The sequence below is a fragment of the Peromyscus leucopus genome, chromosome 22, assembly GCF_004664715.2.
Source record: "Peromyscus leucopus breed LL Stock chromosome 22, UCI_PerLeu_2.1, whole genome shotgun sequence".
In the NCBI taxonomy this organism is placed as follows: Eukaryota; Metazoa; Chordata; class Mammalia; order Rodentia; family Cricetidae; genus Peromyscus; species Peromyscus leucopus.
This window is the reverse complement of record NC_051081.1, coordinates 6,171,757-6,243,845: the sequence shown is the minus strand read 5'-3', so window position 1 is coordinate 6,243,845 and position 72,089 is coordinate 6,171,757. Positions and strand designations below refer to the sequence as shown.

General features: G+C 40.6%; 1 protein-coding gene across 2 annotated transcripts; it reads right to left on the bottom strand.

The window, feature by feature from the left end:
* Positions 1-28,636: 28,636 nt before the first annotated feature.
* On the bottom strand, positions 28,637-58,395 carry LOC114688380 (zinc finger protein 431-like). Of its 2 annotated transcripts, XM_028862973.2 has the most exons (4): positions 58,225-58,380; positions 31,023-31,149; positions 30,758-30,818; positions 28,637-30,208 (listed from the first exon to the last, which is right to left on the bottom strand). In XM_028862973.2, exons 1-4 carry the CDS (start codon positions 58,225-58,227, stop codon positions 28,732-28,734), a joined length of 1,668 nt encoding a protein of 555 aa, XP_028718806.1. In that variant the 5' UTR covers positions 58,228-58,380; the 3' UTR covers positions 28,637-28,731. The 2 variants fall into 2 exon arrangements, with proteins under 2 accessions (XP_028718806.1, XP_037053785.1); XM_037197890.1 differs by lacking the exon at positions 28,637-30,208 and having other exon boundaries at positions 30,754-30,818; positions 58,225-58,395.
* Between the last annotated feature and the right edge of the window lie 13,694 nt (positions 58,396-72,089).

Sequence of the window (72,089 nt, the reverse complement as noted above, 5' to 3'; positions counted from 1 at the left end):
GAGAAGGAGTGGATTTGTGAGAGAGATTTTGTGGGGGATCTGGGAGGAGTGGAGAGAGGGGAAACTGCTGTGGTGATGAATTCTATGAGAAAAGAATGAAGGGGCTGAAGACACAGCTCAGTTGGTGGCATATTTGCCTAGCATGCATGAAGTCCTGTTCCATCAAGGGGACAAGGATCAGGATGCCTGTAATCTCAGCATTTGAGAGGTGGAGGTAGAAAGATCAAAAGTTCAAGGTCATTTTTGGTATATTTTTGAGATCAGCTTGGGGATCTATAAGACACTGCCTCAAGAAACAAGAATACAAAAAGAATCACACAAGACTATTCCAGAAGAAAGAAGAGTAAAGGATTTGACATACTTGCAATAAGAGGTTTATGAAAGGCCACAAATCTGAATTAGGTATCAATTTTATTCATAGTCAAAAGAAAGGGCAACCTGGATGTGGAAAATGAACTATATCTTCTCCTAGTTCAATATGCACACTTACCACTGAACAATCTTTCAAGCCCCTGGAAACTCTCTCGGCACAACATGCCTTCAATTTATTAATGTTATTACTTTGGAGATGCAACCATATTACCAGCATAAGACATGTACATGCTTATCTTGGAAGAAAAAGGCTTTTAGAATGCCTCAACAATGGCTGTATCTAAAGGAAACAGGAAATTACTGTCCATAAGCAAGAGATGATAGGATTTAATGAAAAGTCCTTACATGTCAAGTTATGTCCATCACATCCCTATAAAATTACGTATGGCTCAAAAAAGAAAATATTGAGTATTAGACTAAATACTGCAGCCTGCAGAACAGAGATCACCCTAAAATTAAGCCTTTTGTGTAAAGCCTTTCTCAGCTAGGCATGGAGACCTGACACCTCTGATCTCACCAAATGAGAGGTGGAAGCAAGAAAATCAGGAATTCATGACCTGGCTTAATGACATGAGATCCTATCTCAAAAAAATGAATCAGTCTTTTTTAAGGTTATATGTAAAGGTGCCAACTGATTTAAACAAGCTCTAGGAGAAATGAGAAATATTGTCACATTAAAATCACTTAATTTTCATTGCAAGAATTATGTTTAATAATACATATACATAAATTGACTTAACATTTCAATCCCATCATATTTTAATTAAAATCCAAGACCAAAAATATTTTTTTTCTATATAGAAAAATTAAGTTGTTATTGTGTGTATCTCTGTGATGTTTGTGTGCGATATACGTGTCAGCAAAGGCACGAGTGCTATGTTGAAAGTTTGAAGATCAGAGGACAACTTCCAGAATTCAGTTTTGCTTTCCACCAAGAATTCCTGGGATCAAACTCGGTCATCAGGCTTGCATAGGAAGCACTTTTCCTACTGAGCCTTCTAACTAGCACTATTTGGTTGAATTCTATCCCACACATGGTCTCATTTGCAAACTTAAACTCATCATTTTTTTTGTTGGTTTTGCAAAGACAGGATATCTCTGTAGCCCTGGATGACATAGAACTCACTATTTGGACCAGTTTAGCTTTGAAATTCACGTTTCTGCCTCCAAAGTACTAGGATGATAGGTGTGAGTCCCCATGCTCAGCTAATGGAATGTATTGATTACATTAAAAGCATAAAATGGTGCTGTATGGCAACTTGTTGAAGAAGAACAAAAATAGTGAAAGTGACAGATTAGATTCTCACCAGGTGAGAATAAGAACATTACCACAATTTTTTAGCCAAATTTGAAGCAAGCTTTATTAAATACTAGTCAGAATGATGGACACTTGCCAGGTCCATACCCAGGATTTCTAGAGAATAGCTGCAAATTATGTTAGTCTGGAGCTTATAAAGTAAAAACCCACAAGGCTATGTACTTCTTACCTTCATTCAATATGTGGCAAGCAAACATCCTAACACATTCCCTGCCTACCTAACTCCCACCTACGTGTGATGAACCACATTCTGTGCAGTTGGGGCAACCAACCTTCTTCATAGAAGTGAAAACAAGAGGTGTGTTATCTTACATGAACACACAGCCCTCAGTATTCCAGGAAGTTATCTGTCCTTAGGCAAGTAGGGTTTACAGGTTAGAGACATTTTATTTATTTATTTATTTATTTATTTATTTATTTATTTATTTATTTATTTATTGGTTTTTTGAGACAGGGTTTCTCTGTGTAGCTTTGTGCCTTTCCTGGAACTCACTTACTTGGTAGCCCAGGCTGGCCTCGAACTCACAGAGATCCACCTGCCTCTGCCTCCTGAGTTCTGGGATTAAAGGCGTGCGCCAACATCGCCCAGCAGAGACATTTTTATTTTATAGTTCCCTTAAGCACAGTAATTTAAACTTAAAATGCCACATTATCCCTCACATTCCCCATCCTGAGTCAAATCCTTGACCCTGTGTTTTATACCTGGTTATATTGAAATCTAATAACCATCAGCCTAATGGGACCCAGATGAAGATTTATGTATCTAGTTAAGGCAATAATGATACATGTGTCAAAAGCAATTAGCAGAAACAGAAGGGTCAAAGGCCCTGTGATGTCTGACATCAGAGTTACCATGAGAGTGGGAACTAGTCATTTATTTCATCTAGGGTCTTCCTTTTTTCTGCAATATTTTTTAGTATAGCCAAAATATCTCTAATGATTCCCAAGTGGTTTTGTATAGAAACATCAATTTTCTCTTAAAGCCACCTAATTACCTCCTTGTTTTATATAAAGCAGATTGCTTTCCCTACCATATTTTAGAACCTTTTCAGCCAATGAATCAACTTGTTTATACATATAGGTCTATTTGGTTTTAATAGGTACCTTTTCTGGTATGCCAATAGGTACTATAGATAGCCATTTTGTTCCCTATTCCAGGGATTTTCCTTTTGACCTAATTCCAGCCTGTTCAGGATAAAGGGTGATGTGTTCATTTCTATTACTAGTTCCTGATAATATTTGGAAGTCAGGGCCTAGGAAGGCTGGAATGCTGGTCAAAGGACAGGAGAAGATTCAGGCAATGGGGGATTCATCAGAAGCATCTGGTTTGATGTCCCAGCCAAAGAGACAGGGAGCAATCACATCGACTGAACTAGTGCACGGCAGCTTTCAATAATTCCTTGACTTACTTCATGTGAAGCAGTTTATAGTCCACAACAGAGACCTAGATCTGTTGGCCAGGCAGGAGTCTGATGACAGAGATATAGACTAGAGGCAGAAGTTAAAGTTTAGAAACTTAAAGGAAAAATCTTACATTTGGTACTTTCAGGCCCATAGTCCCAGGTTTAGGGCAGGTGAAAGAATCCCAAAACCAAGAGAGAGAGAGAGACCACAACCTTAGGAATAGGCAGGTGGATAAACCTAGGCTGTACCTATCTAGAGTTCATTTGATCTGTGAGATGTGGATCTAACTCTTATGATTGCCTTGACTCCCTGAACTTACTCAATTTTTTTTTAATTTTTTTTCTTTTTTTTCCTTTTATTTTATTTTACAATACCATTCAGTTCTACATATCAGCCACGGGTTCCCCTGTTCTCCCCCCTCTCACTCCTTCCCCTTCCCCCCCAGCCCACCCCCCATTCCCACCTCCTCCAGGGCAAAGCCTCACCCAAGGACTGCAATCAACCTGGTAGACTCAGCCCAGTCAGGTCCAGTCCGCTCCTCCCAGACTGAGCCAAGCTTCCCTGCATAAGCTCCAGGTTTCAAACAGCCAACTCATGCAATGAGCACAGACCTCGGTCCCACTGCCTAGTTGCCTCACAAACAGATCAAGCCAATCAACTGTCTCACCTATTCAGAGGACCTGATCCAGCTGGGGGCCCCTCAGCCTTTGGTTCATAGTTCATATGTTTCCATTCATTTGGTGCTGTGGGATGGTCTGTATGCCAAATTGCTCGGATTGGTCAATAAATAAAATACTGATTGGCCAGAAGCCAGGCAGGAAGTAGGTGGGACAAGGAGAGAGGAGAATTCTGGGAAGCAGAAGGCTGAGGCAAAGAGACACTGCCAGCCACTGCCATGACCAGCAGCATGTGAAGATGCCGGTAAGCCACCAGCCACGTGGCAAAGTATAGATTTATGGAAATGGATTAATTTAAGCTATAAGAACAGTTAGCGAGAAGCCTGCCACGGCCATACAGTTTGTATGCAATATAAGTCTCTGTGTTTACTTGGTTGGGTCTGAGCGGCTGTGGGACTGGCGGGTGACAAAGATTTGCCCTGACTGTGGGCAAGGCAGGAAAACTCTAGCTACAGTTTGGCTATTATTTTTTCAATAATTGAGTAAAACTAAAATTTATTATAAGCCACAGTCGGCCTAGGGACCTCCATTCTATATATATAGCCTCCATGGTTCTATGGGTTGTGGTCTGATTGTTCTTTATTTTATATCTAGAATCCACTTATGAGTGAGTACATACCATGACTGCCTTTCTGGGTTTGGGTTACCTCACTCAGGATGATTTTTTTCTAGTTCCATCCATTTGCCTGCAAATTTCATGCTTTCATTGTTTTTCTCTGCTGAGTATATGTACCACATTTTTTCCACCCATTCTTCCATTGACGGGCATCTAGTTTTTTTCCAGTTTCTGGCTCTTACAAATAGTGCTGATATGAACATAGCTGAGCATGTATCTTTATGGTATGAATCAGCATTCCTTGGGTATATGCCCAAGAGTGGGATGGCTGGGTCTTGAGGTAGTTCGATTCCTAATTTTCTGAGAAACCACCATACTGATTTCCACAGTGGTTGTACAAGTTTACATTCCCACCAACAGTGGAGGAGTGTTCCCTTTGCTCCACATCCTCTCCAACATTGACTGCCATTGGTGTTTTTGATCATAGCCATTCTGACAGGTGTAAGGTGGTATCTCAGAGTCATTTTGATTTGCATTTCTCTGATGATTAAGGATGTTGAGCATTTCTTTAAATGTCTTCCAGCCATTTGTGATTCTTGTTTTGTGAATTCTCTGTTTAGCTCTTTAGCCCATTTTTTAATTGGACTGTTCAGTACTTTGATGTCTAGTTTCTTGAGTTCTTTATATACTGTGGAGATCAATCCTCTGTCAGATGTGGGGTTGGTGAAGATCTTTTCCCATTCTGTTAGCTGTCTTTTTGTCTTATTGACTGTGTCTTTTGCCCTGCAAAAGTTTCTCAATTTCGAGAGGTCCCATTTATTAATTGTGCTCAGGATCTGTGCTGTTGGTGTTTTATTTAGGAAATGGTCTCCGGTGCCAATGCATTCAAGAGTGCTTCCTACTTTCTTTTCTATTAAGTTTAGTGTAACTGGATTTATGTTTAGGTCTTTGATCCACTTTGACTTGAGTTTTGTGCATGGTGACAGATAAGGATCTATCTGTAATCTTTTACATATTGAGATCCAGTTATGCCAGCACCATTTGTTGAAGATACTTTCTTTTTTCCATTGAATAGTTTTGGCTTCTTTGTCAAAAACCAGGTGTTCATATGTGCATGGATTAATGTCAGGGTCTTCAATTTGATTCCATTGGTCCATATGTCGGTTTTTATACCAGTACCAAGCTGTTTTTATTACTATAGCTCTATAGTAGAGTTTGAGGTCAGGGATGGAGATGCCTCCAAAGGTTGCTTTATCGTCTAGGATTCTTTTAGCTATCCTGGGTCTTTTGTTTTTCCATATGAAGTTGAGTATTATTCTTTCCAAATCTGTGAAGAATTGTGTTGGGATTTTGATGGGGATTGCATTGAATCTGTAGATTGCTTTTGGTAAGATTGCCATTTTTACTATGTTAATCCTACCTATCCATGAGCATGGGAGATCCTTCCATTTTCTGATATCTTCTTCAATTTCTTTCTTTAGAGATTTAAAGTTCTTATCAAAAAGGTCCTTCACTTGTTTAGTTAGTGTTATCCCAAGGTATTTTATATTATTTGTGGCTATTGTAAAGGGTGATGTTTCTCTGACTTCTTTCTCAGCCCTTTTATCATTTGTGTATAGGAGGGCTACTGATTTTTTTGAGTTGATCTTGTATCCTGCCACTTTATTGAAGGAGTTTATCAGCTGTAGGAGTTCCCTGGTAGAGTTTTTGGGGTCACTTATGTATACTATCATATCATCTGCAAATAGTGAAAGTTTGACTTCTTCCTTTCCAATTTGTATCCCTTTGATCTCCTTTTGTTGTCTTATTGCTCTAGCTAGAACTTCTAGTACTATATTGAATAAATATGGGGAGAATGGACAGCCTTGTCTTGTTCCTGAATTTAGTGGTATCGCTTTGAGTTTCTCTCCATTTAATTTGATGTTTGCTGTTGGCTTGCTATAAATTGCTTTTATTATGTTTAGAAATGTTCCTTGTATTCCTGATATTTCTAAGACCTTTATCATGAAGGGGTGTTGGATTTTGTCAAAGGCTTTTTCAGCATCTAAGGAGATGATCATGTGTTTTTTTTTCTTTCTGTTTGTTTATATGGTGTATTACATTGACTGATTTTCGTATGTTGAACCATCCTTGCATCCCTGGGATGAATCCTACTTGGTCGTGATGGATAATTGTTTTGATGTATTCTTGGATTCGGTTTGCCAATATTTTGTTGAGTATTTTTGCATCAATGTTCATGAGGGAGATTGGTCTGTAGTTCTCTTTCTTCGTTGCATCTTTGTGTTGTTTGGGTATCAGGTTAATTGTAGCCTCATAAAAAGAGTTTGGTAGTGTTCCTTCTGTTTCTATTGTGTGGAACACTTTGAAGAGTATTGGTATTAGTTCTTCTTTGAAAGTCTGGTAGAATTCTGCACTGAAACCATCTGGTCCTGGGTTTTTTTTTTTTTTTGGTTGGGAGACTTTTGATGACTGTTTCTATTTCTTTAGGGGTTATAGGTCTATTTAAATGGTTTATCTGGTCTTGATTTAATTTTGGTATGTGGTATTTATCCAGAAAATTGTCCATTTCTTCCTGGTTTTCCATTTTTGTGGAGTAGAGGTTTTTGAAGTATGATCTGATGATTCTCTGGATTTCCTCGTTGTGTGTTGTTATGTCTCCCTTTTCATTTCTGATTTTATTAATTTGGGTGTTCTCTCTTTGCCTTTTGGTTAATTTTGCTAGGGGTTTGTCTATCTTGTTGATTTTTCAAAGAACCAACTCTTTGTTTTATTGATTTTTTGTATTGTTCTCTTGTTTTCTATTTCGTTGATTTCAGCCCTCAATTTGATTATTTCCTGGCGTCTATTTCTCCTGAGTGAGTTTGTTTCTTTTTGTTCTAGAGCTTTCAGTTGTCCTGTTAATTCACTGTTATGGGATTGCTCCATCTTCTTTATGTGTGTATTTAGAGCTATAAATTTTCCTCTTAGCACTGCTTTCATAGTGTCCCATAAGTTTGGGTATGTTGTACTTTCATTTTCATTGAATTCTAGGAAATCTTTAATTTCTTTCTTTATTTCTTCCTTGACTCATTGATGTTTCAGGTGGGCATTATTCAGTTTCCATGAGTTTGTGGGTTTTCTATAATTTTTGTTGTTGTTGAGGTCTGATTTTAAGGCATGGTGGTCTGATAAGATACAGGAGGTTCCAATTTTTTTTGTATCTGTTGAGATTTGTTTTGTGGCCAAGCATGTGGTTCCATTTTGAGAAGGTTCCATGGGGTGCTGAGAAGAAGGTATATTCTTTTGTGTTAGGATGGAATGTTCCATAGATATCTATTAAGTCCATTTGAGTCATAACATCTGTTAGGTCCTTTATTTCTTTGTTAAGTTTCAATATGGTAGATCTGTCTTTTGGTGAGAGTGGTGTGTTAAAATCTCTCACTACTAATGTGTGGGGTTTGATGTGCATTTTAAACTTTAGTAGTGTTTCTTTTATGAATGTGGGTGCTTTTGTATTTGGAGCATAAATGTTTAGAATTAAGACTTCATCCTGGTGGATTTTTCCTGTGATAAATATGTAATGTCCCTCCTGATCTCTTTTGATTGATTTTAGTTTGAAGTCTATTTTATTATATATTAGGATAGCTACACCAGCTTGTTTCTTAGGTCCATTTGCTTGGAAAGCCTTTTCCCAGCCCTTTACTCGGAGGTAGTGTCTGTCTTTGAAGTTAAGGTGTGTTTCATTTGTGCAGCAGATGGATGGGTCCTGTTTTCTTATCTATTCTGTTAGCCTGTGTCTTTTTATAGGTGAGTTGAGACCATTGATATTGATGGATATTAATGACCAGTGATTGTTAATTCCTGTTATTTTTTGTGGTTGTGTTGTGTTGTCCTTCTTTGGTGTATGTTGCTGTGGGATTATCTATTGCTTGATTTTTCATGGATGTGTTTAGCTTCTTTGGGTTGGATTTTCCCTTCTAGTGCTTTCTGTAGGGCTGGGTTTGTGGACAGGTATTGATTAAATCTGGTTTTATCCTGGAATATTTTGTTTACTCTGCCTATGCTGATTGAGAGTTTTGCTGGGTATAATAGTCTGGGTTGGCATCCGTGGTCTCTTAGTGTCTGCATGAGATTTGTCCATGATCTTCTAGCTTTCATAGTCTCTAATTGAGAAGTCTGGTGTTATTCTGATGGATTTGCCTTTATATGTTACTTGGTCTTTTTCCTTTGCGGCTCTTAATATTTTTTCTTTGTTCTGTGTGTTTAGTGTTTTGATTATTATGTCGCGAGGGGACTTTCTTTTTGGATTCAGCCTATTCGGTGTTCTGTAAGCTTCTTGTATCTTCATAGGTATTTCTTTCTTTAGGTTAGGAAAGTTTTCTTCTATGATTTTGTTGAATATATTTTCTGTGCCTTTGAGTTGGTATTCTTCTCCTTCTTCTATCCCTATTATTCTTAGGTTTGATCTTTTCATGGTGTCCCAAATTTCTTGGACATTTTGTGTTACAACTTTTTTATCTTTAGTGTTTTCTTTGACTGACAAATCTATTTTCTTTATTGTGTCTTCAGTGTCAGAGATTCTCTGTTCCATCTCTTGCAATTGCTTGGTTATGCTTGTTTCTGTAGTCCTGTTCATTTAGTCAGGATTTCTATTTCCAGCATTCCCTCAGCATGTGTTTTCTTTATTGTCTCAAATTCATTTTTCAGATCTTGGAATGTTTCTTTCATCTATTTAATTGCTTTTTCTTGGATTTCTTTGATTTCTTCCCATTTTTTTTTGTTTGTTTTTTCTTCCATTTCTTTAAGGAAGTTTTTTATTTCCTCTTTAATGGAGTTTTTCATTTCCTCTTTAAGGGAATTTTTTATTTCCTCTTTAAGGGAATGTTTTATATCTTCTTTAAGGGCCTCTATCATCTTCTTAAAGTCATTTTTAGGGTTGATTTCTTCTGTTTCTTCTGTCTTGGTATGTTGAGGTCTTGCAGGTGTAGAATCACTAGGTTCTGATGTTGCCATATAGGTCTTTATTTTGTTGCCTGTATTTTTGCACTGGCGTCTACTCATCTCTTCCTCTGTGTGGTGCAGCTAGTGTCTGTGTCTGAGAGTGCCTCTCTTGTTCTAATTTTTAGTCTTGGTTTAGTAGGAGTTCTTGGTTAAATTGGTGCTATTGGGCTATTTCTTCAGGAGCAGCTGATCTCAGTTGGTGAAGTATATACTTATGATTCTGGTGATCTGGTTTGGTGGCCGGGCAGCACCTTCTTCTGTGTTCCCAGGTCACATTTTGTTCATTCGTCAACTCCTCAGCTGATCTTGTTTCTTCAGACTTCAAACTGTAGGGATCTGAAATCTCTCATGTATGGATTTCAGCTGAGTGAGGTAGTCTCACCAAAACCTCCAAGTTGTTGGGTTTTGCAGGATCAGCAGCTGGGCCCTGGGTTGTCCTCAGACAGAGTGTTCAGATTCGTTCTGGTTCTGTCCAACGGAGATAGCTTCTTTCCCGGGTGTTGAGGTTAGAGGAGGCCCCCTGTTCCAAGCTTTTGATTAAGAGTTTGTTTTTACTAGCTCTTTAGCAGATAATAGCTCTGTTTCTGGTCTTTATTGCAACTGTGTTTCAGCCGCCGCATGCTGGGCCTGCCTGCCTCCACTCTGGGCCTGCCTGCCTCTGCCAGGCCAGTCTACCTCTGCCAGCCACCACTGTGGGCCTATCTGTCTCTGCTTGTCACTGATATCATGCCTTTCTACCTCTGCAAGCTGCCCCTGCTGGGCCTGTCTGTCTCTGAGGGCCACCGCCGGGCATGTATGTCTCTGCTGGCTGCTGCCCGGGCCTACCTGCCTCTGCTTGTTGCCGCCACCATGCCTCTCTACTTCTGCAGGCCGTCGTCAGGCCTGTATGTCTCTGCCAGCCGCTGCCGGGTCTGTATGGCTATGCTGACCACTGCTGGGCCTGTATGTTTCTGCTGGCTGCCGCCTGGCCTGTATTCAAATTTTTAGTTCATGAAAAAAGTTAAAAGTTTAGATATATTAGCATTATCAGGGTTTGTAATCTGAACTAAAATCCACATTGTAGAAAAAGCAATTAATTCATGCACCAGGGATAGATCCTGATCCTATTACTGCTAGGGGCCCCTTAAGCAGACCAAGCTACAAAACTGTCTTGCTTATGCAGAGGGCCTAGTCTAGTCCCATGCAGGTTCCACAGCTGTTGGTCTAAAGTTCATGAGTTCCCACTAGCTTGGTTCAGTTGTCTCTGTAGGTCTCACCATCATGATGTGCCTTGCTCATAGAATCCCTCTTTCCTCTCTTTGACTGGGCTCCTGGAGCTCAATCTGGTGCTTGATTGTGGATCTCTGCATTTGCTTCCATCAGTTACTGGATGAAGACTCTATGATGACAATTTTTGGAGCCCATTACCTATGGTGGAACACCTTGCATAGCCTTGATGTGGTGGGAGGGCTTGGACCTGCCTATACTGGATGTACTGGGCTTTGCTGACTCCCCATGGGGAGGTCTTACCTTTTTGGAGGAGGGAATGGGAGGCGGGCTGGTGTTGGAAGGCTGGGGAAGAGTGAGAGGAGGGATGAGAGGAAGATTTGTGGTTGGTATGTAAAATGAATTTTAAAAATCTTAATAAAGAAAAAAATTATAAAAGAAACCTTTAAAAAAGAAAAAGCAGCTAAGAAGTATATGCAAAACAGCTGGAGTGGCCTCATACTTTTGAGTCATAGCAAATGCTATGGCTTTGGATAAAAAGTATTAACATTCTTTTCTCTGTCATTAGGACTGGATATAGATTGGAGAGAGCTGTCTTTAGCCTGATTAGAAGCACCTGTAAGTCTATACTTAGAAGACAACCAAATGAAGTTTAAAGTCTTGAGTTTGTGACTGTTACTAGCAATCAGTGCTTTATCAGCTTATCAGAACTTTATCAACCAAACTTTTAAAAAGTAACACTATTAGGAAGTACAGTCCTGTTAGAGGAAGTGTGTCACTGTGGAAGCAGGTTTTGAAGTCACATATATACTCAATATACCACACACTGCTTTAGTCTACTTCCTGTTGCCTGCATATCAATATGCAGCAGCTCCTTCTCCAGTATCATGTCTGCCTGGATACCACCATGTCCCCTGTCATGACAATTATGAACTAAGTCTCTGAAACTGTAAGTTTCCACTAAATGTTTTCCTTCATACAAGTTGCCATGTCATGGTGTCTCTTCACAGCAATAGAAACCCTAACCAAGAAAAGGAAAATCCGGGGCCTAACCTTACTTTGATGAGGCAGAACAGAGGAGTCAACCCCACAGTGTTCACTGTTAGAGCAGCAGGTGAGGCATGTGGAAGTTTTGCCCAGTGGTTAATGTTACCATACTCTAGGTAGTATCTTCTTAGGAGAACTTATGGTTTCTCCTAGGAGTTAGTTGGCATTTCTCTCTACTATGGGAAGTTTTAGTCATTACACATGTTAAATGCCACATTCAGCACATCTCTGAAGAGTTTGATGACAAGTAAGTATCCCTGATTTAAACAGTGTTTGTAGTTAGTAGCTTTAAGCTTAACCTTGAAAATATATTCAGGAGGCTAGATGAAGCTTGCCTTTGGAAATTAAATACATTGCACTCAGCATGGCTACAAGCAGAGTTCTAAGAACATTAAAGAATTTTATCATTAATAAGGTGACTGGCCATTAAATTGCATGTCTTCATCATCTTTAACAGTTTACAGTAGGTTAGTAGCATTTTAAAAAATAAGAATTTTTGAAATTGAATTCTTTTAGTATCAAAATAGAACTTTAAATTATAAATACAGTCCAAAGGGAGACGGACATCTTTAATTTCCTCATTGTTACATAGTGCAACATCACAAAATATCAGAGTTTCTGGTATGACTGAGATAACTAAATAGCTAATGCTTAACAAGAGTAGCAAAGATAAGGAGGTTAGACATGCATCATCAAACCAGAATCAGCCTGAATAGAATTACACAAGGAGAAATGTTCTATGTGCTCTTTGCAAGACTGTTTAAGCCATTCTCTTGTTGCATAATGAGGTGGAAATATCCTAGTTTCTGGTGTTAGGTGTTTGGTGCTCACAGCCATGGCCCTAACTCTTTGGCCTATTATTTATTTACTTATATTTATTATTAAGATAGCAAATTGATAAAGAGATCATAATAGAAAACATTTTATAAACACAAATGTGCCATAGCCTTATAAATTTAAATATTTTAAAAGCTGTTCTTTAAAAATATAGTCTTTCAAAATTTTTATTTATTGTTTAACATAATTTTGATTGATTCCTTGTGAATTTCCCCATGGGAAATTTCCCCATGGGAGCACATCATGCTCCCCATTCCCAGTCATCTCCCAACCCCCAAATTCTGCCCTCTACCCTTGCAACCTCCCACCCAAAAGAAAATAAAAGAATACAAATTAAGAAAAAAATTTTGTTTTGCTCAGAAATTTTGCTTGTTTGTTTTGTTGTTGAAAATTCTTGTCTGTATATTTTACGTATGTGGATTGGTCTGTGTTTTCGTGTGTGTGTGTGTGTGTGTGTGTGTCTGTGTCTGTGTGTCTGTGTGTGTGTGTGTGTGTGTGTGTGTGTGTGTGTGTGTGTGTAAATGTTGCTTAAACAGGGCACAGAGACAGAAATGGTTCACATAATTTTGCTGTCTCTGATGCTGACAGTCACCAGTCACCACCACTGCTGTGGCTTCTTTTGACAGGAGGTCAGAATTTATCTCTGAGTTCTCTGGTCACTGGATTTGGGTTAGCAGGAGTTCAGATGTCTTTTTGGTATGGATAACATTAAAGTTGTTTTATGCAATTCTATTTCATTAGAAAGCTGGCTCTAGAGTTGGATTATGGCTCTCCCTTCTCTACACCCAGGCATACTTAAAAGTTTCCACTGTGACCCATGTCAAGTTGATGCATCTGATACTGATGAAAATAATCTGATACTGATGAGGAAAATAATGCAAAGAAGAACAGTCAAAAATAATGACTTGGTTTATGTGAACATTCTGTACTCCAGGATTCATGAGTTAATTGGGTATGGTTAAAAATCCATAAAACCTATGAAAATGGGTTAACTTAAAACTAGTAACGCAGTGTTGATAGTCAAAATCTATGCATAGGTTTTATATATATATATATTTGGTTTTCGAGACAGGGTTTCTCTGTGTAGCTTTGCGCCTTTCCTGGAGCTCACTTGGTAGCCCAGGCTGAGGAAATATTAAAGAAGCCATGTGATCTAATTCCATTTTCAGATATAAACAACGTGGCTGGTTGCTATCTTTGTTATGCTTGGAGAGGACAGATGTCATGTGACTTTACCACCATCTTGATTAAAGGTGACCAACTAAGAAGGCAACTACAGGTCTCCAGGACATTTGACTAGGATAGATTTTTGTATGACAATTTCTGTCCTGTGCTGAAAACAAAGTTTATGAAAGATAGAATTTAAAAACAATGTTTGTTTAATAAGATATTAAATCTGTATATTCATGTACTCATATGCAGAAGTGTACAAAGCTAAACTTTATCAAATGGAGCAGGCTAGGACCTAGAAAACAGTAGTATAGTACTGCCAAGGCTGAGGCAAGAGAGGAGGTCCAAGCCTCTTGGGAAAGCCCAAAGGATTATAAATAAGTGCCAGATATTAATATTAAATTGTTTGCGCTGTTGGGGCCTGGTTTTGTTTTGCCTTGTGTGGATTATGGTCATACCCTATTTTTCCCTCTTGAAGTAAAAAGGGGTACTTTATTTTTGAGAGAGTTTAAGCTTTTTTGAGAGGAAATTTTGGAGTTTTACAGAAATTTAAATTTAAATAACAGGAAATATTTTAAGGAACAGCTTAAAATATTTAACTTTAAACAGCTATAGAACATTTTAAACATATAAGATATTTTATTATAATGTCTTTATTAATATGTAATTCTCTTTTTAAAAGATTTATTTATTTATTATGTAGACAGGAGAGGGTGCCAGATCTCATTACAGATGGTTGTGAGCCACCATGTGGGTACTGGGAATTGAACTCAGGACCTCTAGAAGAGCAGTCAGTGCTCTTAACCTCTGAGCCATCTCTCCAGCCCCAGTATGCAATTCTTAATAGATTGCTTTAACATCACCAAGCACTCAGCTCCTTTCCCAAGGCTTCAGTTGCCTTCTGAGTTCTCTTCATCTGTAAAAGTCAGGCCACAGGCCTCACTTTCCAAGAGGTACTACTGGGTCTAGACCCAGTTTACCTTGCTACCAGGCTCCATAAAAAAAGAGAAACTCATAAAACACATTTCAGTGTATCTTGTTACTTTTCTTTTATTTAAAAGAACTCACTTTACAGGGGAGGGGGCTGGAGGGGGGAGAACGAGGGAATCCATGGCTGATATGTAGAACTGAATGGTATTGTAAAATAAAATAAAAGGAAAAAAAAGAAAGTCAAGAAAAACAAACAGTTGAAGGGAATAAATAAAACTGTTCAAGGCCTGAATATGGAAATAAAAGCAATGAAGAAAACACACACACACACACACACACACACACACAAACAAAACAAAACAAAACAAAACAAAAAACTCACTTTACAATAACTTAACAACTCTCAGTAATCAACCACCTGTGTCTTGTAGTGAACGATTGGATAGAAAAAAAGATGTACAGTTTATGTAAGGTCTGAGGATATGAAAGCTTAAGTTCTAAGGATTTAAGAAAGTGTATCAAGATCTAACAAGTTTTCTAAAGATGTGTATAAAAGTCTAAGGATATAAAGAAAGTTACTTAGAATGTGTAAAGGCAAGTTATAGAGGTCTGAGGATATGAAAGCTTGTATTGTGAGAGTCTGGGAAAATATTTTGAGGTGTGTGGATGCAATTTGTGAAAGTACAAAAATATGGCTTAAGGTATATGAAAAATGGTTCAGATTTCTTTCTCTTGCTATGCTATTATTATATTAAGACTTCAAAAGTTCAGAGTTTTAACATTAACCAATGAAATTATAATAATTAATCTATTAATCTAGCTCTGATAAAGCACTGATGACTGTTGCCATAGTCACAAGCTCAAGATTTTGAAATCTCTTTGGTCATTTTCTAGGTATAGACTTAAATTGCTTCTCATTGTGCTAAAATCAACTGCTTAATCTATATACACAGTTTCTGAAAGGTTCTTGTAAGCTTCAGGGAATCAACTTGAATCCACCTCTCAAATGGACTTCAGATAAGTACTGTAAATCAATAGTCTGTTTCCCCATCTGACTTTTCCTGAGGGGGTGGGATCTCTTCTCCTTTCCCTAGCCTTGGGACTCCCCCTGCCCCCCCACAGCTACAAAAACTGTGGAACTCTAAGTTTCAAATGTACACCTAAGGAAAAAATTCACTAAAATTCCTTAACTTTATTTTCTTCCCACAATATATCTGTTCCAGCATATTTCCAACCAATTAAAGACTGCATAGTGCTCCAACTGCTGCCTTCACATCCCTAGACTCAAAACTTCCCACAGAACCTGAATAGCAAGTAAAACAGCTGTTCTTCCTGGACTTGGTCAAAATTTCAGCCTTGTGAGTTCCCAATAATGCCCCAATGTCAGCAGGAAGTAGTGATAGATGATTTTGTTATTGCTTATCATTCATTTATTATCAACCAAAAGGTGGGGCTGTTAAGTTTCAAGCCCAAGATAAATGGCTGAGGTGCCTATTTAATATATCAAAGCAGACTTGACCACCAGGTTCTCATAGCACCTTGCAGTCCCTACCTGTTACAGGGTATGTTTCCTATACCCTGCCTTCTATCCTGAACTCTCCGACCCAGGAGCAGCGCTGGCTGCCTTTAAAAATGTATTTTTACTAACTATATATATCCTTCTCATGATCCTGATACTTATAATCAGAGAGCCTCCATATGTACTTTTACAGTTAATCTTAGACAACCCTGGTATGATGAAATTACTAATGCTCTTAGTAGTATTAAATGATTTATTACTACTTTAATTTTGGGTAATACTGCACTCAGTCTTTAAGAGCTCTGGCTGCACCTACAATTGCCTTAGTACAACTGCTGACTATGTTAATCTGTTGTATGTCACCCTATATAGACACCCTTTGAGGGAGGGAGTGAAAAAGCACAGCATCAATGACACAGACACTGGGAGTCAGGTGAGAAGCAAGCAGTGGACTCGTTTATTGTGGATATGGGGTGAACCTATATAACCCCTCCCGATTTTCCATTAGCAGCCAGAGACTCTCTTAGCTATGTTTTCTCTTTCATGTTGGCCCCCAGCATTCTAATGGTCATGTGTCACCAATCACCAGGTGCAGTGGCAGACTCCAAGTTGGCTCAGCAGGAATTAGCTAGCATGCATGTCTATGCACACTACCCAGAAAGAACAGCTGTGTTTTTTATCAGGCTAGTTGGCTGTGGTCCTCCTATATATCCACCTTTTTACTTGTTTTTTTTTGGTAGCTCATGGAAGCTGAGTTTCTATGCCTTGGCCTTTTTGTCCCCACCTCAGAGAGCATTCAGCATAATGGATTGTGCCTGTATTAGGTTGGTCTGCCAGAAGAGGTCCGTACTTGTCATTGACTACCAGCCCTTGAGGAATTGCTACTCTGGGAGACATGCCTGGGTTGAGGGAGCAATAGTTAATGTATTTCCATAAGCCAAGCCTGTATAACCTCATGGGGAAGCTCATGCTCAGGAGACTCTATTGCCATGAGCACCTGGAGGGTGGTCTTGTTGATGGACCATTGTCATAACACATGTTGTAACAGACACTTGGAAATAGTAATATTAAACAGGAAGGCCAAATGGTCACAGAGAATGTGTTAGACCCAGGTGTCTGGTGCTTAGTGGGGGACTTCCATAGTTTGTTAGGCCATGGCCATATGCCCATACAGTGTCTCTGGATGGGGAGCAGCAGTTGGGAGCCATTGTTGTCTCTTTCTCATTGGCCCCCAGCATTCTGATGGTCATGTGTCACCAATCACCAATTATAGCAGCAGACTCCAAGTTGGCTCAGTGAGAAGTAGCTAGCACACATGCCTATGCACATAACAGGGGAGCTGTGGTTTCATCAGGCTGTCCTCCTCCTATATTAATCAACTATCTAAAATAGTTCTTTGGCCTCAGTTAGAACAGGAACAGATAGAAAGCTTGTGGATAGGTTTAATGCTCTGGAGGAAGCAGTCTTATTCATAGGAAATCAAATTCAAAACATCAGTGTTAGACTTACCACTTCAGCCATTCAAACATGTCTAGTTCAAAGCTAGCTTCTTCAACTTTTGATGTCAAGCCATATCCCAGCTCACAGGCTTCCTTTATCACATTTATTTTTATGTGCAACTATAAAGTTTAAAAGATGTATTCATTTTTCAATAAATGCATAGACAGCCACTCTGATTCACCCTCAGATTATGTCCATCTTCGCCTTATCCCTGCCAGCTCCACACATCCTCTTTGGGAGTTGAACCACCCACCAAAGCAGGTTTCAAGCACTTGGATGTCCTGAAACTGGATCTGTTTTCTAGGCTTGCCTCAAACTCAGAAATCTGCCTGCATGTGCCTCTGAAGTGCTTGGATTAAAGGTATACAACACCATAACCAGCTCTAAACTTTTCTTTAATTCCTTTTCACAAGTTGGAAATTTGCCTGGGTAAGATCTAGCCCCAAGTTCTCCACTCCCTTTATTCCATTTCTTAATTTATTTATCTCCATGAACACAGGACTTAGCTCCATTGTACTTTTTGGTACTCCCTTTCTCCTCAAATTGTACATTTTGTATTTTTCTTTCTCCTTTTTATTATAAATCTTCATTAGAGTTAAAAATAGTAACCATACAACAGGGTCTATACTAGGCTCTTTTGAGATTTTCTCTGCCTACAGAATTAACCCAAATCTCTTCAGTTAAGCCTCAGGCAGACTTTTTAGACAAGGGCAAAAAGCAGCTATTTTCTTCACGAAAATATCACAAGAATGTTAGGCAACATACTAAAATATTCTCCTCTGAAACCACTTGAGCAGGCCCCCACAGTTCAAACCACACCCAGCATAACTACCTTTCATGTGTCAACTAGTCTAGCCCATTAAGCAGCACTTAAGATATTCAACTGCTTTTCTAATCCACAACTCAAGGTCCATATTCCTTCAAACAAAAGCATGGTCAGGCCTATCACAACAATGCCCCAGTCCCTAGTACCAACTTCTGTCTTAGTTTGGGTTTCTATTGTTGTGAAGACACCATAACCATGGCAAATCTTAAAAAGGAAAACATTTAACTGGATGGCTTTAGTTCCAGAGGTTTAGTCAATTATCATCATGGTGAGACATAGCAGCATTTAGGCAGACATGGTGCTGGAGCAGGAGCTTAAAGTTAATACATCTTGACCCACAGGCATCAGGAAGTAGTCTGAACATGGGCATGGCTTGAGCATATATGAGACCTCAAAGCTCACTCCCACAGTGACATACTTCCTCCAACAAAGCCACAACTGCTACAACAAAGCCACACATCCTAATAGTGCTACCCCCGTGAGCTTATGGGGGCTAATTACATTCAAAACACCACATTTACAGAAGGTCTTGAATATAACACTGATCCCCTAATCAATTTATATGTTTGTGATTCCTGAATGATATGAAACTAAATGGATTAACAGTTTTACAGAGTAGCTCTCATAGGGCTATGCTTAATATAATATTTATCATGGCTTTGTTTCACTGTTTTTTTCTTAGATAAATGCCTTACAAACACTGAGCAGCTACTAGACATTGAGGTGCAACGTGTTTTGAGAATTTAATAATCATCACAGAGCTAAGCTTTTTATTTACACTGTTGTTTTGCCCCAAAACTTCAGGGCATATTAAATTTTCTATCAATTTTCACAAGAAAATTACCTTCCATGTCTTCTAGAAATTTGATAATGTTCTTCAATATTGTGGCCTTCTCATTTGTACCCTAAAATAAAATGCCAGAAAAAGTATGATATATTACTGGAAATTACTATCTTCGGTGAACCTTAGAACAATCTCTGATTTATTCGCTACATTCTTCCTCTTTCACAGTCAAAATTCCAGAACATCATCAGTCTCTAAGAAAGACTTGTAACCTTGTTTAGAACATGGAAGAAAACTGATATTCATCTTTTGACAGGGTTTATCTGTATAGTACTAGCTGTCCTGGAACTCAGTCTATAGACCATGCTGACACCAAACTCAGAGATCTGCCTGCCTTTGCCACCTGAGTGCTGTGATTGCAGGCATGCAAAACTACTGCCCAGTTAAGCTGACATTCTTATCTATAGCAATGAGGTTCTTGTAAGTTTCTAGCATCATATCTTTGTAGAGAATCTTTTGGGATGGATCCAGCAAAGCCCACTCTTCTCAAGCAAACTTCATTTGCACATCCTTATAGGTCATTGCATCCTATAATATCCCATCTACATATGTAATAGAAATGGTGAGACTGAATGCATTCATTGTAAATGTATACTGCATTGAGAACATATTTACATAATTCTGCAGGCTTGACATATTAATTCCATGTCAATGAATTTCAGTGTAGTTATCAACTTATTTTACAAGGAAACAGAAAAGAGGATGATGCCTCTCATTTCTGGCCCACTGACTAGATGGCATTGTGGGGAAAAAACCCTAGTAACATCTACAGAGAAACATGCAAACACAGCAACACTATGGAGTATATATAAGCAAAATCTATCAAAATCATTAACTTCAAAGGGGGATGGACAAGATGGGCATGTTAGTAAATACCATTAATATCAGACCTCAAGGGACAGAGACAAATGAATCTCTATGATTACCAGGCCACCATGCAGGATAGAAATACACAGTGACCTTGTTTGAAACATACCAATATAAAAGGATAGAGAGCGCTCAGGAGCTGACTTGAAATTCTTCCAAAGAGTTAAACATTCACTCAAGCTCTGTACTTGTCTTACAAAAAACTGGAGTGACTAATATGATATTTATATATAGGAATGCATTTTAATAAGTTACTGACAGATCAAAATGTCCTCTTTGAGAGCAGAGCACAGGGAAATTGTAGAGATAAAAGATTTTTAAGAGGGGGAAGTAGAGAAACCTTAGAGTAATAGACTTTTGAAGTGTAGAGTAAGGAAAGTTTAGATATAAGAGATTGAGGTCAAGTTGTTTGCAAACCAAAGGGGACAGAGGGTTGCAACATTGGACTCCAGAGGGGGCAATTCTTTAAGTTCCAGGACAGAGGTCAGAGAGAGAAAGGCAGAAAGAGAGAGAGAGAAAGCCTAAGATGGCAGAGAAGCTGAAACTTTGGAACTGCAAGAAGGAGCCGAGAGAAACTCTAGTAGCCCAAATGGGCTTAGAGAAGTTATGGGACCCAGGAAGCTCCAAGAAGAAGAGCAGGAAAGGGTCACAGTGCCTTAGCCAGACTTAAGGAAGTTACAGAATTGCAAAGGACAGCTAAGAACAAAAGAATTGCTATGTTTGTAGTAATAGCAGGCACAGCAGGTCACTCCAGAGAGACACCTCTCCACTAGAGGAGGAGGGGAAAAGGCAGCTGAGGCTTTTGGAAAAAGAAGATGGTAAGTGTATTTATTAGATGCCCACCTGAGTGTAGATAGATACCCTGTAGCTGGAAGTTTTCCTGTGTCCCCACCTGTCCCACAGTTAGGACAAATCTCTCTCACCTGCTGGTCCTGCAGCCTCTTGGTCCCAAATAAATGAACACAGGCTTATATTATTTTTAAACTATGGCCATGGCAGGCTAACTACTAGCTCTTATACTTAAACTCAGCCCATTTCTGTTAATCTATATGTTGCCACATGTTCCATGGCTTTACCTGTGTGCCATTAATACCCAGATGAATATAGCAGGCTAGATCAGAGAGATGTATGATGACTTTCCAGGTGGATCACCCAGGAGTGAGTAGAAAGTCCAGACTAGTTGGGAGAGACACTTATGAAGAAGAGAAAGTGGAGAGAAGCTACTCAGTACTCAGAATGGAGAATTTATTATCAAGCTAAGTTGTGGTGATGCAGCCCTTTAATTGCACCACTCAGGAGGCAGAAGTGGACAGAACTCTGTGAGTTCTAGGCCAGCGTGTTATACAAAGTGAGTTCTAGGACAGCCAGGGCTGGTACACAGGGCTGTTTTTATAAACAAACAAATAAATAGAATTTATAATCAAATTTGGTGGGTGGCAGAAGCAAGCAGGAAAAAAAAACCCACTGCTTTGATATGTTGATAGGTACCTCAGTTAGCCATTTGTAAAAAGTTTGAGATCTAACAATTATAATCTAAAAAAATATTTTAAAATATTGGATCAAGCTTCATGGCCCTATGTGCTCAAGTGACTAACATTTTAATTGGAGCATTCCAAGGATTTCTAATATCTTTCCACTCTGGCAGCACATTTTTAGCCACTGAAATAAAATAAATATTACATTGCAGTTATGACTAGGCTCTGAGGCCACCTGTGCAATTTCTGCCCTTTCCCAGTGTTCCAGTTTGGTTCACTTTCATAGAAAGCTTGTACTCCTGGGTGATTGTGTGGTAGGTGGCATATAGAAAGCTGTTACATGTCCGGAGTTGCAGAGCGATGGAAATTAGAGGGTCAGAGTGTAGGGAGTCATGGTGTGACGGGGTAAGGCTGACTTCCCAGTGCATAATGAGTCCCATTCATCACCCTGCAGGTAATAGAAGGTGGTCTCTTATGGAAGGAAGTTTGCAGAGGTGAAGGATGGAGACTGAAGAGCTGAGCTGTGTCCTCAACAGCCCTGGACCTACATCAGCTTCATCTACAAGACACACCCTCATCATTCCTCTGTGCCTGAATCAAAACCCCATGTCCAGTGGCCACAGATGGCTGAAGCAGGGATGTTTCCCTGAGGCACCTTGCCCAGGCTGGATCCAGCCAGCTATCAGCAGTCAGTCTGTACCCTGACTGTTGTCTGTCTGTCCCATCACCTGACCCTGCTCTAGAGTCAGAAGTGTCTTCATCTTCTGCAGCAAGACTGTCATTTGGCCACTCAGAGCCTCCTCCGAGCTGGCCAGGATAGCCTGCTACACCTTCAAAACCTCCTTTAGCAGAAAGACTTCTTTGGAAAGTTCTTTAATCTGTAAGGTGAAGGGGCTTTATAAGTGGCCACCCTGAACCAAGGAGAAACCAGGGACCTTTTCACTGGGCAGCTTGGTACAGGGTTACAGATTCAGGACAATATCTGAGATTACTCAAAAATTGTATTTGTATACCTTATATGCTGAAAATGTTGCTTATATTTTTAAATGTTTGGGAAGGAATAAAGTCCAAAGAATGAATTATTTTGTGACTCTTAAAGGGATTCCAAATCCAATTTTGATGTTTATCAATAAAGGCTTAATGATCCATGGCCCTGCATATTCACAATACACAGAAACTAGACACTTTGCAGCCTATAGTTCAGCAAATATTTTTGCTTATTTGGCCCTTCATAGAAAGATACCATGCCTCCCCTTACTTAGGGTCTCTTTTTGTACATCTCAGGGAAGACTAGAGTCTGGAGATGCCTGGTCATGTCCAGTAACACAAAAAGTCAACTTCAATTTTAATATTTATGAGATGTTCCACATTGACCTGTGACATCCACACATGCACATGCATACAAAGAGCACACACACGGTACAACTGGGGCCAGCAAGATGACTCCTTGCTTCAAGCCTGTCTTTTTACTGAATTCCATCCTTGGGACCAGCATGGTTGAAGGAGAAAATGGATTCAGGCAAGTTGTACTCTGACCTCCACACATACAAGCTCTCACCCCTACATTAATAAATACATGCAATTTTAAAAGGACTCTTTGAGGGTATAGATGAGAAACTTGGGTTCAAATTCTGGCTTATGAACCATTTAGTGGCTGTATGACTTTGTGTGAGTGGTTTCACCTCCTGTGCCAGTTATTATGAGAAAGAAGTAAGCACTCCATAGGTGTTACCATGGTTACAATAACCACTTGAAGCATCAATACCCAGAACTGCTTTAGCTGAGACTTTTCCTTCTCTGTGCCTCTTTCCCATGGGAGAAGTGGGAGGATTTTGCAATACCTTGCCATCTGGGAGGTTTTTCAGTTTTGTGTAAGTTTGGCTTAGTCTGCCCTGACAGTAAGCAGGAGGGAACCTCCTTTTTGTCATTCTCCTTGTCCTTTTTGACAATCTCCTGGGCACGGTTTTAGCCTGCTCAGACTCTGTATGAAGCCAGTGGAGCTGCAGCTTGGCCAAGGCCAGGTGGACCTTGGTTCTGTGCACCACTCTCTTCATAAACACAGCCACACAGTGCATTTGTGGCCCTAGCCCACTTAAGACTCCCAGGACATTTAGACCCCAAAGATGATTGGATCCTGGGGCTCTTCCCATCCTTCTATGCTGAGCTGATGGCACTCCACCTCAAGGAAAGTTCTGGATTCTGACCTGTACCTAGGAACATTCTGATATTGCCATGCACCTCTTGGCTATGAGCTCTGTGTTCCCAGATACATAGTTAAGCCTCTATAGCACAGGCCTGTTCTCCAGGTACATAGGAGGCTGAGGCAGGAGGGTCAGGATTTCAAAGGCTCCAGCATCAGTTCAAGGGCAGCCTAGGCAACAGAGAGACTCTCTCAAGACAAACACATAATCTCTTTGGACAGAAATTTTAATCTGTAGTTTTTGTTTGTAGTTTGTTTTTGAGACAGTATCTCAGTGTGGACTTGTGTATCACTAAGTCTGCTATATCAATATTTTCATATCACATGGCTTACATTGGGTAGAATGCTAGCTGAGCATGCATCTGGCCTCTGCATTAACAATGAACGATATTGAAACCTGTCAGCCCAGTAACTGGAGGTGGAGGCAGGAAAGTCATGGTTTCAGTGTCAGCCTGAACTTCATGAGCCTGTTTTAAAAAACAACCCCCAAAACAATGATTAACAAAAAAGATTAGAGCTCAGAGGATGTCATGCCATGACACAGCAGGTAGGCAAAGGTGCTTAGATCCAAGACTGATGGATGTGGTTTGGTCTTTAAGTGGGACCCACAGTCTGTCATAATGTTTTCACTGTCCTATGCATGTGCATGCACAAAGACAAGAATAATATATCTTTTAAACAAAAAGGAATGAGAGACTGCTCTGATGCTTAGTACCTCTTGCAGAAAACACTGTTCATGTTTCAGCACTTATATGGCGGCTCATATATGTAACTCCAAAGTTCCAGGGGATCTGACTTCATCATCTTGCCTAATGATCAGTGACCTTGTTTGCAGACAGAAAGGGATGACCATGTTTGTGTGGAAATATACCTTAAGGAGAGCCTGGTGGCAGGAGCCATTCATGTAAAGACCTTGCTCTTTTCCTTCCCTGCCTGAATCCCACCTCCACCAGCTGCCTCTGAAACCAGGTCATGTGGTCTGGCAGGGTGCCCAGCCCATATTGGCCCCATCTCCGGTGGAGCAAATTATGATCAAGGCTCTGAGCTTGAATCCCAACACCTTCCAAAACAGGTGATCATCTCTGTGGACGTTTGTGTAATTATGTACTTGTAAAGATTTTGATCAGATTTTTATTTCTTTCATGTGTATCTGCAGGCAAGTGCACTTAGGCCACAGTGCATAGGTAGTGGTGAGAGGGCAACTTGGGAACTGGTTCTCTCCTTCTATCATATGAAGAGCAAAGTTAGGTCACTAGTGTTGGTAGTAGGCCACATTATGGGCTAGTCCATCTTGCTGACTCTAACTGTATGTTTGTGGTATGTAGAATGTGAGTGGTATATTTATGTGTAGAGCACCGAGATGCATGTGTCAGCATGGCTGGCATTTTTGCATGTATATTTGGAGAAGTCTTCATGAGTTTTGGTTTTCGGGAGTTGGGTGTGGCAGAGGTATTGTGAATGCATCATGTTGCCTGTATCTCTTGTATGTTAAAGCTGACATGGCACTGGCAGAGACTTGGCCAAATTTATCAAGCATAGCCCCCGCCTTAGTTTCACCCAATGCTGCACTTGTAGTCCCCATTCCTTTCTCTGCTCCAGCCTCTGCCCTACCCACTGCTGGACCCTCCTTTGATGTGGCCCTGCTCAAGCTGACCCTGCCTACACTGGCTCCACCCACTTGATGAATGCTCCACTTGACCTTGCCCAATCCTCCTCCAACTTTCCCCAGACTTCAACCCTCATCCAAGTCTCCAGCATCAACTAGCCTCTGTTCCTCCCCTCATCCTGACACCACCCTGGCCAGCCTCTATCCATGCATCCATAGCAGCATCCCAACACTCTGGCCTCAACCCTACTGAGCCCCACCAACCTCCCTGAGTCTATAGGTAAATACTTGTCAGCAGAGGGAATTGCAATAAGGGTAGAAACAGGCGTTTGGGCAACTTTCCATGTGACTTGTTTCTGTCTTCTGGACATGCTTGGCCAAATCATAAATATATCACTTCCATTTGATAACAGATTGCTGTTGTTTATATCCTAATTTATGACTTGATAGGTCAGATAAAACCCATGTCATAATGGGAAGGCAGCTCAGGTTGCATAATATGGTGGCACATGAAATGTTCAATTTCCACTAAGGCTGAATAACAGGCCAACAACTGTCTCTAGAGGTGGTAGAGCCTTGCTTCAAGATCACAGAGGTGTCTCCTTTTTGATTCAACTACAGAGGACCAGCAAAGGCTCCTAAGAGCATTGCTATCTACCACTGACACTTCAAGTACTGTTGGTAGTGGTAAAAAAAGCCTGTACAGCAGCCAGAACCAATTGAATACCTCCTGTTCCCAGCCCTACACAAAGCTAGCAACCGTCTAAGTTACTTTTTATATGGGCCGAAATAACACAACCAAAAGAGGAATGTGCTCTCTCCAGAATCCAAATAGGACTACTAAATATTGTGCTTCTTTCTTGGTGGTAGGAGGGGCCCGGTGTTATAACTTGTCCTTCACATTAGAAGGAGTATCTCTGCATGTGACACAGTATGGTGATATTTTATTTGTATTCAAATGTTATTTGTATGTTAATAAATAAAGTTGCCTGGGGGTCAGAGCTATTAGCAAGCCATAGGAAAGCAGGGCAGTGGTGGCATACGCTTGTAATCCCAGCACTTGGTAGGCAGAGCGAGGTTAGTCTCTGTGTGTTCAGGGATACAGCCAGTATTGGATACACCTGCCTTTAATCTCAATACAATCAATAGAAAACCTGGAGGTCTATACAGACAGGCTGTGACAAGGCGGTCATGTGGTTGGGTTTACAACCAATGAGAAGGTAGAACAGAAACACTATAAAAAGACAGACACACAGGAATTAGATCTGGTTCTGAGAGGTAGGACCACTGCAGGAGGAAGGGTAAGGTTTTAGGTCTTAGCTCTGACCTCGTGGCTTTCTTCTTTGCATTGGTTCTGTGTTTCTTATTTAATAAGACAGTTGGTTACATCTACAACACAGCACTGGACTCCTAAGAATTTCAACCAGATAGAAGGACTTTGAATTTTGATTAATGTTCCATCCTCTTGATGTGCATATATGTTAGCAATGAGTTTGTGGCCACTACCTCCTGCTCATTTGGTGCACTCAACATAATGTCAATACAGTGCAGCAATGTGATATTTTGTCAAAGACAAATCAGGCTATAGAGACCCCATTGGCTATCTGGTAATTTCTGACCTTTATCCTGTAAATAAATCAATTTCAATGGTTTATAAGCACTTGTGATATAATACCCATGGGAGACAATTTAGTGGGAAAAATAAGTTTAAAGGCAATAAAGAATCCACATGATACAAAAATGCCTGTTTTGGTCAGAATTCAAATACCTGTAGTTATTTTCACCTCTCATGGTAATATGCAATGACAGTCCAATAACATCTCTCCTTCTATAGTTTTATAGAACGGTTAGTGCACAATTAGATGGCAAACATTTTGATTTTGCTGACATTGCACTGGAAATAACAATCCTAATTCATGAGGTTAGGAAGGATTTGGTAAATGAAATTAGCTTTTCCACAGGCCCTTCCTAAGTCATCATCAAGAGGGTAGGTGCTGAGAATTGAACCTGTGTCCTCTGGAAAAGCAGCCATCTTTCCAGATACCTATTTTGGATTTTTTGAGACAGGATCTTTTTATATACCTATGGCCATCCAGGCACTCAATGTCCAGGGCAGACTGGCCTCAAAAGCAGAGATCGACCTCCCTCTCCCAAGTGCTTGGATTATAAGCATGAAGCACTACAACAAAGTGACATTTTTTTTAAAATGACCTATCTTTGAATCAGATACTGAAAGAATATAAGATTTAAACAGAAAGCATCTTTTCTTTCAATACTAATACTTCTAGAAATTTTTCAATGAATTAATTTCAATGGGTAAATCATATACTATGTTCTCAATATTTTTGATTAAATTCTTAGCTTTGTAAGTTTCCTTCTTTAAAAAAATTTAACTGTGGCTGGGAATTAGTGGCACATGCCTTGAGTCCCCAAACTTGAGACAGAGGCAGGCAGATCTATGCAAGTTCAAGGTCACCATGACATACAGAAAGAATTCCAGGAGGGTCAGAGCTATACAACTGTCTCAAAAACAGACAGACAAAAATTAATGCATGTAAATTGTAGTGCTATGGTGTGGATGTGCCAGTCAGAGGACAACTTACAGGTTTCTATTCTCTATTTCATCTGTTTGAGCACTAGAGAATGAACTGAGGTAGTCAAGTTTAGCAGTAAGTGGCCTAAGGTGGTGAGTGAACTCACTAGCCCTTATTTCAATTTCAAAACTATTTATGTGCTAGTGTGTGGATGTGCATAAAACCCAAGTGTAGTAACCAAAGAAAATCTTGTATGAGTATTGTGGGTTTCCAGAGAATGAACTCAGGTCATCAGGTTTAGCAGCAACCACGTTTACCCCCTGATAAAATTCTCTGGCATTCATTTGTGAATCTGAGAAAAATGTAACGATCAAGTATTTAGTCCTCAGAATAATGTCACATAATCCAAAAATAATGGAGGATACCATAAATACTATGTTAATTTGCAAATAGGTTTTATTCTTCAAATTATCCTGTGTTCCTATATTGTTGGAATAAAACTAGTTGAAAAGCTTTACCACATTGACTATATCCACACAGGGTTTCTCTCCAGGATGACTTCTTTCATGTATTTGAAGATGACTTTTAAGTGAAAAGGGCTTACCATATTGATTATATCCATAGGGTTTCTCTCCATTTATCATTTTATGCCTGTGATGATGACTTTTACATACAAATGCTTTACCACATTACATGGATTACATGGATCAGATAACTCTCCACTATCACTTCTTTCATGTATTTGAAGATGACTTCCACATGCAAAGGTTTTATGACAATGAGTACATTCATAAGGTTTCTCTCCAGTATGACTTCTTTCTTGAGTGAAAAGACACTTCTGTGAAAATGCTTTACCACACTGATTACATCCATAGGATTTCTCTAGTATGTCTTCTTTCGTGCCTATGAAGATGACTTTTATATGCAAATGCTTTACCACACTGATTACATCCATAGGGTTTCTCTCCACTATGACTTCTTTCATGCCTGTGAAGATCACTTTTACATGCAAAGGCTTTACCACATTGATTACATCCATAAGGTTTCTCTCCAGTATGACTTCTTTTATGCCTGTGAAGATGACTTTTACGTGAAAAGGCTTTACCACATTGATTACATTCATTGGGTTTCTCTCCAGTATGACTTCTTTCATGATTGTGAAGATCACTTATACATGGAAAGGCTTTGCCACATTGATTACATCCATAGGGCTTCTCTCCAGTATGACTTCTTTCATGCCTATGAAGAACACTTTTATATGCAAAGGCTTTACCACACTGCTTACATCCATAGGGTCTTTCCCCAGTATGACTTCTTTCATGTATATAAAGATGACTTTTACGTGAAAAGGCTTTACCACATTGATTACACTCATAGGGCTTCTCTCCAGTATGACTTTTTTCAAGCCTGTGATGCTGACTTTTATATACAAAGGCTTTACCACTATGATTACATCCAGAGCATTTCTCTCCAGTATGACTTCTGTCATGTATTTGAAGATGATTTTTATGTGCAAAGTCTTTACCACATTGATTACATTCACTGGGTTTCTCTCCAGTATGACTTCTGCCATGCTTGTGAAGAGTATTCTTCTCTGCAAAGGCTTTCCCACATTGATTACATTCATAGTGTTGTTCTCCGGCATGAGTTCTTTCATGTTTTAGAAGATAACTGGTATGTGAAATGGCTGTATCACATTGATGATAACTATACTTTTTCTCTCTAATGTTAGTTCTGTGTACTTGATGAAGACTATGACATGAAAAGGCTTTATCACTTTGGTTATATTCATAGGTTTTTACTACCAAATGAGTTTTTTTGTGTACTTTTAAAGAGGAATCAGATATAAGTTTTTTATCATGTTGCTTAAATTCATAAATATCTTCTTCATCATTGGTTGTTTTGTATCTTTGAAAATATCTGTGATGGTTGAAGTCTTTAGTACAAGGTCCACATTTATTACTTCCTTTTTGTATATGATTTGTTTTACTTTTTTGAAGACAACTGGAAGAACTCAGAGTTTTACCACACTGATTGCATACATAACATTTTCCTGTCGTGTAAATAAGACTACATATGCAAAGTGATCCAGTACAGACACATGAATTTTCATATTCCTTGTACTCATATGGTGTTTCTCCAATGTGAGTATGTTGAGGTATTGCCACTGAAGTTGGAAAACCAATTAATTGTAAACTTGTATCACAGTCACCATGTCTTCTCATAGTGGGGACTACCAAATATCTTCCATTTGTTCTGAGAGAGACAGAAGTACAATGCTTCTTTCCATATCCTTTATGTTGACATGGATTGTATCCAGAGTGACAGATGACACACCTGCTAAAGGAAGATAACAATTAAAGGGCTTTCACATTGCATTCCCATAGTCAAATATTTTGTATGCCATACAGATGTGGTATAGGGATTCAGGTTTCTTTACCATGACAACCTCCTTGTCTCATAAACTGCACCTCTAGCTAAACTATGGTAAGTCACTCACTACAAATACTTGAGGAGCACTAGCTTTAATATGGAGGATTTCATATAAAAGATCTTTGACAAACACTAATCACCTTATCAATGTGTATACCACCTTTTAAGATAATTGAATGGTATGAAACTACGTGGATGGACAATTCTACAACATGCCTGCCATATGGCCAATAATTAAAATTGTGACATCTATTATGGTGTCATTTCCTTCTCTTGTTTCTTAAAGGAATGCTTTGCAAACAATGCTCAGCTACCTGACATTGGATTACATGCATTGTGAGAATTTGATAATCACCACAAAGCTGTGCTTATTTACACTGCTGCTTTTCATTAAAACCAGGCTTCATTAACATTTCTTCAAAGGTATAAATGTATCAGCTTACACATGAAAATTACCTTCCATGTCTTCTAGAACTTTGACAATGTTCTTCAATATTGTGGTCTTCCCATTTGTAGCCTAAAATACAGAACAAGAACATGCATGATATATTAATGGAAATTAGGCTCAATTGAGATTACTATCTTTGGTGAACCTTAGAACAATGGTTGATTCATTCACCAGATTCTTACTCCTTCACATTGAAAATCACAGAAGACTAAAAATCTCCAAGAAAAGCTTGTCCCCTTAAGTTAAAAAGTGATAGAAAGCTCACATTCTTACCTATAGAAGTAAGGTTCCAGTAGGTGTCCAGCATCACATCTTTGTAGAGACTCTTCTGAGAAGGATCTAGCAAAGCCCATTCTTCATGAGTGAAGTTTACATGCACATCCTCATAGGTCACTGTATCCTAAAATATCCCATATAAGTACATAATAGAAATGGTGAGACTGATTGCATTATAAAAGTACACTTCATTGGGAATATATTTACAAAATTTTGTGTACTCAATATATTATATGATATGGGTCATAGAATTTCAAATGCAGTAACCAATTCATTTTAGAAGGAAACAGAAAAGAAGGATGATACATTCCATTTCTGTGCCCACTGAATAGAATATGGCATTGCAGGAGAAATGCCTAGTAATTAATATATACAGAAGACATGTAAACAGAATAACACTATTTAGTACACATCAGCAATGTTTTATCAAAAATTTTAACTTCAAAAAAGGAGAAAATATGGATGTGGTAGTGCACTCCTTTAATCCCAAACCTCAGGAGGCAAAGATTATGATTTCCAAGAGAGCCTCATCTATGTAGAGATTTCTAAAACAGCCAAAGTTACATAGTGAGACATTGTCTCAAACAAAAAAACAGAAAGCACTCAGGGGGCTCACTTGAAATTCCTCCATGGAGTTAAACATTCACCCCAATCCTGTAACTGTCTATCATAAACAGGCGTGTGACCTCTTTTAAACTGTCAGGCTAATAATTCCTAGAAAGGAAAGCATTTTTAAGAAGTCACTGACTTACAGATCAAAGAATTCTCAAAAACGTTAGTTAAGTAAATGGTGATTCTATGAGAGTAAAACAAACAACAACAACAAAAGGGATGAAGTTTATAAAGCTGGAAGAACAGATAAGATCACCTGCTGCTTTTGAAGAGGTCCTAGATCAGTTGCTACCATTCACTGGAGGGACCAACTTTTCCTAGTTTGGGGGCAAGAGAATCAATCCAATGCCCTCTTCTGACTTCAGTAAATACCAGGAAGACAAGTGGTACACATCCATATATATAGGCACAAGATTCACACATTTCAAAAAATTAAAAAAAAATTAAAACATACACAAAGGTGGGAACAACGTTACACACCTACAAATCAGTGACTTGGGAGATCATTTTAACTTCATGAATGCTTACATTCTTGGTCTGAAAAATGACGCCCTCTGCCAAAGTTCAAAAGTCATAGTATGGATAAAGCTCAGCATAAGAGCAAATGCTTCACATGTACTAAAACCTAATTCAATCAGCTAAAAATATAAACATAAAAATATCAGGCAAATGTAAAATATTAGCAAGAAAATGCAATTGTTTCTATTTTGCCTTACATTATTTAGGAATGGAGTTTCTAATGCTGGTGATGGCATGGCTACATGAGAAGAAATGGTGCTACTCAGTTTCAGCCACACAAAGAAAGTGGTGGGGTATAAACACTCAAAGCCCTTACCCATAGATGACAGTCCTCCAGAAAGGCTCCTCTTCCTAAGGGTTTCATAAACCACCAATGAAGGCCACACATCAAACACAAAAGCTCAAATACATTATACTACCTAGGAGACTTTTCATTTAACCCACATTTTGACATAGGTCATGACAGGGTCACGGTCAAACAATGGTGCAAAATGCATTTAGTCTAATTTCAAAGATCCCATATTTTGTAACAGTCCCAACACTATTTGAATGTCCAAAGTTTCTTCTGACACACAAGGCAATCTCTTGACTGTGAGATCTTATAAAATCAAAACACAAATTATATCTGCCCAACACACAATGGTGAAGAATACACATTTCAAAGAATTAAAGAAATATTGGAACAAGTCAAGACTGAAACCCTGCAGCTGCAAACACCAAATACTGCAGCTCTGTGTCGGATACCTGGGGCTTCTTTCTCTCTGCACCTTCTCATACACCTCTCTCTCTCTCTTTGGCTACTTTTCATGGCCGGTGTCTCAAAGCTCAGGTATCTGAACATATTTGTTGTGAGATATTTGATCATACAGTGACACCCTGAGGCTGGTAATGAAGTTAACCTTGAATCAGGGGACAGAGTCAAGGATTAGTTGCCTGAAATTTTCCACAAAAAATTCGAAGTACCCAGGATACAATATGATAGAGAGGCATCTCACCAGCACTATTTGGTCAAATTTTAACCCACAGATGGCCTCACACTTATACTTAAACTCATCTCTATTTTTTGGTGGGCTTCCTGAGACAGGGTTTTTCTTTGTAGCCCTAGCTGGCCTGGAACTCACTATTTGGACCAGGGTGGTCTTGAACTTCCTTTATCTGCTTCCAAAATACTAGGATGACAGGTGTGAGCCCTCATGCTCAGCTAATTAAATGTGCCGATTAAATCAAAGTGTAATACAGAGATATATGGCAACTTCTTGAAGGGCAAAAATGAAATAAAAATGACAAAGTGACAGATTAGTTTTAACGTCTTTTAACTCTTGCCAATGGAAAGTCTAACCATTTAACAGGTGTCACCACTTGGTCTCCTAGTGGTCTAGGACAACTCACTCTGCACTTTATTTCCCAATGACACACTGTAGAATTTGCATAGCATATGCCTTGCCAAGATCTTGGTCCTATAATGAAGAAACTGTTTTGTATTTTTGCAGCAAGGTCTCATTAAATGTTCCTGTCTGGCCTTAAGCTAGTGGAGATCCTTCTGCTTCAGCTTCTCAAGTGCTGGGATTACAGGTGTGAGTCATCATGACTGGTTGAATGAAATTCTGTATAAAAGCTGACTATTTGCCTTTCACATGTGAAGTGCATGGGTTTGATCTCCAGCACAGAAAGGAAAAACAAAATAACTAATGTGGCCTCATTGCTTATCCAATGGGCCCATAAGCATATAAAATACTTGAGATGTTCCTCAAATGAAAAATTAATCAAAAGAGATGGGGAAGGACACTATTATTCATGAAAGGAAAATCTGCTGTGAGGACATTTCAATTTCTAACATCTATTCCCCAACCACAAGGGCACCTACATTTGCAAAAGAAACACTACTACAGCTTAAATCTAATATTGACCCTCACACAGTGTTAGTAGGAGACTTCAATACCCCACTCTCACCCGTGTACAGGTCATCTAAACAAAGACTAAACAGAAAAACACTGGAGCTAACAGATATTACGAACCACATGGACCTAAAGTGATATTTACAGAACATTTCACTGAAACACAAAAGAATACACCTTCAACTCAGCAGTATAACAAGGTCCCAGACCTTAATAGGTCCCCTTACCTTAGCACAACTGACTCTATAATGGAAGTGTCATTCAAGCTGTAAAACTTAGCACATATACAGCACCATCTCCCAAAACTAAAAAGCCCTAATCCATCAATGCCCCCAGTCATGAAAAAGTCTCTAAATGCACTAACCTTGCTTTTTACCTTCTGCAGTTCCACTTCTGGCTAACTGTTCTTGTTAACTAGAATATGTCAACATAGTTTTTGTGCTTTAAGGATCATTCTGAAGGAAGCATGGAGCTACACTGGGATCCCGAGAACTCAGTGTAGTGTCAGGCCAGCTATGAAAGACATTCTATTGGCTTAAACCCAAGTCCTGGTCATCTTCTCTGGTGAATACCCACAACATTTCTGGAGATCCAATTGAGTTCCCTCAGTACACTAGGAGTCTCAGAGTCCCTTGGAAGGAGGAGGAATGCAATAGTCAGGGGAATCCTAGTAGGAGGGAAATCTGAGATATTCCAAGTCCCAAGGTGTGTTTGTTAGGATTTTACTGCTATGAAGAAGCACCATGAGTATAGCAACTCTTATAAGGGAAAACATTTAATTGGGGCTGGCTTACAGTTCAGAGGTTTAGTCCATTAACATCATTGCAGGAAGCATGATGGCATGCACGCCAACATGGTGCTGGAGAAGGAGCTGAAGTTCTAGATCTTGATCCACAGCAGCAGTAGGAGACTGAGACATACAGATATCAAAGCCCACATCCACAGTGACACACTTCCTCCAACAAGGTCACATCTACTACAACATGCCTACACTTCCTAATAGTGCCACTCCCTTTGGACCAAGCATTCAAACATATAAAGTGATGGGGGCTATTCCTATTCAAATCACCACATTCAATTTTCTGACTCCAACAGTCAAGAAAGCATTTAGTCAAATTTCAGAAGTCCCCATAGCATATAACAGTCTCAAAGTTGTTTAAAAGTCCAAATTTCACAGAATCTCTTCTGAAATTTATGAAATCTCTTAACTGTAATCTCCTATAAAATCAAAATAAAAACTAGATCTCATACTACTAGCATACAATGAAATAGGATAAACTTTACCTTTCCAAAACAGAGGGAAAGAAGAACAGTTAGGAAATACAGTGAGGACCAAAGCAGACAGAAAACCAGCTGGCCAAACTCCAAACTCTGCATCCATGTCTGGTATCAAAATGCTCTTCAGATCTCCAACTTCTTTCAGCTTTGTTGACTGCAACACATTTCTTTTTCTTGGGCTGGTTCCACTCCACATTAACAGCTTTCTTTGGCAGATATCCAGTGACCCTGGTATTACCAACATTTTGGAATTTTCAATGAAATACAGGCTTCACCTTCACAGTTTCACACAAGAACCTCTTTAGGCCTCCATTCAAAGATACTCCTGACACATACCTGGCCTCCATAGCATTTCATAGAAATGAAGGGAGATTCCATAATTCCTTTCTTCTATCCTTGACTCTAAATCCAGAACCACATGGCCAAAGCTACCAAGTTCTGCTGCTTTCTGGGGCAGGAACATGGCCTGCTAATTCAATTATATCTAAACCAACTTTGTTTTAGATGGATTCCTTCACTGCCAAAACTTGGCTGTCTGGAACTCCCTCTGTAGACCAGACTGGCCTCAAACTCAGAGATCTGGCAGCTTCTTCTATATTCCCAGTGCTAGAATTAAAGAACTGCACCACCAGACCTAGCTCTAAGCTTTTCTTTGATTCTTTTCACAGGTTAGAAACTTAGCTGCATGTGATCTAGCCTTGAGGTCACACTCCCTTTAATCCACTTCTTATTTATCTCTTTGAACACAGAACTTAGCTCTCTTCTCCTTACTGGTGGTTTTCTCCCCAAATTGTACATTTCATATTTTTACTTTCTCAGCTTGCTCTTTTTCATTATAAATCACCATAACAATGAAGACTAATAAACACATAACAGAGTGAATACTAAGCTGTTTTGAGATTTCCTCTACCAAAGGAATTAATTCAAAACTCTTTACTTTAGCTTCAGGAAGACTCTTCAGAGAAGGGCAAAAAGCAGCCAAATGTTCATCAAAATATCACAAGAACAGTCTCTAGACAACATACCAATATTTCTTTCCTCTGAAACCTTTTGATCCATGGTTCAAATCACCCTCAGCACAAATGTCTTCCTTTATTCAAAGCTGAAAGAAGTTGGAGATCTGAAGAGCCCATTAAGTAGTAGCACTTAAAGCCATCCACTGCTTTCCTAACTCAAAGTCCCAAAGTAAAAATTCTTCCAAACAAAAATATGATCAGGCCTATCACAAAAATAACCTACATCCTGGTACCAAGTCTCTTAGTTGGAGTTTTATTGCTGTGAAGAGCTATCATGATCATGGCAACTCTTATAAAGGAAAACATATAGTTAGGGCTGGCTTACAGTTCAGAGGCTTAGTCCATTATCATCATGGGGAGAAGCATGGCAGCATGCAGTAAGACATGCTGCTAGAGAAGGAGCTGAGAGTTCTACATCCTGGTCCTCAGAAAGCAGAAAGAGACTGAGACACACTAGGCCTATCCTGAGCACATGGAACCTTAAAGCCTGCCTCCACAGAGACACACTTCCTCCAACAAGGCCACAAGTTCTAATAGTGCCACTCCCCATAACCAAACATTCAAACACATGAGTCTGTGGGGCCATTCCTATTCAAAGCACATTAAATTTCCCTTTGACCAATCACTGCCTAATGCTTCAGAGGGGTCTGACACTACCACCCTAAAAGGAAACAAATTAGAAAGTTGCCTGTTCTGTCACCTCTGGAGGTTAGGCCTGGATGAGTCACTTTCTGTTTAGACACATAGAAGAAGTCAGACATGGCTGTTGATTTGTCCAGGAACCTTGTGACACATCACTGGATCCCTCTGTCTGTTCAGGTATATAAATATGTGATGAACATCCAGGTTGTTTTTACTGTATGTCTTTCTGTATGTATATGTGTGTCTCCCTCCATATGCTATATATTTCTATCAGTTTTGTTTCCTTGTATTGACCACCAGCTTTCTCTGGTGTGAAACTCTCCTCCACGTGGTTGAAGACCTATTCTCCCTCCTGCTGAGGACCTGAATCCTTTTGGCTCTGTGAGGTCACCCAGAGAAACCAAACCAAAGGGGGGGGGGGAACCAATCTAAGAGCAGAAACACGTGCTTGTTATGTTGCTTGACTCCTGGTCATATTCGGGGTTAGTACCTATGTGGAAGTGTGGAGGGGCTGGGCCTCTCATCCAGGATTCTAACCCCCTGTCATATAAGCAGAATGAACACAGGGTGGGGGAAAACAGTTCCCCCAGGTGAACCTTCCCTCCACTTTGTGCCTGCTCTTAGGAGCCCCAGAAAAGGGGGAAAGGTCTCCTGGGCTGAGCACAAAGGAAAAGAGAAAGTTCTACTATTGCTTTCTCTTTCATAGTTTATGTCTCTTTTTTAACCAGTGATCCATAAAACCCACCATTCTTTGAAAAAAAAAAGTGAAAACACTACCCATGGACTGGTCAAGGAAACTGCTGCCAGGCAACACAGCCTGGACAGAACAGATTTGCCATTGTGTCCAACACTAACCAAGAAGACTTTAAGCAATTTCAGTAAGTAACTTTTGGAAAGATTAAAGACAGCTGCTAAAGAGATTTCTTTTTTTAATCCGGTCAGCCCCAGATACTAGAAAAAAATGTTATAAAATTTAAATAAAAAATGTAAAGTATAAAGAGGTCCCAGTTGCTCGAGGTAGTTCAAAAGATGTTTGATAACAACAGAACAACTTATCAGGACAAGACCTTTAGCATAAACTGAAAGGCATCTTCACCTTCTCTGATAAGGAGACACAGCTAGACTTACAGATACACAGCAAAATTTTCGTATCATACTGTAAGAAAAATATCTCCTAATTGAAAGTTCTGCTTCCAATCAAAATATAAACAATATCCAATGACCCTGGAAACACAGGGAATACTGAAGTCCATGTTGCCTCATTGAGGAGACAAGTATCCTGGTGCCCAGCCAGTTACCCTGGAATATGCATCTCCTGCCTATGAAGAAACATGGGAACTCTGATTCTCATGAGTCTGGTTCTTCCGGAGAAACAGGTGTACATTGTCGTGGACCTGAAAAAAAAATACATTCTTCAGTGTACCATTGACAGAGGTGAGTCACCCCATCTTTGTTTTTAAATGGACAGAGCCAGTGCGAGGTTACAGTGGGCAACATAGCTGGCCAAAGTATCCCCAGGAGCTAAAGACACCACATGCAGAGTTCTTGATGTTCCTTCAGATGTGTCCTGGGAAAACAAATTATAAAAAGGCCACCAAAGGACTACTTCAAGAGTTACAGTCCTCGGACTACAGAATGTTGGCTAAGAAAGCCCAGCATTGTAGAAGTCTACCTATCTTGGCTCCCAGATGAAGGGAGGTAAGAGTACACTATCACAGAATAAGATTGCTGCCATCCTTCAGATCCCAACTCCAAAAGTTCCTAGGTACAGCCTCTGGACAACAGAGCTTGTGGAAATGGTAAACCCTCTACACACCAGCACAAAAGGAGGCATTGTACGTACAGACCTCAGAGTTCTGGTCAGTTAAAACGAATAAACAGGACACACACACGGACACACACACACACACACACACACACACACAAAAAAAAAAAAAAAACCTTTAACAAAACTCTCATTAGAGTCTACCAAAGAATGGATAGGCCTTCTTCCTTTGCTTTTCTTCTGCCAGCTCCACCCCATACAGAGGGATTTACCCACCACACATACATGAGGTACATAAAAAGCATCTCCGACTGTTTCCCAGGCTCAGAAACAAAGAGTTAGCAGAACAGTCTAATCATTATTTTCTCAAGTCATTCAGAAACTCCAGTTCTTCATAAAGGTTATTCCTTGGACTATCCTAAAGACCCAGACAACCTCCGAGTCCACCACCAGTATCCCCTTGTTCCAGTCCAATATTGTCTGGGTCAAGCAAGTAGCCAAAGGGACACTGGAATTAACCTAGAAAGAACTCTAGGAGATGATTCTCTCCACTCCTATGGCAGTGAAGAGAGCTGATATTATACTATGGATCCACCACACCAGATCAAGAAAGCAAAAGCCACAGATGCTGCCAAATGGACTGTCTCTAATTATGGAACCATTAAAGTTAGGTTCCATTGGGTCCCAAAGCATTTCCACTCTCTGTCCTTCTACCTTCTCCTGAATCTTATGTCAGTATGAATACAGGCTCGTGGTTCAACCCCCACTGCCCTTAGGCCTGGACCTGGGAACTAAAGAAGACAGATACAGAAGAGGTTATTAGCTAGTATGACTACAGACCAGCAACCCATATTCATTTTGACCTCTGTCCACTGATGCCCACTTTAAATGTCTGGTTGTATTAGAGAAAGGAAAGATGTAGGGGTTTATCCTTTGAGGTAGAAACACAGTTTACAACTCTATGCATGTCCCATGACTGGGCCCCCTGGTTGCCAGAAACAAGGATGTTTCTATTACAAAAACTGTGTTTGTGAAACTGAGGCTTCCTGGAATACTTCATCAAAAAGATTTTCAACTATGGGGAACAGGAAAAACATGCAGAATCAGAATCTATGAAACAGTAAGGGACCCTGAAGATGGAGTTAACCATTGCCAGCCAGAAATAGGCCAGGATTGCTAGTTATGTTTAGACACTTGGCCCCAGTCATACTACATAGGGATAGGAACTAACCAGACTGACAGCCCATTGACTGACAAAACTCACTGTAAATGGGGAAAGCCCAAATTAATGTTCTGCTTTATGGGTTAATTCATAAGGATAACAATATCACCAAGCCCATGAGACTAAATGTGTGTCTTCTGATGCTTTCCAAATGAAGCAGACAGGTAGATAAGGACCTGATGGTATTAAAAGGTTCAATTTCTGAATTAAAATAACAGATTCCCTTATAAAAATGAACCTACAAAATTGAAGAGGCTTATATTTACTTTTCATGAGATAAAAGAAACTATGTATGGCTTTGGGGAAAAAAAAAAAACAAAAACAAAAAACCTGTAGGAGTAATTTGAAAAAACATTGCCATGGTTGGGGAAATAATTGATACCAGTCTCTGTTCTCCTTGACCCACTGGATAACTACTTTGCTTTCATCACTGACTGTGCCTTTAATTCTCATTCTGATTAGATCAATGGTGCATCTTAACTAAAACAACATGAGTCCATGATTTGACTCATTCACTAAGTCCAGTGGAGAATGTAAGAGGCCCAAGTTCTTAGTAGGACCCCAGACCTTAGCACAACTGACTCCAAGATGGAAGGGCCATTCAGACTGTAAAACTCAGCACATAAAAAGTATCAGCAGCCAAAAGGAAAACAAGCTCTAATCCATCAAAGTTCGTAGTTATAGGAAGCCTTTAAATGTACTAACCTTGCTTTTTAGTCTGTAGTTCTGCTTTTGGCTAGACTGTTCCTGTTAACAGAAGTATATCAACACAGATATGGTTTTTGTGTTTATAAGTTCATTGTGAGAAAGGTCTAAGGCTACACTGGGATCCAGAACACCCAGAGTAGCTGCAGGCAGATAATAAAGACTTTCTATTGGCTTAAACCCATGTCCCAGCAGGCTTCTCTGGTGAATACTCCACAACAAACACCTCACAGAACTTTTTCCAAAATTGACCACTCAGACACCAGCAAATCTCAACAGATACAAGAAAATTGAAATAACTCCCTGCATCCTATCAGACCACCACAGACTAAAGCAGGATGTCAACAACAGCAGAAGCATCAGAAAGCTTACAAGCTTGTGGAATCTGAACACCTCTCTAATAACTAAATAATGGGTCAATATAGAAATAAAGAAAGAAATTAAAGACTTCCTAGAAATAACTTTGACACAGACCCATTGTTTTCTCAAGAAAATAGTGCATGGGCCTGGAGAGATGGATTAGCAGTTAAGAACACTGGCAGCTCTTCCAGACATCCTGAATTCCATTTCCAGCAACCACATGGTGAATCTCAATCATCTAATTTCTTCCTCTGGAATAAAGGCATACATGCAGATAGAGCACTCAGATATATAAAATAAAAAACTAAACTTAAAAAAAAAATTGTTTCTAGAAACTGTGCCCCCCCAATATGATCAGTCCATTACTCTTTCATTTGATTTCACAGAAAATGTACAGAATACAGAGATAATATAACAAAATATTACCCAACCCGTCTTACTGACTCTTCTCTTGCTGTGAAGAAGAACTATGACCAAAACAACTCTTATTATAATGAAAGATTTTTAATTTGGGGATTGATTATAGTAACAGAGGGTTAGTCCATTATCATCTTGAAAGGAAACATCTTGGTAGGCAATCATGGGGCTGAGTGTTACATCCTGATACACAGGTAGGCAGGCAGAAAGAAACACTTGCCTTGCACTGGTTTTTTGAAACCTCAAAGCCCACCTATAGTCATACATCTTAACAAACAAGACACACCTACTCTGACAAGGGCATACCTCCTAATCTTACACAATTACTTCCATTAATCGGGGACCAAGCATTCAAAGATAGGAGCCTGAGGCTGTTGAATAAATATAAACCATGACAGGAATACAACCTTAGAAAAGAAAGAGCCCTAAAGGAAAAGAATGAAAGATATTAAGGAAAACGGAGAGAGGAAAAGGGGAAAGAAAAAGAAAGAGACAGAAAGAGATGTACAGAGAGAGAAAGAAAAAATATTTCCTCCAAATAGGGGGAGCCAACTCCCCTGGCTGGGTTACAGGCCTCCTAATATCCCATGTAAGAAGAGATTAAATGTTTGGAGGCCTCCAAACTCAGGTTTAAGTCCCTATCTTTTCCCTGAGTGCATGGCATTATCCCTTGTTTCCTTCCCTATCCAGGTCCCTCAGAGAACCTGGGACACCTTGGATCAGGTCTGGTGGAAGCAGTGAAGGCAGTCAGTCTCCTGGTGTGCTGAAGTGTGACTGCTGGAGATGAGGCCATCTGAAGCTGCATTTCTAACTGGATAGAAGTGCCTGCCACACAAGGCACAAACATTTTTAATTTTACTTAACTTTTGTTTGTTTGTTTGTTTGTTTTGAGATGAAAAACTATTGGCTACTGTTTAGGACTGGCTTCCCTGGAACTTGCTCTATATAGCTCAAACTCAGAGATTTACCTGACTCTGCCTCCCAAGTGCTGAGAACTAAAAGCATGCAATACTACCACTGATTTAACTATTTTAACAAATTAAACCCAAAAGTCTTTAATTACAGCCAAATGAAGAGTCACAAATCTGTCTGATCATAGCCCAGACCAGACTCAATTGGGAGCAAATGGGGCCAAGCAACACCTTGTGTTTGGGGACTGAGGTGAAGGTGAAAGACCTGGATGATAACAACTGGCTTCAATGGTTACAATCAGTTGGTGAAACTCGTCAATGGATTCAACTGTCTCTGGTTGGGGTCCTGGAATTCTTTCCCTGTTCCCTAGCTGCATGGGGCCTACCTGCCTAGGATACAAGGACCATCTCCTCCTACATACATGCAAACCTAATTAAAGAATCTTTTTTATTATTAATTTTTAATTTTTATTTTACATACTAACCAGTTTATCCTACCTCTTCTCCTCCCATTCCCCCACTCCCTCCTTCCCACCTCTACATTCACTCTGCAGAAAGGGTAAGGCCTCCCATGGGAGTCAACAATTCATGGCATGTCAAGTTGGGACAGGACTAAGCTCCTGCCCCCTGAATCAAGGTAGCAAGGCATGGCATCATAGGGAATATGTTCCAAAAAGGCAACTCATATGCCAGGAACAGATCCTGGTTCCACTGCTAACAGACCCACAAACAGACCAAGCTACACAACTGTCACCCACATGCAGAGGGCCTAGGCTGGTCCCACGCAGGCTCCCTAGCTGCCGGTTTAGAAACTCCGGTCAGCTGTCTCTGTGTGTTTCCCCATCATGATCTTGACACCACCATCCCCGCCCGGCTCATACAATTCCTCCTCCCTCTCTTCAAGAGGACTCCCAGAGCTTGGCCCAATGCTTGGCTTTGAATCTCTGTATCTGCTTTCTTCAGTTACTGGATGACGGTTCTATGATGACAATTAGGGTAGTCACCAATCTGATTATAGTAGGCCAGTTCAGGCACCCTCTCTACTACTGCTAAGAGTCATAGCTGCGGTCATCCTTGTGGATTCCTGGCATTTTCCCTGGCACCAGGTTTCTCCCTAACCCCATAATGGCTCCCTCTATCAAGATATCTCTTTTGTTGCTCTTCCTCTCTGTCCCTTCCCCAATTTGACCATCTTGATCCCTCACGTTCCCATCCCCCATATCCTCCCCCTCCCCCTTCTCCTTCTACTCCCAGTTTACCCAAGAGATCTCATCTATTTCCCCTTCCCAGGGAGATCCATGTGTCTCTCTTACGGTCCTTTTAAAAGCAAAGGGTGTAACAGTGCACATTTAACTCTGGAATGGTGGCGATCCTAACTGGGAACTGTACCAGATGGAGGATGGGCTCACCATAGCAGGGAGCTGGACTACCCTTGAGTAGAAAGCAACCACGTGGTTTGCTGCCATCTTGACTATTGTGTCAATATTATTTTTAAACAATATAGAATTTGAGCTACAGATTCAGTAAAAGTCCAATAAAAAGTCTCACAATCAAAAGCGGGGCACGGTGGCAGAGGCCTTTGGTAAGTTTTGGATCCCTGGTTATTGGATATCCTCTGCCACTGATGAAGTAAGTCAGATCAGGCCAAATTAGTAAATCCAGAACTAATCTGGGCAGGCAAAGCACCTCCTGGGTGGCTCTCAAAAAGGCAGGGACTAGAGCAGGAGAGCACACGGCAGGTGTGGTGGCCAGGTCTTAAGCAGCCTGCGGGCATGCATGGTCTTGAGCAGCCTTGGGAGGGTCTGAGTCCCTGCTGACTGGCTTGCTCTGTGTGATTGCTCAGCCTGCTTTCTTATGGAGCCAAGGATCACCAGTCTAGGGATGACACCACCCATAATGGGCTGGTCCCTCCCCATCAATGAAAAATTAAGAAAATGCCCTTACAGGCTTGTCTACGGCCTGATCTTATGGAAGCATTTCCTCAATTGAGTCTTCCTCCTCTTAGACGACTCTAGCTTGTGTCAAGTTGACATAAAACTCTCTAGCACAGTGATGATTTGCCTTAATTTGATTAAATGGGAACCTGGATGAGTGACCTCTGAAGTGGGGGAGAACAGAAAGGAGCTGCCAGAACCTAAGTCCTGCTGGATTTAACTTCTGGGGCTAGAGGAGTATAAATTTATGCTCTGCTTTAAGTACTTCTGCTTGATTAGGAAGTCTTTACCCAAACTCTTCAAGAGACTTTTAAACAGTATATCAAGCTGACCAGGTGGCACATGCCTGTAATCAAGCATCTTGACTAACCGGGGCTATACTGGGAGGTGCAGGAGATCTGGGACAACAAAAAGGAATTCTGTCTCAAACAAAATGTTTCTGTAAGGTGCTATAATGGAACCCAGAGCTTTATATATGCTAGGTCAAGTGCTCTATATCTGACCTACATCCTCAGCACCCTGGTTTCCATGCTTGACGACTGAAGTATTCTTGTGGGCCTCAAGAATATATTATAGAGATTCAGCTGTGTATTAAAGCTATACTTTGACCGGCCAAGGGTCTGTCAAAAGGCAAGTCATTTATTATGAATATTTGGTGTTATCTAGCCTTTAATATTTCAGTTGTCTTCTGCTATGAAATTCTTGCATGCCAAAATATTTCTAGACCATTTGGCTAACAGTTCAGCTCCCCAGACCTGCTGAACTTCTAGGTAACTAACTACCCTGCTGGAGCCAGTACTTAGATAAAGTCATATAGGCAAAGACAAGCTGTCGGGAGACCATAGCTTTATTTCTTGTGTAAATGAAGCTCAAACCATCTCCTCGCCTTGAGGCCTTGAGGCCTACTGGCTCTCCAGAGCAACTGACTGAGAATAAAACAGGTTTTTACATATCAAGGTGGAAAGTAAGATACAGGAACATTCCTGAGGAGGCAGAGAACCATGTGTCGAGGAAAAGAAGAGGCAGGCAATTTTCCGTAGAGCAGACAGGAAGCAGAGTGGACAGCGAGAAGAGAGGAAGACAGAGGTTTTGTAGACAGTAAGGCAGAACTCTTGTAGAGTCCATCAGTGCCAGGAATAGAGAGTAGCAGAAATGGAGAACAAGGAATCAGAGGATGAAGATGAGGCTGGAGGCATAAGAGCTTAGTTGTCAGTGGGACTATGAGAGGGAACTGGATGGAACTGAAACTATGTAGCCAGAATTTCAGACCAGAGAAATAAAGTAGATGGATAAAGAGCTTAGTGCATCTAGAGTTATTCCTGCCCTGAATGCCTGATGGAGCTATAGCTGTATTGATAGAGTTTTGTCTTAGAGGAATAAAGTTAACAGACATAAAAGCATAGTGTACGTAGATTTTTTTCCCCTCAGATATCCCACACCAGATGAAGCAAAATCCTCGAGACCCTGGGTATTCAATAAAGTATTGTATGTATTCACAAGCCCACTTGTAGGTATTCTTCTTTCACGGGTTATGACATCTTTTGTTGTTTTGTTGATGGGGCCAAGGTTTCCCTACATAGGCCTGAGTGGTCTGGAACTCTATGCGAACACTAGGTTAAACTTCTTCCATCCTTCTGCCTCTGCGACCTGAGTCCTGGCTTTACACTTGTGCACACACAGCTGCTTTTGTTTTGGCAGAATGTTGTCTCAAGTAGCCCAGTTGGCCTCAACATCAGTAAAGGGCTGAGGTTAGCCTTGCATTTCTTTTTCCCTGCCAAGTTATATGCTCCAGGTGGTGACAACTTAATAGTAAACACTGAGGCTAGGCATAATGACATGGTATTTTAATATCAGCACTGGAGGATATAACAACAGGCACAGAGGAAATCCAGAGAATCATAAGGACATACTTTAAAACTGTACTCAGCCAAATTAGAAAATCTAAAACAAATAGGTAATTTTTCCTATAGGTACCACTTGCTAAAGTTAAATAAAGATCAGATAAACAACTTAAATAGACCTATAACCCCTAAGGAAATAGATTAAAAGTCTCATACTAAAGAAACCACCCAGGGCTAGACTGTTTTACCACAGAATTCTAACAGACTGTTAAAGAAGAGTTATTACCAATACTACTGTACTCAAATTATCCATAAAATATAAACTGAAAGAATATTGCCTGTCTTAGTTAGAGTTTCTATTGCTGCAACAAAACATCATGACCAAAAAGCAAATTGGGGAGCAAAGGGTTTATTTGGTTTACACTTCCATATTGCTGATCATTACTAAAGAAAGTCAGAACAGGAACTAAAACAGGGCAGGATCCTGGAGGCAGAAGTTGATGCAGAAGCCAAGGAAAGGTGTTGCTTACTGACTTGCTTCCCCTGGCTAACTCAGCCTTTCTCATAAAAACCACCAGCTTAAGAATGGCACCACCCACAGTGGACTGAGGCCTCCCCTAATGATCACTAATAGAAGAAAAGTCTTACAGCTGGATCTCATGAAGGCATTTCCTCACCTGAGGCTCCTTTCTCTCTGATGACTCTAGTTTGTGTCAAGTTGACACACAAAATTTGACGGGAGCCATAAGCTTAAGCAACCCTTGACACACATGCTGCCATATTTGGGCTTCTCTCCTCTTTTCTTAGATCTAGGCCTTGCTTAAGTCTCCATAGCACCAGAAACCTCTTCTTACAGATACCAGAACCTCTTCTCAGATATCAGGTGAATGAGCTGCAGTTAAGCAATTAGGCAGTTAGACAAGGGTAGGTAGATAACCTTCAGAGCAACATTTCCTGCTGGCCAAACAGCCCATAATTAAGTCCCTTCCTGCTTGCAACCCCCCTTGCCTACCTATATATGCCTTGAGAGAAAAATAAAATTTTGGAGCTTGATCAGATGTCCTGTCTTGCTCTCATTCTTTGTGTCTTTTGTCCCTCTCATTCACCGGCCTTCCCTTTAGGTCCCCATTGAAGATCCCGCTGTCCGGGGCATAAACTAGCCAGTAGAGTACCTAATACATTTTATGAGGCCATTGTTACCCTGAAATCCAAACCACCTAAATAACCAACAAAGAAAGAAAATTATAGACCAATTTCCCTTATAAACATAAATGTAAAACTTGTCAATAAAAGACCGAAAACTGTTATGCCCAGATTGTGACCCCCCAAAGAGACCACCGAAGACCTTGGATGTCCAGAATGCAACAGCAAGGTTTATTCTGCAGATACAAGTCTAGACAGGGACTCATTCCTACACCCAATACAGTGAGGCAGGGAGGAGTCCCTGTCTAGACTTGTATCTGCAGAATAAACCTTGCTGTTGCATTCTGGACATCCAAGGTCTTCGGTGGTCTCTTTGGGGGGGTCACAATCTGGGCATAACATTTGGTGCATGGGCCGGGAAACCCCAGAGACCCCACCGGGACCCTCAAGGGTCCAGAGGTTTATTGACATCTACCGGTAAGAGCGCTCTCTGTCTTGTCTCTGTCTCTGTCTTGTCTCGTTATGTTTTGCGCCAGTCGACTGATTTGTACTTTGCAGGATTTGTACTTTGCAGGCTCGATTTGTACTTTGCAGGCTCTCACTGGGACAGACGTGTCCGGACAGTGATCCTGGGAGGGAAAGAGAGATGTCTCATTCCCTGATTTGGGCAAGGGACCCCCTAGTCCCGAGCCATTTGGGGCCACCTCAGAGGTGACCATTTGGTTTTAGGAGTCTCCTCTAGGGAGTGCTTAGGAGAGGAGCATCTTTGGGTACCGTCCCCATGGTGGGAAGAAGTGCCACTTTGTATTTTGTCCCGGGAAATTGTTAGAGCCATTTTGTGAGTTGTTTTTTTTTTTTTTTTTTTTTTTGTATGTTTTATTGTGGTCATTGTTACTTTACACTCTGTTTCTCTTCCAAGAAAAAAGGTGCATGTCTGACTGACAGCGATGTGAAAGCTCCCTGATGTCTGTTTAATCAAGGACAGAAATCTGGATTGTTTTTGCTGTGATTGAGCCTGGAGGGTCACTCTCCCCAGAGCACATCAGGCTGTCATTGTTCTTGGAGCTTTGTTGGTTGTCTCGTTGGGGCAAAGTTTTTTCATGTGCCCTTGGTCTTGTGTGTAATGTGTTAACTGTTCTCATTGTTGATTTGACTGTGATGGACGCTATGGGACAGTCCCCTTCTTCTCCACTAGACCTTTGCCTAGCCCACTAGAAGGATGTGCAAGCCACAATCGAGGGGCTTGCTTGCCGTGAGTGAGGCCATCATCATCTCAGTGCTGATGTGCTGGTACTTGAATTGTCTGTGTAAAGGTCATCTGTTTCTGCTACTCACCTCCCTTATTTTCCTGGAGAGAAGGAGAGTGAGGCACAGCGAGGGCCACCTCCTCCCTCCCTAGCTCTCTTGCTATCAGGACTGCAGGCAGCTGGCTGCTCTCACGAGGGTGGGGGTGCGTGCTCTCGGTACAGGAGGGCTAAGATTCTCATGTCCTGCTCTGGACAGGGCAATGGCTGCCTGCAACTGACAACTGTGTGAACACTGAACAGAGAATCTGACTTTAGTCAGAGGAGTTAACAAAAACTTTTTTTTTCAGGAACACTGGCAGCCAAGGACATACTTTATGACCACTGCTCCCCCTCCCTTCCTTTACTGTGGTAACTTCAAGGTTTCTTCTGCCAGCCAGGAATTTCTCTTGTTAACCCTTCTCTGTCCTGATATTGCTTTTAAAAAAAAATGTTACCAGTTCAAGATACTAGGAAAATTATGCTTTTATTTCCACAAGAAAAATAAAAATTTACATGGGTTTTGGTCATTTGAGTTCAATGTGTTACAAATACTTGCCATCATTTAAAAAAATTGGTTTCCAATTATTGTTGGTTAAGATAAAAGTTTAAATAAATGATTTTTGATTTTAAAAAAAATTTAAGATATAAAAATTTAAAGGCTTAAGCATGTCATAAGGATTTGAATATATAATATTTTGGGTCTAAATAAATAGTTTAAAATATAAAAATATGAAACTTTAAAGTTTAACTTTAAAGTTTAAATAAATTATAAGATTTAAATAAAATTTTATATAGACTCTAAGATATAAAGATTTTATATAAAATGCAAGCTATTAAAATAAGTTATAAAGGTCTGGTTCCAAGAGTAAAATGTCACTGCCTATGATTGATAAGCTACCACGGCTATGTTATGAGTTTAACCAACAGTTTCTTGTTTATGGTATAGTGCTGATGCAAATTCAGAGTTATTCTTGTTATGGTATATGCATATATTTCTGTTCTTGTTTAAAATATTGCAACTTTACAATATATTCTTGATTACTAAAGAAAATCACAAAAAATATTTTGGTAAGACTTTCTATTTTTTTTAAAGAAAAAAAATTTGTCTAAAATAAATGTTTAAAGGATCAAAGAAACGGACTGAGGGTACATAAAAGGTTATAAAAGGTCAAAAAATATAAACTGTTTGTTATGGTTTCTTATACCTGCAAATACCAAATTTAATTCTGGTTGGTTTTCATCTTAAAAATGGCTAATGATTCTGCAAACTGCTTATATATGTATATGTACAAGTATATGACTTAAAAATGTAAACAAGATAACAACATATGTTTAATAAATAAGATATTTGATAAATATTAAAGCTGCACCTAAATGCTTTTTTACACAGGTATACACCTTGCTCTGGCAGCTAAACTTTGTAATTTATGCCATGTTTTCTCCCCCTTAAAAAAATTTATAATAATATTTTATTGCTGATATTACAAAAGACATTTGAGAGATCTTAATCTTTTAAAAACAGCTTTATAGTTAAAAACCAATGACTTAAAAAATGTTTAAAAATGTTGTCTAGCCTCCTTGTATTTGCTAAGTTTGTTAAGCTCAAGTTATTTAGATAAAATGATACATATATATGTTTTATATTGATATTTTATTTTGGTTTCTTTACTGAACCCATATTTGATGCTAGAAGAGCTTCAACTTAAAAACATTGTTTTTAGGCTACTTATTATAGACTATTAAAGAACATAAATAGTCATAAATAATCAAGTTTTTTTTTAATTATAATCAGGGTAGATAAATACTGATATAATATTACAGGGATATGTTTACTTATTTACTCAGTCCCTTGCATATGTTTTCAGGGTTGAGCTTGAAACAAGTAACTAGAATCAAAGTTTGTCTATTCAGATACACTTGGACAGCCCTCATACTTCAGAGATCTGTAGAATATGGCATTTAAATGTTGACCTAAAAGCTTATTATATCAGACAGGCTTCCAGATCCTAGCAGTGACCCAAGGTCTCCAAAGAAGATTACATACAAGGCACCACACCGTCTCTGCCTGGATCATGGCTACACTGACCACAGGGCAAGATGCCCCAATGCCTGGCTTACCCGAGAGCTGCAGAAGGAGGTGCCGCATTTTTGGGAGCTGCTGATGGCTCGGGGACTCTCAGCCTCTGCCCTAAGAGGTCTAAAGGTAAAAGAGAACATTCCTGGAGATGCTCTGTCAGTGGTATCATCTCCTCCCACCCCAGCTTCACCCTAGTCTCCTCCTCCACACAATGGGGAGCTGGAGCCCTCCTTCTCCCCCAGTGCTGAGCCCCAGATTGGGCCTGAGGAGGCCATAGAGAGGCTACAGGAGACGAAAAAGATTATTGCCAAGATAAATGAGACTTAAAAAAAAAGCCTCTTAAGACAAAAGCCCTCAGAATGGAGAGAGAAACATTGCTGGCTAAGATGGGCATGGCTGTCCGAGAAGATGGTACTGTACTGTAAAAGACTCCCTACCTGGTAAATCTAAATGAGGACCCCTTGATATCTGAATGTCTTCCCTACCACATCAAAGATAATGTCACCAGGGTTGGCCAGGTAGATGTAGATATCAAGTTGACTGGACAGTTCATCTGGGAGCAACATTGTCTCTTCCGAAGCATCCCCCAACCTGATGGAAAAGTGATGGTCACATTAGAGCCTGGTAAAGGAACTGATGGGAAGCTTGTGACGGAACTGCTGGTGCTGAAGTCAGGAAACAGGATCGTAATGGGCCAGATGATAAAAGAAGATTGATACTGTTCTGACTGGTGCCTCCAACGCTATGGAGACCTGGGTAGGGATTGGTCCCTGTAATTTATAGGATTGGAAGCTTCTTGGTCTGCACTCAGATATTATCCTTCTCAGATTTCTGATAGTACTGATGGCCAAGCTAGCTCTAACTATGTCAGCGTGGCAGCATCACACAACCAGATCCTTCTGCAAGGAGATAGCTAGCTTGTTAGTTCACTTTTAGGATAAAAAAAAAAAAAAAAAACTCCTAAGCTTTGATGATCTCAAAAAAATGATTTAAGATAAAATATGTTTCAGATTACTCTCTTGTTCTATGGTTCAGAGCTTAACACTTAGGAGCCCTGATGAGCTGGTAGAGCAATGACTATTTATTGTTCAGTTACAAGCTCAACATTTTGAATTTGTTTTAGATGTCATCTAAATATATGTAAATATAAACCTAAAAGTGCTTCTCGTGAGGCCAAAATTCTGTCCAATTTATACCTGGCTTTCTGGACAGAAGAAAAATGCACAAGCTTTTAACCCAAATCTGTAGTTCTTGTTGGGACTCAAAGGTATGAGTCCACTTCTGCTGTTTTACAGATACCCATTACCTGCTTTGTTTACAATATGGATTTCAGTACAGATTAGTAATACTAACGTATCTAAAACTTTTATGTCATTTTGTAAGTAGGCCTCAAAGGATCAAAAGAGTCATAAAACCTAGACCCACTTCACAGAGGTCGGAAGGACCCCAGATAAGTATTCCTAAAGATAATATTTTCCTCTCTCATGGTTTGGGACTAGTGCTTTTCCCATTACTAAGGATATGGACCTAGGGGTTCCAAATAAGTTCATAAATTTTAACTTCTGTTTCTAGTTTAAATTTGTCTCAACAGATCTCCATTTGGCTGGCAGTCACCTCCAAGCTTCAGTTGCTGACTACATTGCTCCAGACGACTGTGAGCTCCAGACTTGCTAAAAGCTGACGTGGACCAACCCAGCTAACATGATTCTTCCCTGTCCCTATGGGGTCAGGCAGCTACATGCTTCTGACAAATGCCCCTTGCCCAGTCTTTGACCAACATTTCAGCTTTCTGCCCCCCGCCCGACAACTGTGCCCCAGTACCAGCTCGAAGCAGTTCCAGAAGAAAACACATCGTCCATGTTCCCTCTTCAGTAAGGCTGAAATGCTGGGTCAAAAAAGCTCCCTAACATAGAGGCAAGTCTAATAGGGCCCACTGTGATCCTCATTATCTTACTCAGGCCCTATATACTTAACAGACTAGTACAATTTATAAAACAGAGGCTAGGCAGCATATAACTCATGGTACAACGGAGTTATACACAAGTCAGGACCACCGAATATGAGTCATATGAAGACCCCGAAGTGAGAACATGGGAATCTCTTGAATTAGAGCAAGTTAGGGGCCCATGATTGAGCCCCTCTAGGAACAAAGAAAGGGGGGAAATGTGATACCTCAGTAAAACCCCCCACTCTATCCCCTACAGACAAAGAGAAGCTTAAACCAGGATTCCTAAGTGTAGATAAGAACTTAGACCCCTTTTCCCAGGTGGCTGTATCTGCTACAGGGACTTTGGAAAACAGTCAGGATATTCGACCAAAAGACTAAAAAGGGAGGCGGGTTAAAATAAATTATATGGTCTGTGCCTTTAAGAACTAGCCTCACAAAGAAAGGGGAGCGCTCCTTCCAAGCTCCCTGCTGTGAGTGAGAGATTTGGAAGAGCCTCCCTGGAGACTTGTAAACTTAGAAAACACCTTACTTTTGCATTCTGTACCTAAAAGTCTCCAGTGGCGGCTTTGGGGACTGTGATCTAGGCCAGGCCAGTTTCAAGTCCCCAGAAATGATGGTGCCAGCCCCAGGAACAAAAGAACAGAGTCAGGATGTCTGATGGCAACCAATTAACCACGAGATGCCCCTCTCCAGAGATAACAAGACCAGACCCCGGAGAGAAGTTGTAAAACTCCTGACAAGGCAAACAGACAAGCTAGAATAAGATAAAGTCCAGGCCCGGGAAAAACTTGACCAATCAAGGATGGACCCGTACTAACCCCCTCCCCTCTAAGAAATTTTATGGGTTTTGCCTATAAAAACTAACTTCCCCAAGAAAAAGGGACTCCTCCCTGCCTCACTGTATTGGATGTAGGAATGAGTCCCTGTCTAGACTTGTATCTGCAGAATAAACCTTGCTGTTGCATTCTGGACATCCAAGGTCTTCAGTGGTCTCTTTGGGGGGTCACAATCTGGGCATAACAAACAAAATCCAAGAACACATCAGAAAGATCATCCACCATGTAGGCTTCATCAAAGAGAAGCAGGGATGGGTTAATATACAAATATTAAGAAATATAATTTACCATATAAACAAAGAGAAAGGAAAAAAATTACATGATCATCTCATTAGATGAAGAAAAGGCCTTTGAAAAAATCCAACACCCACTTCATGATAAAAGTCCTGCAGAGATAAGAGATACAAGGGACATACCTAAACAAAATAAAGGCAATTCTTCAGCAAACCTACAGCCATCATCAAATTAAATGGAGAAAAAAACAAAACTGTTCACCTAAAATCAGGAACAAGACAAGGTTGCCCACTCTCACCATATCTATTCAATATAGAACTGGGAGTCTTAAATAAAGCAATAAGACAACTGAAGGAGAGCAAGGGGATAAAAAGTGGAAAGGAAGAAATCAAGTGTTTTTATGCAAATGATGCAATAGTATATGTAAGTAACCATAAAAATTCCACAGGGGAACTCCTAAAGCTGATAAATACTTTCAGCAAAGTAGTTGGATACACAATTAACTCACAAAAATCAGTAGCTTTCCTATGTACAAACGACAATAGAACTAAGGAAGAAAACAGGGAAAGAACACCTTTCAAAATAGCCTCATCTTATATAAAATACCTTGGGGTAAACACTAACCAAGCAAGTGAATAACTTATGATAAAAACTTCAAGTCTTTGAAGAAAGAACCTGAAGAAGATATGAGAAAATACAAAGACTTCCCATAGATATGAATTGGTAGGAATAACCTAATAAAAATGGCAATCCTACCAAAAGCAATCTACAGATTCAATGCAATATCCATCAAAATCCCAACACAATTCTTTACAGACCCTGAAAAGACAATTCTCAACTTAAAACGGATAAACAAAACACCCAGGATAGCTAAAGCAATTTTGAATAAAAGAACTGCTAAAGGTCTCACCATTCCAGATTGCAAGTTGTACTAAAAAGGTATAGTAATAAAAACTACATGGTATTAGCATAAAAACAGACACATCAATCAATCGAACTGAGACCCAGGCATGAACCCACACTCCTCTGGACACCTGGGTTTTGATAAAGATATCAGAAATACACACTGGAGAAAAGATAGCTTCATCAACAAATGGTGCTGGTCAAACTGGGTGTCTGCATGTAGAAGAATGCAATATCTATACTCATCATCCTGCACAGAACTCAAGTCCACATATATAAGAGACTGTATGACCCTGCTCTGTGAAAAATGTTAGATGCTGAGTGCTGAATGCTGACACACAAGCCACAGCCAAACGCTCAGCGTCTCAATCCTCTTAGCAGAGTAAAGAGAGACAACTAGGTTTGCACTTACCAACATGAGAGATTGCCCAATTGGAACTTTCAATGTTTCAAGATAAGATCTCCAAATTGTACACCCAACAGTTTAGTCTTTCTTCATTCATATGGTATGAATTAATGCATACTGGGAAAGTACACAGAAAGGCACTCACCTTGCCTACAATCAGAGCCTTCATTATAATAGAGACACCTGCAGGACAATGACTTTGATAACCTCTAATCTAGCTATAGTGTAGCCTGTTTCCCCTGCAGTGTACATAATAAACCATTCTTTCTATTCTGGTCTCAATGGAGAAGCCATGCTCCACACACAAATACTTTTTCCTGTTAGTGCAATGGACAGCCCACTCTGTGATTCAAATGTGTACTTTTAGGAGTGTGCGGTGCTACAAACCTTTAATCAAGAATTGAGAAGGTTGAGGCAGGAAGACAGCAGGTCAATTCCCTATGGCCCAAAACACTGGGATCAAGGCAAAGAGAGTCAACATAACAAACCTTGTCTCAAACTATTTTTCTGGAAGCTTGAAGGTGCAACTGTTCTGGAATTAATATGCCTTCCCAATAAGAAATTGTGCCACACACCTAGAGATTAATTGAGAAAAGTCTCTTCAGTAGTTACATGCCTCCAGCTCTACCTAACACACAAAAGAGGAGCTGGCCAGGAACAGATTTGCTAACTTATATACACCATAGGCTTATGCATTCCACATATGTTGTCAACCTGGAGGGATGCTGTTTACTGCCCTCTTGCTATCATGGCTTGCTCAGTTTGATTACTTATACACTTGGAATAATAACCTGCCCACTATAGTGGGATGGACCCTACTACATAAATCAAGAAAACAGACTTGCCAACAGGCCAGTCTGACTCTAGCTTGTGTCAAGTTGACAAAATCTAACCAGCACACCTACCAAGTCATATTCCAAACCCCAAATACAGATTGTTAAGCAAACCTCAACTCTCTTAACACTTGCTTTTCTGCTACAAGCTGCAAAAATACACAAAGTAGGATTTCAGCTGATTATGACAAAGCTAATACCTGGAAGAAGCCAAGGGCCTTCCAGAGGTCAAGGTGAATCTCAGGGAGCCTTGGTGATATTTGGCTTTTGATTATCAGCCATTTCCTGCTATGAGTTTCTTGTGTGCTATTGTAGCTTTTCCATCATTTATTGGGCACAATTTCCCCTCTACTAAAGGAATACTTAGATAACCTTGTGCACTGACAGCTATGCAGAGCCAGAACCCCAGTTCAAGCCTCCCGGTAATTATCACCATTGGCAGCATCCGGCCAGGTCCATCCCCAGATGGAAAATGCCTTATCAGAGATACCTCTGTACTCTCTAAGAACAGGCTTAAGCGTCCAGACTACCCATTTGAGAAGGCCTGATGGATGTGCCAATTAAGCTTAACTACCTCCTTTCTCAAATCTTTCCTCCAGTTCCAGATCTCCCTTTAACTATCACCAGAGGCATCTAGCTGTACACAGGTTGCCTAGCGACCAAGCACACTTTCCCCCACCCTGCAGAAAAATGGCAGATAGCTTGGACAGATAGGAGACACAGGAAAAAAGAAGGCAGTTTTATTTTCTCCCAATTGACCTAGCAACTTAAAGATTCTTAACATTTTCTACCAATCACGTTTAAGATTATAGTTGAGCACATAAGATCCTGTTTCTTAGATATTACCCAAATTTAGCCTTTAATTCATTTCCCCATTGGTCACTTCCCTTTGGGGTTGCAAATGATAATTAACAATTACTGCCCCTCTATGTGATTCTTATCACCCCTCCGTTTGATCCTGTAAAGCCTGGCTTTGCACTGTCAAGGGATTACTACTTGTAAGTGTATATATACCGGGACTCCCAGGGCACGGGAGGACAAAGAAGAAGATTTGGAAGAATAAATGACTGGACTAAGAGCTCTGTGTGCTGAGGTTCTATTTCCCAAAAATAGTTCTCGCCATTTGTAGTTTTCTTTCCTGGGCCCCTGGGATGTATAATTTTAAGGCTAGTCCCTCTTATATTATACAAGACTTTTCGGCATATACTTGTGCACATACACACATAAAGCTGTCAAGTTTAGGACTAGAAAGATGGCTCAGCAGTTACCACAACTTGTTGCTCTTGTAGAAGTCCCGGATTTGGTTCCCAACACTAACATGGAGGATCTGATGCCTCCTTTTATCTTCTGTGAGCACAAAACACGTATGTGGTGAACATACATACATGCAAGCAAATCAGTCACACACACGAAATAAAATACAGAAAAATTAAAAACATATACCCTCATATTTTATGTCATCGGAGGTAAATAAGCCAGAAATACACAGAAATGTGAAAGATATCTGTAGCCAAAATTTTAACTTTATAATTAAAAGAATTAAGGAACTGGATCAAAGGAGAGAAATTCCATGATTGTAGACAGGAACCCTCAATATTATTTCAGTACAGAACTTGAGCTATAAATTCACCAACAGTCCAATACAAAGGTCTAACAATTTTTGCTATCAACAGAAAACTGATGAGAGAAGGTCATCATGAATGAAAAACTGGTCAACACAAGATTGAGTAAACAACACACACAGTGACATGATCTGACTTCAAAACTCATACAACTTCAAAACTCATACAACTGCAATAAAGACAGTACTACCTGGGAAACAATAAAGAAACCAAGAGAGCATGAGAGCAAAGTGAGAAATAAAAAGCACAATTACTATAGAGCAAAATGTGTCTGTCACATTAGGCCAGGAAACCCAGTGAGTATGGCATGACTGACACACGTGAATGGACGGACTACCCTGGCATCCGCATGCAAATGTGTTAATGACACAGACTTTATGCCCTGCAAAGAACTAACTGCACGCCGATCCTACACCTGAATGTTCAGGGCCAAGTGCAGAACTTCTAGAAGACGCTAGAGTGACCAGTGAGTGCTCAGTGAGGTAGCGAATCCGCCTTCTGTGGCGACGGTAAAAACAGCGCACGCGCGTGCACTGCATGGTGACGTCACAATAAGGAACTATTCACGCACAGCACTCATATCCCGGTGTTCTGTGCAGTCGCTGCTGCAGCCGCAGCCGCAGGTTGTTCAGAGGCCGCAGGATCCGGGAGTTGCAGGGACAGCAGACAGCTCCAGGAACTTACTGACCTCACAGGGCACCGCCTCCGCCAGTTCCGCCGGTTCCCACAGCTCCGGGACCCTACACCAGCTCCCTCGGCTCCTCCCCACATGGGGACCGCGGGCCCGTGCTCACCATGGCGGATTCCGAGCTGCCCAGCTCTCCTCACAGCTCCCGGGAGCCGGTCACAGCGCAGCACACGGAACCACAGAGCCTCCCACAGTCTTGGAGCCGGCGAGCATGCAGCATGATGGACCGGAAATGCCCTCCCTTATTCTGACTAGCAGCCAAACTGGAAGCCGTGATTGGCTAGTGCGTCCTAAGTGACAGGCGCACCCCCGGTCCCGTCCCCCCCGCCCCTCCCCCCCAGCGACGGTGTTTTGAAGGGACACAGCACAGTGGTTCCCAGCCACGATGACCACTCCAAGTACAGAACTGTCCCAGATCTGCAGAATTGGTATTGCAGCAGAACTTGCACCTGGGACTGGAAGGTCGTCCCTGCACTATTCATGGAATAAGTAGGCATTTCTTCTTCCTCCTGGGTACAGGTTATTATATCTCAAATCCACTACAAAAGGCTGAGGTGCCTATTTAAGGTACTAAAGCAGACACTGACTGCCAAGTTCTCCCTGCATCCCTCAGTCTCTACCTGTTACAGGGTATGGCTTGCATCCCTACCCTACCCTGAACTAGCCCAGCACAGGGGCTGAACTGCCCTTCTCTATATAATCCAATCATTTTGGTTACCTTCTCTCTCTCTCTCTCTCTCTCTCTCTCTCTCTCTCTCTCTCTCTCTCTCTCTCTCTCTCTCTCTCTCTCTCTCTCTCCCTCCCCTCCCTCCCTCCCTCTCTCTTTCGTTTTAAATTTCAAGTACTGGGAGTTGGTTTCAGGTCCTGGAGCATGCTATGAAAGTCATCTGCACTGAGCTAACAGCATAAGCACAGTTTGATTTTTATATAGCTTTCTTAAGTTGTCCAGGCTAACCTTGAATTTGTTATTCTCACCCTTCAGCCTCCTAAATACCTAGGTTGGTGGGCAAATGCCTTTATGCTGAGATAAGTTTCATTGTTTTACCCCAATTTAAAAAGATAGAGTGTTTAGGTGTTCGGGGGTGGGGGAGGAGAAGGAAATAGAGAAATAGAGAGGTAAAGACAGACTGTTGTTGAGAGAGTGGAGTCAGGAAGTAACTTTCAGGAGTTACTTTTCATCTATCATCTTGTGTCCCAGGATTGCATTTAGGTAAACAGGTTTACATGGCAAGCTCTTTTTCACTGTGAGCCAAATCAGATCTTAAATTTGGTTCTTGTTAGAGGAATTGAAAGGATTAAACTGGACAAGGTAGGTGCCTTTGGTAGGCACTGCTGAGGAATGGTGCTAAGAGAACACAGCATATGCAACAGATCTAGTGTAAGAGGTTTATTGAGATGGGGGAAGGGGGAGAGAAAAGAGTGAAAGGCTGTCTCAGAGCAGCAGCGTGAGAGGGGCAGACAGAATAAACAAGAGAGGAGTAAGACGGTAGCAAGCGGAGCAAGTGAGTAACTGTAGCTCACAGAAAGTTTTAAGGGCTGCTCATATCACATAGAGAAGTATGAAGTTTGCCTCAGCTAGCAGCAGGAGATGAAGAAGCCATTGCTGCTGCCACCACCAAGGCAGGCTTGTGGGAGCTAACAGGAGTTAAACAGGGAAAGGAAGAGACAGTGAATGACTGCTAAGTTACTGTTAGATCACACAAAAAATGCCTTATACTACTGCAAATTGGGGTAACTATAGACAATGATAATGTACTTTTATGTTTCCAAAAGCTGCAGGAAAGCATTTGGGAAATTGTCAGCAGAAAGATGCCCCGCCTGCAGGGCTTCAACGGGTTCTCGACCACCCTAAGGAGGGAATGTAGGGACAGGAGATACAAAGGAAAGACACCAAGTCTGGATTCTGATCAAGGTGCCGCTTTATTTCTCTTCCACAAAGGTTTATATAGCTCCACAGGGTGGGGGGAGCAAGAAGCTGTCATCTGCATAAGGTGGGGCAAGCTAACAGGATGTTTGCATAGGATGTTTACAGGGTGAGAGGGTCAAGGGCTCTGACTCAATGTCCTGTTGCTAGGCAACCTGACTGTAACATGATCTTGTTCCCCAACTTATTGGGGGTCTGTATTTTTCCACTAACTAGAGATTCTGTCCTTGTCCCTGACAGAAAGAGACAAATGTTGCAATGATTGTGACCTGAGGTAAACATCAAATATGTTCACATGTTGAAATGTGACAAGGCTACTATTAATGTCCAGTTTGTATTAATTAAATTTAATTTTCATTAAAAAACTTTCTTTTCTTTGTATGTAAGATGAATGGTCCTTAGGGTGTGGAGTTATCACTCTAGTTTTCTCAGGTTTTCACTTAATTCTTAAAATATGCAGACTTCAGAGAGTCCCATCTCTAGTACCTAGGCTCTGAGACACAACCAGTCCCTGGGAACCCCTACTCATCACTGCCCCAGTTGCCAGCCAACTGGGAAGACACCTGTGAGCAGGCTCCCCCACCAAAATACCCCATTGGACCCGTCAATCTACAAGACCTACCTGTAGCTAGAGTTTTCCTGCCTTGCCCACAGTCAGGATTAATCTTTGTCGCCTGCCAGTCCCACAGCGGCTCAGACCCAACCAAGTAAACACAGAGACTTATATTGCTTACAAACTGTGTGGCCGTGGCAGGCTTCTTGCTAACTGTTCTTATAGCTTAAAATAACCCATTTCCACAAATCTATACCCTGTCACGCAGCTCGTGGCTCACCGGCATCTTTTCATGCTGCTTGTCAGTGTGGCGGCTGGCAGTGACTCCTTCTGCCTTCCTGTTCTTTCTTTTCTCCTCTCTGTTAGTCCCGCCTATACTTCCTGCCTAGCCACGGGCCAATCAGTGTTTTAGTTATTGACCAATCAGAGTAACTTGACATACAGACCATCCCACAGCACAGCCAAGTGCAGGCCATCTCAGACACCTGCACTCAGGCCCGTGGTCCTAATCATCCTCTATGCGGACCTGCTGGGTAAAGCCACAAGGAACCCGAGAACGGGCTCCCACAGAACATACAGAACATCCCACAGCACCTACCCATCCCCCTGCAACCCAAGCAGCTTCCTGAGACACAGCATCCACCAGCTATGATTGGACCAAGAGCCTGGATAGGACCAAGAGCAGCTCCCCAAGACACAATGAACCAGCTCCGTTTAGACCAAGAGCTAAGATTGGGACCAGAGGGGTTTCCGGAGACACAGACACAGCAAGCACAGATTGGACCAAGAGCAGCTCGCTCAGACACAGGCACATCTTCCACCTATTGGAGGAAGAGACGGGTGGACACAATGCAAAAATGAATACAACAACATAAAGAGCAATATGGCATCACCAGAAACTAGCACTTCTATAACAGCAAGACCTGAACAGCACAATGTAGAAGAAGCAGAAGAAAATGACTTTAAAACTAACTTCATGAAGATGATAGAGGTCTTTAAAGAAGAAATGAAACATTCCTTTAAAAATTGAGGAAAAGACGAGTCGGGCGGTGGTGGTGGTGGTGGTGGTGGTGGTGGTGGTGGTGGTGGTGGTGCACGCCTTTAATCCCAGCACTTGGGAGGCAGAGGCAGGCTGATCTCTGTGAGTTCAAGGCCAGCCTGGCCTCCAAAGCAAGTTCCAGGAAAGGCGCAAAGCTACACAGAGAAACCCTGTCTTGAAAAATGGGGGAAAAAATTGAGGAAAAGATAAAAAATTGGAAGAAATCAATAAATCCCTTAAAGAAAGCCAAGAAAACCATGAAAAAGCAACTAAACAGGTGAAGAAAACAGTTCAAGACTTGAAAATTGAAATAGAAACAATGAAGAAGATGCAAACCAAAGGAATGATGAAAATAGAAATTCTAACTAAATGGACAGGAACTACAGATGCAAGCACAACCAAGAGAATACAATACATGGAAAAGAGAATCTCTGGCATAGAGGATACAATAGAGATAGATTCATCAGTCAAAGAAAACATCAAAGCCAAAAAGTCATAACAAAATGTCCAGGAAATCTGGGACACCAGGAAAAGGCCAATTCTAAGAATAATAGGGAGAGTAGAAGGAGAAGAATACCAACTCAAAGGCACAGAAAATATATTCAACAAAATCATGGAAGAAAACTTTCCCAGCTTCAAGAATGAAATACCTATGAAGATACAAGAAGCTTACAGAACACTAAATAGACTAGACCCCCCTCCAAAAGTCCTCTCACCACATAATTAAACCACTAAACATACAGAATAAGCAAAGAATATTAAGAGCTGCAAAGAAAAAGGCCAACTGACTTAGAAATGCAGACCCATCAGAAGAACACCAACTTCTGAACGGAGACTCTGAAAGACAAAAGATCCTACACAAATGGAATGCAAACACTAAGAGGATACAGATGTAAGCCCAGACTACTATATCCAGCAAAACTTTGAATCACCATAGACAGAGTTAATAAGACATTCCAAGAAAAAAACATTTAAACAATACCTATCCACAAATCCAGCCCTACAGAAAGAACAAGAAGGAAAACTCCAACCTAAGGAAGTCAGATGCACCCACGAAAACACTGGCCATAGATAACCCCACAGTAGCAAAACTCACAGAAGTGAAACACACTATGACCAAAAGATAACAGGAATAAACAATCACTGGTCATTAATGCAATTCACCTGTAAAAAGACAGAGGCTAACAGAATGGATACAAAAACAGGATCTATCCTTCTGCTGCATGCAAGAAACACACCTAAACTTCAAAGACAGACAGTACCTCAGAGTAAAAGACTGGGAAAGACTTTCCAATCAAATGGACTAAGCAAGCTGGTATAACTATCCAAATATCTAACAAAATAGACATCAAATTAAAATCAGTCAAAAAATGGAGGACATTATATATTCACCACAGGAAAAATCCACCAAGGTGAAATCTCAGTTCTGAACAATTATGCCCCAAATACAAGGGCACCCACATGTGTAAAAGAAACATTACTAAAGCTTAAATCACACATCAAACTCCACATATTACTAGTGAAAGACTTCAACTCCCCACTCTCACCAATGAACAGCTCTGCCAGACAGAAACGTAACAGAGAAATACGGGAACTCACAGATGCTATGACTCAAAGGGACTTAATAGATATTTACAGAACATTCCACCCTAACACAAAAGAATAAAACTTCTTCTCAGCACCCCATGGAATCTTCTCTAAAACTGATCACATACTCGGTCAAAAAGCAAATCTCAACACATAACAAAAAAACTGGAATAACCTCCTGTATTTTATCAGATTACCATGGCTTCAAGTTAGATTTGAACAACAAAAACTACGGAAAGCCTACAATCACATGGAAACTGAATAATGCTCAACTGAATCACCAATGGGTCAAGGAAGAAATGAAATTAAAGACTTCCTAGAATTCAATGAAAATTAAAGTACTGCATACCCAAACTCATGAGACACTATGAAAGCAGTACTAAGAGGAAAATTCATAGCACTAAATGCCCACATAAAAAGTTGGAGAAATCTCACACTAGAGACTTAACAGCACATCTAAAAGCTCTAGAACAAAAAGAAGCACTCACACAGGAGTAATAGATGCCAGGAAATAATCTAATTGAGAGCTGAAATAAATAAGAGACAGAGAACAATACAAATAATCAATGAAACAAATAGTTGGTTCTTTGAGAAAATAAACAATATAGACAAGCCCTAACCAAAGGCAGAAAAAGAACATCCAACTTAACAAAATCAGAAATGAAAAGGGAGACATAACAATAGACAACAAGGAAATACAGAGAATCATCAGGTCATACTTCAAGCACCTGTACTCTACAAATTGGAAAATGTAAAAGAAATGGGAAACTCCATGGATAGGGATCACCTGCCAAAATTAAATCAAGACCAGATAAACAATTTAAAAATATTTTAATCCTAATGAAATAGACATTAAAAGTGTCCCAACCAAAAAAGCACAGGACCAGATGGTGTCAGCACAGAGTTCAGCCAGAATTTCAAATAAGAGCTAATACCAATACTTTTCGAATTGTTCTACATAATAGAAACAGAAGGAACATTGCCAAACTCTTTTCATGAGGCTATAGTTACCATGATACCCAAACCACACTAAGATGCAACAAAGAGGATTACAGACCAATCTCCTTCATGACCATTGGTGGAAAAATGCTCAATAAAATACTAGCAAACTGAGTCCAAAAACACATCAAAGAAATTATCCAGCATGATCAAGAAAGCTTCATCCCAGATATGCAAGGATGGTTCAACATATGAAAATCTGTCAATGTAATACACCATACAAACAAACTGAAAGAAAAAAAAAAACACATGATCATCTCATTAGATGCTGAAAAAGCCTTTGACAAAATCCAAAACCCCTTCATGAAAAAGGTCTTGGAGAGATCAGGAATACAAGGAAAATACCCAAATGTAATAAAGACATTTTACAGGAAGCCAACAGCCACCATCAAATTAAATGGAGAGAAACTCAAAGCGAATCTACTAAAATCAGGAACAAGACAAGGCTGTCCACTCTCCCCATATCTATTCCATATAGTACTTGAAGTTCTAGCTCTAGCAATAAGGCAACAAAAGGAGATCAAGGGGATACAAATTGGGAATGAAGAAGTCAAACTTTTGCTATTGCAAACAATAAGATAGTATATATAAGTGACCCAAAAAAATTCTATCAGGGAACTCCTACAACTGATAATCACCTTCATTAATGTGGCAGGATACAAGATTAATTAAAAAATCAGTAACTCTCCTATATACAAATGATAAATGGAGTGACAAAGAAATCAGAGAAATATCTACATTTACAATAGCCACAAATAATACAAAATACCTTGGGGTAATTTTAACTAAGCAAGTGAAAGACCTGTATGACAAGAAAAAAGAAATTGAAGAAAATATCAGAAAATGGAAAGATCTTCTACACTCATGGATAGGTAGGATTAACATAGTAAAAATGGCAATCTTACCAAAAGCAATCTACAGACTCAATGCAATCCCATCAAAATCCCAACACAATTATTCACAGACCTGGAAAGAACAATACTGAACTTTATATTGAAAAACAAAAAAAGCCAGAACGGCTAAAACAATCCTGTACAATAAAGCCACATCTGGAGGCATCACCTTCCCTGACCTCAAGCTCTACCATAGAGCTATAGTAATAAAAACAGCTTGGTATTGGCATAAAAACTGACATATGGATCAATGGAATTGAATTGAAGACCCTGACATTAATCCACACACCTATGAACACCTGATTTTTGACAAAGAAGCCAAAACTGCACAGTGGTAAAAAGGAAGCACCTTCAACAAATGATGCTGGCATAATTGGATGTCAACATGTAGAAGGCTGCAAATAGATCCATGTCTATTACCATGCACAAAATTCAAGTCCAAGTGGGTCAAAGACCTCAACATAAAACCAGTTATATTAAACCTGATAGAAGAGAAGGTAGGAAGTAATCTTGAATGCATTGGCACAGGAGATTACTACCTAAATATAACACTAGTAGCACAGACACTGAGAGCAACCATTAATAAATAGGACCTCCTGAAACAGAGAAGCTTCTGTAAAGCAAAGGACATGGTCAATAAGACAAAATGACAGCCTAGAGAATGGGAAAAGATCTTCACCAACCCCACCTCTAACAGAGGGGTAATCTCCAAAATATATAAAGAATTCAAAAAACTAGACATCAACATAAAAAAACAATCCAATTGAAAAATGGACTACAGATTGAAACAGAATTCTCAAGAGAAGAATCTCAAATGGCCAAAAGACATTTAAGGAATTGCTCAACATCCTTTGTCATAAGAGAAGTGCAAATCAAAATGACTCTGAGATACCATCTTACACTTGTCAGAATGGCTAAGATCAAAAACACTGATAACAGCTTATGTTGGAGAGGATGTAGAGCAAGAAGAATACTCTTCCACTATTGGTGTGAGTGCAAACTTGTACAGCCACTTGCAAATCAGTATGGCACTTTCTCAGAAAATGGGGAATAAATCTTCCTCAAGACCAAATGATACCACTCTTGGACATATACACAAGGAATGCTCAATCATACCACAAAACATATGCTCAGCAATGTTCATAGCAGCATTATTCATAATAGCCAGTTTCTGGAAACAGTCTAGATACCCTCAACAGAAGAATGTATTAAGAAAATGTGGTACATATACACAATGGAGTACTACTCAGCAGTAAAAAAAACAATGACATCATGCAATTTGCAGGCAAATAGATGGAACTAGAAAATATCATCCTGAGTGAGGTAACCCAGACTCAGAAGGACAAACATGGTATGTACTCACTAAAGTGGATACTAGATGTAGAGCAAAGGATAACCAGACTACAACCCACAGTTCCAGAGAAGCTAGCTAACAAGGAGGACCCAAAGCGGGACACATGGATTGCCGTGGTTAGGGGAAATAGATGAGATTTCCATGAGTAAACTAGGGATGATGGGGGGCAATGGAGGGTAGAGGGTGGAGGATGAGAACATAAGGAAACAGAATGGTTGAGCCAGAATGGAGATGGAGTGGGAGAACAATGAAAGAGATATGATAGAGGGAGACTTCATGGGGATAGGGAGAAACTAGGAGCTAAGGAAGTTCCCAAGAATCCATAAGGATGACCCCAGCTTAAACTACTAACAATAGTGGTAAGGTGCCTGAACTGGTTTACTCTAGTAATCAAATTGGTGAATACCCTAACTATCATCACAGAGACTTTCTCCAGTAACTGGTGGAAGCAGATACAGAGATTCACAGCCAAACACCAGGCCTAGGTTCAGGAGTCCAATCGAAGATAGAGAAGAAGGAGTCTATGAGCAAGGGGCATCAAGATCATGATGGGGAAACCTACCAAGATAACCAAACCAAACTAGTGGGAACTCATGAAATTTAGACCAACACTTGTAGAGCCTCCATGGGACTAGACTAGGCCCTCTGTATAAGCCAGACATTTGTGTAGCTAGATCTGCTTAAGGGGTCCCCTGGCAGCATGATCAGGATCCATATCTGGTGCATGAGCTGGCTTTTGGGAGTCCACTACCTATGGTGGGACACCTCACGCAGCCTTGAAGCAGGGTGAGGTGTTTGGACCTGCCTCTACTGAATGTACCAGGCTCTGCTGACTCCTCATGGGAGGCCTTACCTTCTTGTAGGAGGGAATAAGGGGTGTGATGAGGGGAGAAAGCTGGAAGCATGAGAGGATAGAAGAGGGGGATCTGTGATTGGTATGTAACATGAATAAAAAATTTCTTAAAAAATCTAGGCTTGGTGGCTTGTGGCTGTTATGATACGGTACATGGGAAGCTTTGTTGGGTAGAGCCAAGGTACCTCATGGCAGGTGAGAGTCAGAGAAGCCATGCAGGTAGTTCTCAATGAAGAGTTTTATTTGGTGGAGGGAAGAGAGAGGAGAAAGGAAAAGAGGGAAAGAGAAAGAGAGGGAGAGAAGGGTAGAGAGAGAAGGAGAGAGGGTGCATACCTCATGGGAATAGAAAGAAAGAAAGAGAGAGAGCAGGGATGGGGGAGTTTTCTTTTTTAAAGGGGACTTTATGTCAGCATGTTAGGTGGGTCTCCAATGGGTGGGTCAGAATACTAACACTTCTTTGTTTGGGTTATTATAAAAAGGTGAGTTGTGGATAGCAAGTGGGGCGAGGACATTGAATTCTCAAGATTGCTTCATGCTGACAAGGAGAGAAGTGGAGAGGGGGGTAGTTGGGAGTCAAGGCAGGAGGTGTGAATGAAGAAGCAGATCTCAAGTGTGGAGATCTCAGGCATCTGTTCCTTGATGCAGTTGAGAAGGCAGGTTGCAGCAGTGAGTTTTCCTGGAGCTTGGGGGAATGGCATCCTGAATGAGGAGCACAGAAGCCATAGCATCTGCTGTTTCTCTGGAGGTCAAGCAGGAAGAGTGAAACTTTAAAATTTGCTCAAAAAATGGGTGGGGTCAAAAGAATGGTCTCTGGAGATTGTTAGGTTTCATCAGACCATATTTCTTGATACAGTAGCAGAAATTTTCCAAGGAACCTGTAGATATCTGTAAGATAGCTGGAATAGATTTAGCAAAAGTCTATGGCTTTAGGTTAAAAGGTATGAGCGTTTCCTGGCTTCAGCCCAATGAAACATACCTTTAAATCTATAACCAGAGGAAACTTACTGATTGGTAGTGGTTGAGTGAGTGAAGGAGGAGGGAGGCTTCCCTAAACATCATCAGATCTGAGAAGAATGTGTAAGTGAACAGAAGTGAGACAACTTTTCTATACTCATATAAACAAACCAGGATATACTGAGAGCAGTCAATAGTATAAAGTTACTATTTTTAACTTTAAAGTTTAAATTTTAAATTTTTAAAGAGAAATCTGTTCTGTGAGTTTATCTGATCCAGTAACAAGGTAAATTATGTGTAGACCTAGTAGTAGCCCTAGGAGAGGTGGACCTGGGAATTTTATATAGAGAACTGAGAAAGCAGCTGAAGCAAATGGAATCAGAGATCTGAGAAGGATAAATAATATCTGAGTGCAGACCAAGCAGCTTTTGAATCTATGAATAATGACAGGGACCAGTTCATACCTAGGTCTCCACATCGTTGGAGGCAGAAGTACCAGAACAGCATCAATCTTCAGCCATCAAGACCATAAGGTGGGAGTTTTTCCTATAGCAAAGGGACATAGGGAAGACTGATCTTACTTTATCTAGGCAAAAGGGGTACAATGAATTCTCTGATGCCCTGTTGTTTGTCCACAGTCTGAGTCAGGTTCTGGTGGCAGGCACCACATTAGGGCATCTTGCCTAGAGGTCAGCATTGCCATCATCCACATGAAGGCATCATGGTGCTTTGTAATCTTCTTTGGAGACCTTGGGTCACTGTTAGGATCTGGAAGTCACTGTCTGATATAATCTTTTTTATTAACATTTTAAATGCCATATTTGGCAGATCTCTGATCTTTGAGGTCTGCTTGTCTATTAGGTATAAATGGCCGACTATCAGCTAGGTTTCCCTAAATCTCCCATATCTAAGCAGCTTCCATAAGGGTAGAACTTGCTGTCTCCAGAGAAAGCAAAGAAGAGTGACAGGGGGAGGATCCCAGGGCCAAATGTGAATGAGAGAAAAGGAGTTTGTGAGTCAGGGTGCAGTCCAGCTCTGAGAAAAGGACCTTCTCAGAAAAGGAAAAGGACCCTCTTGGTCGACCAAAAATTCCATTCTCAATGATTTATATAGAAATAATTATTTCTTAAGGTCATATAATACCTTTTTGGTTCTGCATAAATCAATGGGCATTAGGTAGTCATATGGTCCCCTACTAAAGGGATTTTACCTTTAACTTAGCCCTTTAGCCTGTTTTTGAAACAGGGAGCATAGGACTACACATTCTCCTCCATAACTGCTTCAAGCTGAAATGGGACACAGGTGGTCAGAACCCAGGGTAGTCAAAAGTAAGGAGGGAATTTGGGCAATGGGGCATTTATCAGAAGAATCTGGTCATCTGACCTAGCTGTAGAGATAGGGAACAATTACATTTGGCTGGACTGGTCCACATCATATAGACAAGAGTCTCTGCTGGCATCTGTAGCTGGGAAACCTGGCATCTAGACCTGCAGATTGTGGTCCACAACTGCTGCTTCAGTGTGTCTGCCAGCCAAATGGAAAACCTGTTGAAGCAGATAGACTAGAGACAAAAGTTAAAATTTATGAATTTATTTGGAATATTTAGGCCCACGGTCTTAGTAATCAGGAAGGGGAGGAGTTTGAAAACTCAAGCTGTACTGTTGTACTACTTGTCGGGAGTCCTTTTGACCTCTGAGAAGTGTATCCAATGGCTTCTATTGATCCTTTGAGGCTTATATAAATTCTTATTTTATAAAAGGACATTAAAGTTTTAGATATATTAGTATTATCAATCAGTATTGAAGTCCAAATTGTAGAAAAGCAGGCAATGAGTATCTAGGCTCATACCTTTGAGTCCTAACAAAATTATAGATTTGGGTTAAAAAGTATGTACAATTTTTATTTAGAGGGAGCCAGGTACAGATTGGACAGAGATATCTTTGGCCTGATGAGAAGTTTAAGTTTATATTTAGAAGACAACCAAGGAAAGTTTAAAATCCTGAGCTTGTGACCCAACCAGTATCAGAATTCTATTAATGCCAAAGTCTGAATTTTTAAAGTCTTGAAAGGAAGAACTAGTGTGTACTGAACAGGATGAACCTGGCCTCCTCATCTCTGACTCACATGTTGTAGCAAACTGTAAAGCTGTTGGTGAGCAAGAAGGCAAATTTGTTATGAGTGTAAGAGAGTGAATCGGAAAGCAGACCTATTACAGGTGGGAAGGGCAGATCTGCTGCAGGCAAATGAGACCCTGGCATGAAGTGGGCAACCCCAATGGACTGAACAAACACTCCATGGGCAGCAGAGTTCACACAAGAGTTTTGACAGTGAAAGAGTAAAAGAGTGAAAGACCTTGCCTGGGCAGAGACTTGGGAGAGGCAGGCCCCGACCACACCAAAGAGAGTGATGAAGCCAAATGAGCTGCCTTTGACCTTAGTAAAGATGGCATCTGACCATGTGCTTGCCCTTATCAAATATGGTGATGGAGTCATATGACCTTAGTAAAGAAGGCACTACCTGACCACTTGATGGCCCTCTGGCACCTGACCATGTGTTTACATTTTGTTTGTTTTGGTTTTGGTAGATATATGGGACACATAAACTCAAGCATACAGAACAAATATAGGACACATGAACTCAAACATTCAAAATCAGTCAGGTGGCCACGTCAGTCATACATTTCCATCTGGACATATGGAATAAACCGTTTTAACACAACAACACACAGGCAAAACTCCAGGAAACAGTTAGCTGACCAACTTAAAAAAGCCAGAGATAAGAATGTAGATTATAAAGAACAAGCTGTAGGACTGCACGCTGAGAGGCAGCAGGGTGGAAAAAAGCCAAGAAGAAGCAGAAGCTAAGGGAGGCATCCTGGGTCCTATAAGCAGCAGCAGTGGGAGCAGGGGCTATGTCCAGCGCCACTCGCCCCCACGCCATGAGTGGCAGCAGCTGCAGGTGGGAGAGAGGAAGAAACGGGAGTGTATAGCCCAAGAATCCTTGGATCTGGCTAACTCCCCATAAGTGAGGCAGAGGACACAGGCTGCTGAGCAATTCATTAATTGCAGAGCAGGGGTCTGAAAAACGCTGAGGTCCAAATGAAGCAGCATAGGCAGTTGCAATGTTTTGTCAAACAGAGAACAGGGGCCGGAAGGCAGAAGCCTGAGGGACACATCATTGCTCAGTATTGAGACTTATGAATGGGGCCAAAAGGTGAGAGACCAAGGTTGAGATGATGAATCCTCACTCATGGGAAATGGCCAGAAGAGGGGCTTACTGATTATGATGGTGTTGGATTAAGTTGAGTGTTGAGGTTCCAGGGACCCTAGCATGTCTCAGACTGCCAGCAGGCAGGAGAAATATACCAGAAGGGTCTTTGCTGAGTCACTGGCACCAATGTTATGATACGGCACATGGGAGGCTTTAGTGGGTAGAGCCAAGGTGCCTCACAGCAAGTGAGAGACAGAGATGCCATGCAGGACTCAGTGAAGAGTTTTATTTGGTGGGGAGAAGAGAGAGGGGAGAGAGAAAAAGAGAGATATGGACAGAGTTAGAGAAAGGGGATAGAGACAGAGAGACAGAGACAGGGTGCACACCATGTGGCAAGAGAGAGAAAGAGAAACAGACAGACAGACAAAGAGAAAGCAAGGGTGTGGGAGGTTTTTGTTGTTGTTGTTGTTTTAAAGGTTTATTTATTTATTATGCATACAGAAGAGGGTGCCAGATCTCATTACAGATGGTTGTGAGCCACCATGTGGGTGCTGGGAATTGAACTTAGGACCTCTGGAAAAGCAGTCAGTGCTCTTAACCTCTAA

Coding starts and splice junctions, on each gene's coding strand:
- LOC114688380 (XM_028862973.2), bottom strand. Junction 30,819..31,022: donor CTGGAACCTTACTTCTATAG/GTAAGAATGTGA, acceptor TCTGTATTTTAG/GCTACAAATGGGAAGACCAC. Junction 30,209..30,757: donor AGTTCTAGAAGACATGGAAG/GTAATTTTCATG, acceptor ATCTTCCTTTAG/CAGGTGTGTCATCTGTCACT.